The sequence below is a fragment of the Sciurus vulgaris genome (assembly GCF_902686455.1).
Source record: "Sciurus vulgaris genome assembly, chromosome: 3".
Classification (NCBI taxonomy): domain Eukaryota; kingdom Metazoa; phylum Chordata; class Mammalia; order Rodentia; family Sciuridae; genus Sciurus; species Sciurus vulgaris.
In genome coordinates, this window is record NC_136463.1 from 22943124 (window position 1) to 23015212 (window position 72089).

At 38.6% G+C, this 72089-nt stretch overlaps 5 protein-coding genes across 7 annotated transcripts in view; all 5 read left to right on the plus strand.

Annotated features, from left to right (window-relative positions):
• Positions 1-4275, plus strand: part of LOC306657117 (keratin, type I cytoskeletal 28) — a 10106-nt gene extending 5831 nt beyond the window's left edge. Inside the window, exons 6-9 of one of the 3 annotated variants that reach the window (XM_079132844.1) lie at positions 1671-1888; positions 2484-2539; positions 2813-2866; positions 3895-4275. In XM_079132844.1, coding sequence (XP_078988970.1) covers positions 1671-1888; positions 2484-2539; positions 2813-2866; positions 3895-3953 — 387 coding nt within the window. In that variant the 3' untranslated portion in view covers positions 3954-4275. Of the gene's footprint in view, positions 1-1670; positions 1889-2483; positions 2540-2812 lie in introns of all 3 variants that reach the window. The other 2 variants (XM_079132843.1, XM_079132845.1) reach the window with 2 other exon arrangements.
• Positions 4276-10305: 6030 nt separating this feature from the next.
• On the plus strand, positions 10306-14733 carry LOC306657109 (keratin, type I cytoskeletal 27). Its single transcript, XM_079132831.1, has 8 exons — positions 10306-10783; positions 11284-11366; positions 11749-11905; positions 12155-12316; positions 12397-12522; positions 13858-14075; positions 14266-14315; positions 14406-14733. Exons 1-8 carry the CDS (start codon positions 10340-10342, stop codon positions 14543-14545), a joined length of 1380 nt encoding a protein of 459 aa, XP_078988957.1. The 5' UTR covers positions 10306-10339; the 3' UTR covers positions 14546-14733.
• A 4307-nt stretch (positions 14734-19040) lies between these two features.
• On the plus strand, positions 19041-25111 carry KRT26 (keratin 26; the record flags this gene model as incomplete). Its single annotated transcript, XM_079132827.1, has 8 exons — positions 19041-19484; positions 19912-19994; positions 20841-20997; positions 21127-21288; positions 21374-21499; positions 22300-22517; positions 23973-24040; positions 24960-25111. The coding sequence occupies 8 exons, from the start codon at positions 19041-19043 to the stop codon at positions 25109-25111; spliced, it is 1410 nt and encodes a 469-aa protein (XP_078988953.1).
• Positions 25112-33860: 8749 nt separating this feature from the next.
• On the plus strand, positions 33861-40613 carry KRT25 (keratin 25). Its single transcript, XM_079132841.1, has 8 exons — positions 33861-34638; positions 34923-35005; positions 35388-35544; positions 37647-37808; positions 37894-38019; positions 38610-38827; positions 39514-39581; positions 39906-40613. Exons 1-8 carry the CDS (start codon positions 34210-34212, stop codon positions 40013-40015), a joined length of 1353 nt encoding a protein of 450 aa, XP_078988967.1. The 5' UTR covers positions 33861-34209; the 3' UTR covers positions 40016-40613.
• Positions 40614-65918: 25305 nt separating this feature from the next.
• KRT24 (keratin 24) lies at positions 65919-70562 on the plus strand. Its single transcript, XM_079132822.1, has 8 exons — positions 65919-66643; positions 67610-67692; positions 68084-68240; positions 68496-68657; positions 68751-68876; positions 69219-69436; positions 69897-70009; positions 70218-70562. The coding sequence occupies exons 1-8, from the start codon at positions 66080-66082 to the stop codon at positions 70319-70321; spliced, it is 1527 nt and encodes a 508-aa protein (XP_078988948.1). The 5' UTR covers positions 65919-66079; the 3' UTR covers positions 70322-70562.
• The last annotated feature ends 1527 nt before the right edge of the window (positions 70563-72089 follow it).

Here is a 72089-nt window from a genome sequence, read left to right on the forward strand (position 1 = left end):
GGAAATAAATTCCTGAGTTCCCAGATTAGAATTTTTAAGCATCTGCACACAAGAAGCTATGATATTACAAAGCAGTTAGATTCAGTAGTATTATAGCTTGGGGTCCTGAGATAATCCACCCAAGAAAGCCCATTTAACATCCAACACCACTGAATTATAGAATAATGGTGGCATAGAACCTAACTTCCCTGCCTTTTGGTCTAAGGTGTAGTCTAAGTTCAATTTCCTATAGCTAGACAATATAAATCAATTTCTAGTTGGGAGCTATCTCAACCTAACATTCACAATTGCTTCCTGTAGTATGCAGACTTCCAAGTTCATCCTGCCCACCTTCCTCATCGACAGGCCAGCCTGTGATGAGGCTGTGACCCAGAGAGGCTGTTCCCTCTGACTTCTGAGAGCATTAGCAAACTTAAAAGGAGTACCCTATGAGGACACATCTTTGGGGAAATTAAGCTTTGAACTGCTGAGCTTTGAAATTACCTTACTTCACCAGAATCTTGCTACTTGTTGGCTCACCATCCCTTTTACCATCCTGATCATCATCCACCCAAACACTCCCGGAGAGCCCAGTGCCCTCCACATCAGTAGCTGGTCAGCCTAAGTTGGCATCCTAAGTCAGCCTTCTTAGGTCCTCAGCATCATTGAACCTCTGTCTGCCTGTTACAATGAATATTTCATAGCTACCTCTTCGCAATTCTAGAACAAAATCAATACATAATATATTTAGCAATGTACAAAATTATTTTTAAGAATAGTGCCACAGCCACAATTAAAAGGAAAAAATAAAAGTGTTTTTAAACTTAGGCCCAACCCTCCAGAAAATGTCAGACAAAGCTTTGCATCATCTTTTAATAAATGTTTCATTTCAAGCACAGAAGTCACTCCACACAAGGAAAAAAAAAAGAAAGAAAGAAAATGAAAGAGTAGGAGAGGGGTGGTGGACATTCTGATAATAACAAATATCAGGACAAGTAATAACTGCCCAGACATATTTCTACCTGATAAGGGAAAGAGGGAGATTACTTTAATTGAAATAAAGATCACATGCCAAGACAAATTACAGACTCTGGAAGTAGAAGAGAGGAAGTATACTATTCACAAGAGCAGTATTGAGATAATGACCTGTACTGCGTCGTGAGATGCACCTCTGGCCTTGAAAACCCATCCATTAAGGTGTCCATTCCCTCTCAAGTGCGTCCATCCTTTGGTGGTTGACAGATAATCCAGGATGGATTAGAAAAGGAAACAAAAGCACGACAGGTCTTAGAATAGGATAGGGACAGTAGCAGAGTGTAATTGAAATACAACAGGCAGCCCCAAAGTAAATACGTAACTTCAAAATACAAATTTTCCTGAATTGATTTCTTACTGTGCAACCTCCAAAAGTACTTTCATATGTAGATCAGTCCTAAGAGGAAGTATCCCCTAAATATCATGAATATCTAGTGGGTCATTCACAAGTCTAGTGGGAAAAAGGTTAGTTAGTCCCTCTCAGGTCATCCAGCGTGTCTGGCCCACCCCAGCCTTCAACTCCCATTTTACTGTGAGGAGCCCCACCCATTTCCAAAACTTGCCCCGGGAGCAGTCCTGCTGGCTGCTGAGAAACACGACACTATGCAGTCCTCAGGGTGGTTTCTTCCTTTGCTTTGTATCTTTGATGTCCTCAGAAACGCTCCCTGGAGTGCTCCTTGACAGAAACCGAGGGCAACTACTGCACGCAGCTGGCTCAGATCCAGGCTCAGATCGGGGCCCTGGAGGAGCAGCTGCACCAGGTCAGGACCGAGACCGAGGGCCAGAAACTGGAGTATGAGCAGCTCCTGGACATCAAGGCCCATCTGGAGAAGGAAATTGAGACCTACTGCCGCCTGATAGATGGAGATGGAAAGTAAGTAAAACCAGGGGAAAGTTCCGCGCTGTAACCGTCCCCTGCCCCTTAGCCTTCTGCACATCCACGTCTTTTTATTCCCACTGCACAAAAGCACGTCCCTTTCTTGCCTCAGGGGTCCTCTCCTCCATCACTGCATCCTCCTCATCTGCCTTGGATGACTCCGCTTGTCCCGCACAAGCTCCCATTCCTCGAATTTGCTAATCCTTGCCGTTTCAAGATTCTCCCCACCCCCCAATTCCAGGCTTCAGCCCTTTTTCAGTTCATTCCTAATATCCCTGCTGCCCTGAAATAAATGCACTCCCAGGATCCATAAATATGTGAATGTATGGATCCGAGGGGAATATGTATTTATCTTAAACTCTTGGATTTACAAAAAAAAAATCAAATGGAAACATGGTTTTTAAAATTGGCCTCTCTTTAGATAACAATGAATTACTTTCAGCTCCTGCACGCGAAAAATCTTAATATTTTCTCCAGCGTAAACTAAGATCTGTTTTTGTCACATAAAGTTCCTTTGAGCTCACTGACTCAACCAATATTTATTAAGTGATAGTACACAGAAATATAAAAGAATAAACTTTCTTTTTTGCAGTTCATGCTCCAAATCAAAAAGCTTTGGATCAGAAAGCTCAGGAAATTCATCTAAAGGTAATAAAATCTAGTTCTGTTTCTGTTGCAGTAAATACTTTTACATTAAAGGTAGTCATACACTATGGCAACAGTCTACCGTGAAATGATTTTTTTAAAAAGTGCTTTGAACTGAAAGTATTATTTTTAGTTTTATCTAACTATCCCAAATTATCATTATAAATCTTTACTTACTCCCTCACTAAAAAATGTATTACATTACAATCAACAATGGAATTCTTTGTCATAATCTTTTAAGCTAAATATATGAATTCACATATGTTTTACTTCTAGATTTATCCAAAACCACACTGGTAAAGACGGTGGTCGAAGAGATAGATCAACGTGGTAAAGTTCTTTCATCCAGAATTCAGTCCATTGAGGAAAAGACATCTAAAGTAGCCAATGGCAAGACAGAACAAAGGGTTCCCTTCTAGCTCTCATTTTAGAGAAAAGAATAATTTGAGAAAGGATCTGGCACCACTGCATTATTTTAAATATGAGGGAGAAATAGAAAACAATTTCTACTCTTAAAGTTCCTTAGCAAAAATATCTGTTTTCTTAATAACTTTTACAGAATGTTGGGTGTTTGGTTTCAAATAAGTAAAAAAGTTGCTATGCACACATTTCTGTTTTTTGAAGACTAATAAATACTTAGTTGTGATTTTTTTTCTTAGGGAGATACTTATGAAATACATTTTAACTCAATTTCACTCAAGTTTTAATAACAGTCGGTACCAGCACTTGACATTTAAATATTAAACATTCACTAGGCATAATCTTGAAAGCCCATGTGTCTGGGCAGGTGGATAAGTCTGGAAAAACTCAGAAATTCTGCAACTGAAAAGTTCACCTCTAGATGGCACATATATGGCATTTTACCAAGCTCCTATCTCCAGTTCTTCTAGGACCACTGGATACTTCCCAGCACAGGTCCCTCATCTAAACAGGAAAATCTCAAAAGGATCCATTCATTAGCCTCATGTTAATGCCTTTTTTCCTAAAGCAATTTGGAAGCTTTTTCTGTGAAGGCCCAGAGAGTAGATGTTTTAGGTCTTGCAATCATAAAGTTTCTCTATTCAATACTCAACTTGATCATTGTAACAGAAAGCAGCTATAGACAAGATAAAGGAATATGGCTGCATTCCAATGAAACTTTATTTCAGGACTCTGAAATTTGAATTGCAAATAATTTTATGTGTCATGAAATGTTATTAATTTTGATTTTTTTAAAACAAGAATGTAAAACCCATTCTCAACTCAAGGGCTGTACAAAATCACAAGGCAGTCCAGATTCAACCTACCGATACCTGTCCTAGAACTCCAAATCTCAAGAGATTGATGAACATTATGGTTATTGTGTCTTTCTACCTTAGGAAAGCAGATTTTTTATTCCTCTACTATATGGTCTGATTCCAATGCAAAGCTCCACTGAGAGCTGGAATTCTACCCAACAACCCAGCAGTCACATGGAAGTTCCAAGAAGTGGTGAAAAGCATGGAATATTTACAGTATCTTCAGTCAGAGGTCATCAGTTGAAGCAAAGACTAGAAATTCATGAGGAAATGACCTTCCAAATGTACAGTGCATAGGACCGGCTACTTATTTATAGGCCTCTGTATTAAATGAAAATGTGGGATCTCTTGTTCAAAAATCAGGAAAAAAATATGTCATTAAAAGTACTAAAATATAATAATGCTTTTTCCTTTCTTCTGAAACTGCACTCTCAACTTGTCCTGAGTTTTTGTTGTTTTGGTTCTGGAGGGTTTTTTTTAGTTTTTGTTTGTTTGTTTGTTTATTTGTTTGTTTTTTTGTCACTATTTAATGTCATTCTAAGTAAAAATAAAATAAAATTTAAAGTTGTTGCATACATTTTACCACTCTTTTTTTTTTTTAAAGTTTTTGTAGTTGTAGATGGACAGGATGCCTTTATTTTATTTATTTATTTTTATGTGGTGCTGAGGATCGAACCCAGTGCCTCACACATGCTAGGCAAGCACTCCGCCACTCATTTTTATATTATGCAATGCCAATTTTAAATCCAAACATAAGAACATTTAACTTGTACACAGAACACTGAAATTACACAATTCCTATTTTGGTACTCATACATGCAAGTGTACTTTGGTTTCCCCAAACAGTGGAAACACTATTCAAAACAAACTCAACTATTTTTGTTTTGTTTTGTTTTGCCATACTGGGAATTGAACCCAGGACCTTGCATGTGCTAGGCAAGCATTCTACCACTGAGCTACACCTATGGCCCCTATTCTATTTTTTTATATATGCACATTCTACCAACATTCTGTACCTTTGATTTACCAATGAGTAAGAAAAGACTGAAAGCAAAAGGAACTCTGAGTTACCACATCATTATTTTCAGCACAAGTGGTTGGTCAATACAGCAAAGTACAAACACTATGGTAGAGTTCCTTGGTCAATCATGTTTTTTGGGAATGCCAACTCTTTCTGCAGTTGAAGCAAGTGCTGGTTTGCATGGAAAGCCTGGCTTTCTTGGGGTTGTCAGAGACCTGGCTCACTTAGCGGTGGATACAACATACTGATTTTGTACTCACTTTGAGTATTGCTGGTTCCCTGAGCATCACAGGTCCACCAGAATGCAATGCACATGGGCATTGCACATACTGCACACCATGGAAGCCATAAAGGACCAACTGCACACAAACATATCTTGCATACCTTTCTGCTCATTCACATGCTCCATGGTCCCACCAGAATGCACTTACAAGACCCAAGTGTAAAGATGGAATTATTAAGAATTTCAAGATGACCACAGAAAGCATTAATCCAAATGTGGGGCTCTTCTGAACATAAGGTCCTGCGCAACTGCCCTGGCTTCAGACCCATAAAGCCATCCCTGCTCATCACATATGCTCATAAATCATTGATTTTTTAAAATGATTTTTTAGCTGTAGATGGACACAAAACCATTATCTTATTTATTTATTTTTATGTGATGCTGAGGATCCAACCCAGTGCCTCACACATGCCAGGCACACACTCTACCCCTGAGCCACAGCCGCAGCCTCTCACACATTTTTTAAGAAGCTGTCTTCATGGTGATCTGCTGTTGCCCCCCGCAGCAACAGTCCCGCGGGAAGGAATCGGAGGTGGACTGGAAATGAACTACTTCTATTATATTTCTTTAGTGGGCTGCTTTCTTGCTTGCTTGCTTGTTCACTAGTTTATAGAGGAAGAGAGGCTTTGCTTAGAGGAAGAGAGGCTTGCTTAATTTTAGAGGTACTACGCTTTCAGAGAGGCTACACTTATCAGAGATCTACTGCTTCTTAGAGGTGGGTCGCTTCTTGGAGGTGCGGGTGCGGGGTGTGGCATGCTGCCTGTGGCCTGCAGCCTGCGTCCTGCATCCTGTGACCTGCAACCTGCAACCTGGAGGTGTGTGCTGAGGTGCGTCTTCTTAGTCCTCCTTTCTTCAATCTAGAGGTGTGTCCTTAGTTCTCCTTTCTGCGATCTCCTCCCAGGTGAAGAGAATGTCTTATATACACTAAGGCAGCCAATCAGTTTAGGATTAAGTAGCACGGTACCAATTAAGAATGAGGAACATCTGTTGACCACTAGCGCAGAAGAGACATTAACCAATCAGGCAAAAGGTCATAAGAGATCACGCCTTGTTAACACTAATTATGCGCCACCTCTTGACCCAACGCCAGCCGCCATCTTAGAGCTCTCTAAAATCTGCTTTCCACAGCAAGGTCCCTTAGAGCACAGGAAGTACAGACTGGCCTTTGCACTCAGGTTGCTGTCAATGTGAAAAGACTTAAAAGGGAAACAACTCCAATGCAACACTTCTTGCCAGAGAAATGAACCAGAAATCCCAGTGTCTCTATTGAGCAAAGGAATGGATGTAGAATTGAATTTGAGCAAAATGCCTTTAAATCCTATTGGGTTCACAGGATGGAAGGAAACATGCCATCCTAAAGTGTAGTCTTAAATCTGAACTTCCTTCCTAGGAGTGTGAGAATTGACAGTGGCCTTCAGTTGTATGATTGTGCTTTGCTCAGCAGAATTCTAGGGCTCCCAATTTCCCTAGCTGTTCCCTAATGACTAAGTATTTTTCCCTGGTCCTTGAAAGTTCATGCTGCTTTTTGCTGTCTTGGGTTTCTGAACTGGCAGTACTTCCAAGGAATTTGTCTCCATGTGAAAGAGAGGAAATTCAAACACTGTGCTGGGGTACTTGTGAAAATGTCAATCACAAACTGCTATTCCCTATTTTAACTAACACCCCAAAATTTGTGCGAGCTCTTTGCAAAGAAGTAAATTACCACTTACTTCCTGTAAACAACTCCCTTGAGATATTACATGGTATTTAATATACTAGTGAACCGTGTTTACTGATAGTTTACTCGAGATTGTATATTTCCAGAAAATGATTTATTTTTCCTTTGGGGACTCATTTCCCCTAAACTTCTCATTTCCTATGATCATATCTTACTCAGTTCAGTGAACTTTTTTTTCCCTTTTATTTCTAATGCTTTTCTAAATTCTGTCATCTCATCTCTAAGTTTTTCTAATTCTAACTTATATTGCTGCTGCTGCCCCTTTTTCTCCCCCTCCTCCTCCTCCTCCTCCTCCTCCTCCTCCTCCTCCTCCTTCTGCTGTCATTTTTAATGAATGTTAGGCCATTTTGAAATGGCAGATAACGTCCACATCTGTTTTATGGGCATGTTTTCCTGAACCGCTTTCATTTTCTACAGGAATATTATTCAGCTCCTTGTTTTCTTATTTGTGTATATTAGCATTTTGTGGAATTTTATCTCAATCCTTTTCTTTTGTTCATTTTTATAGGCAACTCATGTTCCTTAACTTCTAAAGGGAGTCACGATTCCAAATAGCCCTTCTAACTCCCAAAGCTCCCTTTTCTTATTTAAACCTAGAATTCAAAACCACATTGGCTTGATTTCTGGAGCTTCCTGACCCTTTTCCCCTCCCCTGACTTGTACTTGATCCTCTGTCTCCTCCCTCTCTATGACCCTATCTTCATCAGTGGGATCCTTCTCCCCGCATTGTCTCCTTATCACAGACTATTCCTCTGGAGAAGAACCCTAACTGATCACTTTTGAGAATTCACAAGGCCCCTCCACTCTTTTCTGACCTTCTGGAAGAATCTTTTCACTCACCAGGGGTGAGCACAACTCTCCCAGTTCCACCTGCTCTTCTCAATTTCACCTGCTAAAATTTTCTGTTGGTTCATTCAGGATTCTCCCATAATCAGACTCTTCCAGATGCCTCTGAATCCACCCCCCCTCCAGCTCCCACAGAAATGCTATTATGCAGATCTTGTGGTTTGTGGCAGTTTGTTCTACCAGTTTATGTGTTGAGGGTCATGGTAACACATTGTCACCTAGATTTGTTGTGGATATTTGTACCTGGTCTTTGGTTTTGGGAGATGATCCTTCTACATGATTTTCACGTAGGTCTTCCAAAACTCTGCCACCATTGCTACCATTTCCCAGAATTCATGAAAGATGGTTTTGGTTGGAATTCAATTTTAATAACTTCATTTTCTCAGCATGTTATACAGATTGTTCCCATGTCTTCTAATTTCCATTGTTGCTAGTGGGAAGCTGAAATCCAATCACAGTTCCTGTGTAGAAGATTTCTAGTTTCTCTCTGGCAGATTTAAGATTTTCTCCCTAGGAAAAAGGGGTATAGTTCTGTGGCAGGGCACTTGCCCAGCATGTGCAAGGTCCTGGGTTCCCTCCCCAGAATGGCAAAACATAAACAAATAAAAGTTTTAAATCTCCCTGTTTGGTCACCTGCAGCATTACTGTGACATGACTAGAAGCAGATTTTAAAATTGTTCCTGCCTCTTAAATGGGAGGACTGATGTTTTCAACTTACTCTAGAAAATTCTCACCCTCTGCCCCATTATCTTTATTCTGGCTATGGGAACCCCAACAAAATGTGTTAGAATTTCTTTCATGGTCATCTATTTCTCTTAACCTCTCTTCCATAGTTTCAATCTCATCCCCTTCCCCCTCATACAGGCACACATACACATACTTAAATAATATCCTTTGTCTCTTCTACTGTTCACTTATTTTCTTTTAATCTATCAGCTCAATTTTCTATTTTACTATTAAATTTTCATTTTTTTAATATACCTGATACTCTTTGATAATCACTTGTTAATTGATAATGTTCCAGTTCTTTCATTTCATCTATATTAGAACCACACTTTTTTGTATATAACATCTCGTAATTTCATCATTGTTGGTCTTTTGTGCCTTCCGGCTGTAGTGTTGGCTCTTATTAGTTGTATGTGGTTTATTTCTTCATATGTGTATTTTATTTGGTTGAAATATAACTTTGGGAATCCTAAAAAGCCAGGACATTTTTCTTTAAAAAATATATTATTACTTAAAACCTGTGATAAAGATAATAGTGATACATGACTAACAACATAAACTTACAAACTGCAAAAAAATAAGACTTTGGTATCATAATTTTAGTATTTAGTATGACAACACAATAAGTTGTCATACTTAATAATGTAATTTCTTTTTGATTGGAAAACTGCTGGCTTTCTTTGCAAGCTCATTTATTAGGTCTTGAAATTTTGTATTTTTAGCAACTTCATTTTCAGTCTCTATAACTGAAAGTGATGTTAATAATTCATGGTAAATGAAAGAACTCAAATAATTTTTAATTTTAAGAAGAAAAAATAGGTGGAAGTAAGATGAGGAGAGGCAAAGAGATGGAGAAGAGGAAACAGGCAAAATACAAGAATAGCTAGTCACCGAGGTAAAAGCTACATCAAGAGTCCTACAGGCCAACCACAAAACCAGAAGGAATGACAAAAGGTAGAACACAGAAGTTATGAGTGGAAGCAACCAGAGATGTAGAAGAATCTCAGAAAGCAACTGTCTGAAGCTCATCCAACCAAGAGGGTGCAGGAGAATCACTATAAGGAACAATGACTGGATCAGCTCTGTGCAGTGATCAATGATCTCCATCACTGAATATCTCAAGCAGTGGGAGCAAAATTCAGGAAAGAGTGATGGATGAGGAGTAAAGAAAGTAAATGCAGAAAAGTATTATAGAAAGAGTGAAAGGTAGAAATGCAGAAATATGAAAAATGTAGAGAGGGGAAGGGAACATAGAGGCTTTCATACAGTCCCTTCTGTGAAGTTGAGGAAGCTGAAGACCAGACAGGTTAACCATCCCCCTACTTAACCTGATTAATGACCAAGCATAGACAGAAAGCCAGTGGAGACAAAATGGTTAATTCAGGGAGGATAAGGATCAAGGAAAGACTTTCTGTCTCCAAAGACCATCCCATTTGGTTTCTCAATTTTCACTGAGGACCTGGCCTCCTTCCTCTCAGGAGCCCATGGTCTTGACATTATTTCCAACGGAACTGGAGAAAATGCAATGTTGTTGTTTTGGGAGGAGAAAAAGAAATTTGTCTATCACACTTTTTTTTATTCTTATAGGAATTTTAGATTCCTAAAGCATGGAAGACAGGAAGGGTTACTCACACTAAATTAGAAAAGTATCCCTATAATAACCTTGATAATACTCCACCCACCCTGCCCCATTCCAGAGATAACAAATAACCTCAAGGGACTAACTATCCACCTACAGAAATGGACACAGGAGGGTAAAGACATTCATTAAAAACGTCACCCAATTATGGATAATTCACAATGAGCTGGCAAACACCATTTTGCTATGAGTAGCAAAGTTCATCAAGAAACACCCTAATAATGTGTATATAAAGCAAAGTGAGCTGAGTAGGAAGGACACTCGCCATTAGAGCATCCCTCCAGTCTCGGCACCATGTCTGTACGCTTCTCTTCCTCATCCAGACGCCTGGGCTCTTGTGGGGGCGCAAGCTCTGTGAGACTCTCTGGTGGCGAAGCCAGCTTTGGGGCCGGCAATGCATGCGGTGTGCCAGGCATTGGAAGTGGCTTCTCTTGCGCCTTTGGGGGCAGCTCCGCGGCAGGAGGCTATGGTGGAGGGCTGGGCGGGGGAAGCGCTTCTTGTGCTGCCTTCACCAGGAACGAACACGGCCTCCTCTCTGGCAATGAGAAGGTGACCATGCAGAACCTCAACGACCGCTTGGCCTCCTACCTGGAGAATGTTCGAGCACTAGAGGAGGCCAACGCCGATTTGGAGCAGAAGATCAAGGGGTGGTATGAGAAATTTGGACCTGGTTCTTGCCGAGGTCTTGATCATGATTACAGCAGATACTTCCCGATAATCGATGACCTTAGGAATCAGGTAGGAAACATTATGTTATGGGTGTTAAGATTCATGAGAGTAATTAGCCACACATACACACACAAATGTGTAAGCTGTCACAACAGGACTTTGAACTTAGCTTCTAAATTTTGGTAATTCCTTATCAAGATTAAAAATAATTTCTATTAAAATTCTGATCTTTGAACGCAGCCCAACCACCATCTGGCTTTAGGTATGCATGTATGTTTTTAGTAACATTAAAATATCAAAATCTGGCCAGTGTCTCCAACTTTGTATTTATTAGCTTTCCCATGGAAAGAGATTTTTTTTATGGGTAGAATGGGGAATAAAAGAGGCCATATTTCAATTTCCTGTTTGCAAAACAATTTTCTTATAATTAGATACATGTGCCAGCAATGTTACCATAATATTATCATATTACCATAAATACTTCCATAATTTCATAGAGAACTTGATTTCAAGGAAATTTGATTAAAAAAAAATATCTCCTCAATCTTAACTAACTCTCTATTTATCAGATAATTTCTGCAACTACAAGTAATGCAAATATTGTCCTGCAAAATGATAATGCAAGACTAACAGCTGATGACTTCAGACTGAAGTAAGTAGAGCTAAAGGGAAACACACAAAATGTTCTCTTAAGCATCCCCCCCACCTTTTTGGAGGTTATTTGAGATCAGCTCTATTTTTTGTTTTCGTTTATTTGTTTTGAAGCTAATACATACTGGAAGACTAGCTGAATAACCGTAACTTACTTGGGAAAGTGGGGCTAATTCAAAGGAATGTCATAGGGAAGAGGATTTTGAATATTTCCATTCTCTTGCTTCAAAAAAAATTGTATTTATTGCATTATGGGTGATCCAAGTGAATTTTTACGTGCAACAGTTTTATCACAAATCTTAGATTGAGTTTTATGAAGGCCTAAAAAGTGACGTGACTAATGTCTAATGACTAAGAAAGAACTTTTCAAATGTGTCTGTAAGGTTCGAGAACGAACTGGCCCTTCACCAGAGCGTGGAGGCAGACATCAATGGCTTGCGCAGAGTACTGGATGAGCTGACCTTGTGCAGAACTGACCTGGAGGTCCAGCTGGAAACTCTCAGCGAGGAGCTGGCATACCTCAAGAAGAATCACGAGGAGGTAGGCAGTGTACCTCCCTGACTTTTAGTCTGCCTCCCTCCCAAAATTAAAAATTCATTTCAGATGGTAAATATCTTAACATCAAGAAGCGTGTCCATTTCTCCCTACGGTTTAGAGTCTGTGACATGTTTCTCTTTGTCCCTCTCCCAAGAAAATTCACAAAATCCTTCTAACCATATAGATCCTGTCTGTCGGGCTCATTAAAAAAAAATAGTTAACTCCTGATCTGATTAAACACATCTCTTCCAGGAAATGAAGGCTCTGCAGTGCGCGGCGGGAGGCAACGTGAACGTGGAGATGAACGCCGCCCCCGGGGTGGACCTCACGGTGCTGCTGAACAACATGCGCGCCGAGTACGAGGCCCTGGCTGAGCAGAACCGCCGGGACGCCGAGGCCTGGTTCAACGAAAAGGTAAAGCCACGGTGGGGCGCGCTCACCCGGCTCTGGGTATGGACGCAGACTTTGCCTGACACCAGCCCCTGACCTTGCAGAGCGCTTCGCTGCAGCAGCAAATTTCCGACGATGCTGGCGCTACCACCTCCGCTAGGAATGAACTCACGGAATTGAAACGTACTCTTCAAACCCTCGAGATTGAACTTCAGTCCCTCTTAGCGATGGTGAGTATGAAGCACAAAACGGATTTCCTTTAGAAATTGAGGGAAGAATCTTAAGGAGAATGTTCTTCCAGTGTTTCTTATTTTAGTATCGCTTGAATTTTATCTGTAAATGACTATGTAGACATAAGACACATTTGCATTTCACATAGGATACTTTCCTTTGCCTGGAAATTATACCTAGATGCTAATAATTATGAAGCACCATAAATTATCAAATACGGTTATTTAGAGGTGCTCAGAAATCTGCTCTCCCAAGTCAAAAGATCAAAACCGTTGTGGTATGGAGAGCAAAAATATGCTGTTTAGCACCTTTCCTGATTTCTTTATCTAGCATTCCTTTTGGCCACTTAATTAAGAACACTTAATCCTTTTTAAGTTTATTCTTAAGTGGCATAAGCAAGAAGCAAAGTAGAGGCAGGAAGATTAAAGCTAAACATGAATAATAATAATAATAACCTTTCTCATTAAAGGTTTGCCCAGTAGTTTTGCCCACATGTTAGTCCTTGATCATCCTGAGGCATGGGTGGGGCAGACTTTATAATTCATGTCATTATTTCCAAAAGAAGAATCTGAGATTCAAAAAGAGTGATTCCCAGAGTTCCACAGTCAGATGCAAAGGAATCAGAATTTCTCTTTAAAGTTTCGAACTCCCAAGTCCACCCTTTTCCCATATAAGCTAGGAAACCTCCAGAGTTTATTCACAAAAGAAACTATGAATGCATACAAAATCAGGGATTATACAGAAATACTTGCATATAAAAGGGTAAGACTTTTCTATCTTCATTCAGTGTAAAATTACAGCAGGTGTTGCATCTGTGCATTTTTATGAACTCATTTGGATTCATAAATCTACAATTCAAATTCTTTCCTTTAGTTCATTCTACTTATACAAACTTTATGCAATTGACTACAGGATTGTTTTTTCATAAAAGAGCTATCATCCGCATGAGACAAGGCAGCCACATGATTAAAAATGAGGTGTCAAAATACAGAAGGACTTTTACCTTTGGGGAAAATGGCAAAGTGCCAGACCCCAGAAGCACAGAATATATTGGTGTGTGGTCAGGGATCTTTAGACTCTGCACTAGGAATAAACAAATTCATCTTTTCTATTACTCCTGGGCTTATGAGTAACATTCACCACCAATTATGTCATTCACAAATAGAAAAAAAAAAATACGGTGGCATCAAATAAGGGAAAGAGTAGTGAACAGATAGTTTTTTTGGATTATTTGCATTATGTAGGGATAGCTGTCTCTATCGCTTAAGTGACGTGACTCATTCTGAAACAGTATGGTGACATTTTCTACAAAACTATGTCTCACCAAACCACAGAAACACTCCCTGGAGTGCTCCTTGACAGAGACCGAGGGCAACTACTGCACACAGCTGGCTCAGATCCAGGCTCAGATCGGGGCCCTGGAGGAGCAGCTGCACCAGGTCAGGACCGAGACCGAGGGCCAGAAACTGGAGTATGAGCAGCTCCTGGACATCAAGGCCCACCTGGAGAAGGAAATTGAGACCTACTGCCGCCTGATAGATGGAGATGATGAGTAAGCCAATTCAAGATTATTAAAGATCATTTAAAATCAAGCATAAAGTATCTGTGATCCAGATTATGGGTAGATAAACACCTTTCTTGTGTTATTTCTGCATTCAGTAAACTCCTACCTTCAATCTTTGCCTTTGGTTTCCTTAGCAAAGCGCAGAGTGAAATAATGAATGCAAAATCCATTTTTACAGATCTTGCGTTAAATCCAAAGGTTATGGAGGACCAGGAAATCAGATAAAAGGTAAACAAAAGCATTCAAATTTTTTGGATGTTTTCAAGGGTGAGTGATGTCCCATTTTTGAATTTAGTAAATCCATGTATGTCATTTTAGATTCATCCAAAACTGCCATCGTGAAAACAGTCGTTGAAGAACTAGATCCTCGTGGCAAAGTTCTCTCATCCAGAGTTCACACCATGGAAGAGAAATCCACCAAAGTCAACAACAAAAGTGAACAGAGGGTGCCTTCCTGAACTCCAGCTTCCCAAAAGCGAATGGCCCTGAAATTAAAAGACCAATGAAACTTGTTTCCTAAATGAGGGCCCTCCTATTTTTCTGCTTTTCCTCCAGTGAATCAAGACAAACTCTCTGTAGAGTAGTAACATTTCTTCAGCTTTCTCTTTGGTGGTGTTTCAATAAAAGTTCTTCCTGTTGCAAGTCATCCTCCCTGGTTCTGATCAATCTTTACATTTTTTAAAAATATTTTTAGTTGTAGATGAACACAATAACTTTATTTTGTTTATTTATCTGTTTTATGTGGTGCTGAGGATAGAACCCAGTGCCTCGCATATGCAAGGCAAGCAAGCACTCTATCACTGAGCCACAACCCCAGACCAATCTTTGCATTTTAATTATATCCCCCTGTGGGAGCTGAACTGGGTCTTCATTTCTTCTGTTTAATGCACTGGTCTTCATAAGTTAGGAGTAAGTTCAGCACATAGACTAGTGGGAGTCTTGTTCCCATTTCTGTAAGACTTTTTCATTCTTCCGTTCTTCAAAAAATATTAGTGAGCACCCACTAAGTGTCAAGTAATGAGAATAAAATAATAACTATTTTAATAACTCCAGTCCCTGGTTCAACATGCTCATAGAAATGGAAATAAGGAATTAAAGAATAAGAAACATCCTAAACATCAAGGAACAAATCTCCATGGTTAGTTTTGGAGGCAGAAAGGGAAAGGGTGAGTGTGGGGAACAGGGCAAGTCAATTCCAGTAGGTATGTTAAGTTATAATCCTTACCACGCCCCCATGTGGATGAGCATTCTCAAGTATTCTATCCAATTTTTGCCATCCAAGATGCAGAGCAAAGCGTCTATCGAGTTACCTTGAATTTTAAGTGAAATGATCTTTAACATTTATCATCGAGGCAGCTATTCTCCAGCCTGTAGTCCAAGGTCTCATGGAGGCAGGAGGAGGTGTAAGCTCAACAGGGAACCCTTCATACGTTTAATTGAGTGAGAGGATTTGGGTCCTGCATGCTGACCGGCAGCAGAAACAACCTGCATCTTGGGTCCTAAGAACCAGAAAATGGATCTTCAAAGTAGATTTATTCATTAATTGCCAAAACTTGGATGCAATCAAGATGTTGTTCAGTAGATGAATGAAGAAACTATGGTAGATCCAGACAATAGAATATTATTCAGTGCTAAAAATAAACGAGCTACCTAGACAACCATGAAAAGAGAGGAAATGTAAATGTATATTACTAAGTAAAGTCAATTGGAAAAGGTCATGCACTATATGATGGCAACCATGTCGTCCTAGAAGAGGCAAAACTATGGAGACAGTAAACAGATCCTGGGTTGCCAGGGATTGGGGGAATTGTGTTGGGGGGTGGGGAATAAACAGATAAAATGGGGAATTTTAGGGCAGTGAAAATACTCTGTATAATACCATAGGGAAGACATATGTCATTGTGCAATCTTCCAAGTTCACAGAATGTGCAACCCCAAGAGTGCACCCTAATGTAAACTATGGACTCTGGGTGATTATGAGGTGTCAATCAATGTAGGCTCATCATTGGAACAGATGTGTTCCCTCCCCGGTGTGGAATGTAGACAAGGAGGGGGGCATGGGTGGGGCAGGGAGTGTGTGGGAAGTCTCTCTGCCTTCCTCTCAATTTTGCTATGAACCTACAAGTGCTCTAAAAACAATTGTCTTCGTATGTCTATTTTTAATTTTTAAGTACTTAGCTCAGATTTCTTTAGTTTTGGAGATGTCTCGCCACCAACGCATCATAATCCAGGGAAGAAGCTCTACTAGAATCAAGTTGAGACAATGAGTTGAGAGAATTCTGTGGATAAGGAAACCGAGGCGGAGAGTAGTTGAATGATTTTCCCAGGGTCGCAGAGCTGGTAACTGGAGGTATTTCCTCACCTGTAGAACGAGGATGATCATAGGAGTTGCCTCACAGGAGTGCTGTAAGAATTAAATGATGCTTAAAACAGTGTCTCACACACAGTAAATTCTGCTTATCAGGTATTATTGATTATTCCCAAACCAGCAGAGTCATTTGGTGGGAGGAATTAGCTCACCAGAATCTGATTCTCAGAAAAAAAATAGGAATCTAGTATCAAAACAAACTTTATTCGTGTTCAAGAAAAATGCTATATTAAACTTAGCTAACAAGCATGTAGGATGTGAATTTTAAACAACAGCATACTTGACACTAAACAAATTTATCAAGAGGGAAACTGGCATATGATCATGACAGTAAGATAACAATGAAAAATTTAATTCTAAAAAAACAGACATCAACAGCATAACTGAAAGTCGAATTCAACTCAGTTACTTTGACTACCTATGATACGCATATTATGTAACATGTATTGCCTACTAGTCTCAAGAAATGATACTGATCTGTTGCTGGATGTTGGTTTCTCTGCAGTTCTAGGAATTGAACCCAGGGCCTCGTGCTTGCCTTGCAACTATCAACTCAGCTATATCTCCAGCCTGGATGTTGGTTTCTTACCATGAAAAAATGACCACTCTCGAGGAAAAAATATTTAGATAGATAGAAGTGACTCGGGGAGCTGGTTCAATTTGTCCTCTACTTCCAGAGAGGACTGAAGTATCTTTAAACTCTTCAAGAGTGTATTTGCTTAGAGGAAGTCTATGATTAAAAGAATTCAAGAGACTTGCCCAGTAAGTAAATGGAGACAACCCTTCAAGGAGTTAGGGCCATACATTCTGTCCCTGCTGTGATAGAAGTGTTCTGTGATCTCTGCTGCCTCTTTAGATTCAGAATCAACTCATCTCCAAAATGACTCTAATAATACATGCCTAACTTGTTTCACAAAAGACGATAAGTTAATTAGTATTTATAAATTATCCTGAGATAAATAGATTACCTTAATAATACTTTGCAATCTCATAATACCTCTTATTTGAGAAGCTCAAGCCTCATAAACTACTACTCTGACAACAGACTCTGTTTGTCTTGTTTTATTCATGGGAAACCTGGGCAAAAGTTTTAAAATTTGACCAGGCCACATCAAAATCAGTAATAAGTCTCTGAACTTAAGCCGTATCTCTTATCATGCACTGTTCCAAACATGAGCCAGTAGTCTTAGTCTTGTATTAATTATTTTAGATATTTGTGGTAAAAACTAATTCACACCTCCCTGTCCACTGAATATTCCATCTCTTTCAGCAACAGTAGCATTGGATGTTTTTCAAAGTATTCAATATTCACAACACTGAAAACCCTCATTCAGAAAAGAAATTACTCCTTCAAAACTAAGCCTGTAATCAGTCGAGCAATCAATTTGTACCATTGTCAGTGATAGAGACCTGACCCTGTCTGACATGTCCATTTGATTATAATAATATAAATAATTAACATTTGCAAAGTGTCTGTGGCCTTCAGACTGTTTTATGGACATTCATTATTGGAGCTGCTCATTATTGGAGTCTTCATTTGGGACTGTTCAATGCTATTATTTTCATGTGCCTCCCAGGAAAATGAAGCCCAAGAAGAGTGGCTAACTTCCCAAGGGCATCAAAGCAAGAGAAGAAAGAGCCTGCTTCTCTGTGGAACTCTTCTTGGATCTGGATAGAATCATGCTGTAATTGTGAGGTTCCTAAGTAGTGATGGAAACATGCCTCTCCTTCATGTACGTCCCTCCCTATGGATCAATAGAAAGTTCATGTCTCCAAATAACGCATAATGCTTTGAATACATAAGTTTGAACTGAAAGGCAATAAGCAATATTTTTAAGGCAGGGAAGTGAACAATTTGGATACTCAGAAGCTAATTGATGATCGGCTCCTGGACCAAACCAAAAAAAAAAAAAAAAAAAAAAAATGGTGATTCAAATAATCCTCTACCAGTACCATATACTCATGAATTTCAGTGAGCTTGATAAGTAAGTTACTATAGGATTTCTATTATTCCATCTTTTCAATATTTTTTTTAAAAAATCAATTCAAAAAACTCCCACTATCAAAAGATCACTATATTCCCAGAGTCTCTGATTCCGAAATCACTCAATAAAGAGAGAATAACAGATACTTTAGGTGCATTTGCAGGACAAGAGCAGTAGCCATTTCTCATTTGAATTATCAATTTTTGTTATGTTGGAGAGAGAAATCTATTTCAGAGGTTCAAAAGATGTATTTTATATCTTCTTATAGAAGAAATGATGATTTCTTGTCTGTGATCTATGAAGCTATGATTTACTATTACTAATACTTGGAGGCTATGATTTAGTGTTACTCCACCTAGCACCTTTTTCACATATAAAAAATATGCTTGAGGCACCTTGCCACCTACTAGACACTCTTAAAAATAGCCCAATTAGGAAAAACAACAATTAGGATGCAAGTAATATTTTATTACAGATCAGTAAAGGTGAGATTGAAATGACCACTGAATCCTATAAAAGGCCGATGGGGCTACCCTCTGTGGAAGGCAGACTCAAGCTTTGCTCCTCTCTGGGAAAGGGTCTCTGCGCTAGGCTGTCGCCATGTCTTTTCGATTTTCTAGCGGATCCAGGCGGACCTGCTCACGATCTGGTTCGGTCGGGCTTTCTGGTGGAGAGACAAGCTTTGTGGCTGGGAATGTGTGTGTTGGGTCCTTGGGAGCAGGAAGCAGCTTTTCTTGTACTCTTGGGGGTGTTTCTTCTGGAGGAAGCTTCTGCAATGGTGGTGGAGGGTCTGGAAGCAGCATCAACACTGGTTGTCTTGGAAATGAATGCAGCCTTCTCTCTGGGAATGAGAAAGTGACCATGCAGAACCTCAATGACCGCCTGGCCTCTTACCTGGACCACGTGCACGCTCTGGAGCAGGCAAATGCAGACCTAGAGCAGAAGATCGAGAGCTGGTATGAGAAGTATGGGCCTGGCTGTGGTCGGGGACTCGATCATGACTACAGCAGATATTTCTCAGTCATTGAGGACCTAAAAAGACAGGTAAGAAATATGAATTTGCATAAGTTCAGTACAGACTTCCAGTGGGCATAACTTAAAAGAAAATAGAAAACATGCTTTACATTTTCATGGGATGTAGGATTTGTTCATTCTGCATTCCCAGTGCGAAGGGCAGTGTCCAACAATAAAAATTTATAGAATTAAAATAATGAAAGAGAAATAGTTTTGAAATAGAGAAATCACTGTCATTTTTATATGTAACTCATGCCTTTTTATCAAGAGTAATAAAAATGGTTCATGTGATTCTTAAGCTCTGGATATGATCTACAGAAAATTCAGATTTCTATAATATAGAAAAAAGTGATGTTAAAATAGATGCTTGACAGGTTATGAAGATATTGAATCTCACTGAAATCTGGAAGGTCCTTTGACTTTTGGTTCTTAAACTTGTGTACATTCTACCATTTAGATTATTTCTGTGACCACTTGTAATGCCAGCATCGTTCTACAAAATGACAATGCCAGACTGACTGCTGATGACTTCAGGTTGAAGTAGGTGATAATTATTAATTATTTTTATAAAGGTAAAAGAACCAAAGTTGCGACTAGGTATGGTGGTCCACATCTATAATCCCAGCGGCTCAGGGAGGCTGAGGCAGGAGGATCACAGGAACTCAAAGCCAGCCTCAGCAACTCAGCAAGGCCCCAAGCAACTCAGTAAGACCCTGTCTCAAAATAAAAAATAAAAAGGGGTTGGAGATGGGGCTCAGTGGCTAGGTGCCTCTGGGTTCAATCCCCAGTACAAAAAAAAAACTGAAGTTGCATTAAGAACACATGTGTGTACGTGTGTGTGATCGAGGAATTGAACTTAGAACCTCACACATGCTAGGCAAGCTCTCTACCACTGAGCCACATCTCCAACCCTCTTACTGATTTTTAAATGTCTTATTTCTGTGTTTTGCAGTATTGGGGGTTGAACCAATGAGTTCTCATACACTAGGCAGATGTTCTGCCACTGAACTATATCCCCAACCCCTCTTTTGTTTTTAAAACCCAAATGTTTTAATATTAAAACATTTATAGCCATACTAGATCAATAAAGAAATTAAATTAAATATGCCCTGATAAAAAGGACTATCATAACTTTTTAAATCTGGCAATATTTTAGTCAACTAGCACATGAGATGACGAACAACAATTAACTCTGAAGGAATAACACCTCCAAAATGATTCTTGTAAATCAGTAGGTATCTCAAACTATTTCAACAGTTTGCTCTTGCAAAAAGCTTCAGAAGTGTATACAGAACCTCACATCTTTCAGCATATGAAGTGTCTTTACAAGTTGTGTTTTGCACCTGCCTATGATTACAACTCTCAAACACCTTCATAAACCTTAAGGTATGAAAACGAGCTTGCCCTGCACCAGAGTGTTGAGGCGGACACCAACGGTCTCCGCAGAGTGTTGGAGGAGCTGGCCCTCTGCACGACGGACCTGGAGATTCAGTGTGAGACCCTGAGTGAGGAACTGACATACCTCCAAAAAACTCATGAGGAGGTAAGGAAGCCTGCAGAGCAGCTATGGACGATGTCTTGATTTCTTTCTTGGATCCACTATTCATTTCAAAGCGGGAGGTGGACACCCACCAATATCCTCCCTCAGATATTAATATTGACCCCTTTACAGGAAATGGAAATCCTGCAATGTGCATCAGGAGGCAACGTGAATGTGGAGGTGAAGGCAGCCCCAGGAGTGGACCTAACTGTTATGCTGAACAACATGAGGGCTGAGTATGAGGAACTGGCCGAACAAAACCGTAAAGACGTTGAGGCCTGGTTTAATGAGAAGGTACAGCTATGGCAAGTTACCCGTCAAGGGCTTATTCAGTGAACAATCAAGCTAGTCACTATCCCTTCTGACAATTCCTCTTCAGAGTGCATCATTGCAACAACAGATTTCAGATGATGCAGGAGCAGCCACAGCAGCCAGAAATGAGCTGACGGAACTGAAACGCAATCTACAAACCCTGGAAATAGAACTTCAGTCCCTTACAGCAATGGTATGTAGGAATTGCCATTGAATTGATGTGTGTGTGTCTGTGTGTTAGTCCATTTTTCCATTGCTATCACAAAATACCTGAGGCTGGGTACTTTATAAAGAAAAGAGGCTCATTTAGCTCATGGTTTTGGAGACTGAAAGTCTAAACAGCACCAGCTGTGTCACATCATAGTCGATGTCATCACGAAATGAGTGCCCGTGAGAAGGAGGGTTCATAAACCAAGAAAGGAAGCTGGAGCACAGGGAGGGCCCAAGATCAGCCTTTTATCACAGTCCTCCAAAGAGAACTAACTAGGGTTCTGTTCAAACTATATCAATTTATTCTGAGGGCAGCACCTTCAATGACCTAATTACTACTAGGCTCCACCTCTTAAAGGTCCCTCTTAACATCACTGCACTGGGACTAAGCTTCAACACGAAAATGCTTGGGGGGACACAATCAAACCACATTCAAGCCATAGCAGTGTGTGTGCATAGGTATAAATAAACACATATATAAAAATATGCATTTCTACCACAAGTACCGGGTATATGACTAAGTACACATAACTAAAAGTACAAATATAATAAATATCAAGAACTCTATCCACAAACATTACTTCTGACCCACCAATCCCAAACCTGAAAAATGTGAGGTTTTTCCCCCACAAGGGAAAAGAAATCTCTTTTAATCTTGCCAATATTAATTTTCAACTGAAAATACTTAGATCTTGTGCCAAGATTTCTTTCCACCTTGAGAATGCTTAGATGAGCCTGCCATTTGCTTTTACCCAGTCAAGTCTGACTTCGTTCCTCTTGCAGAAACATTCCTACGAATGCTCCCTGGCTGAGACCGAAGGAAACTACTGCATTCGACTCCAGCAGATCCAGGATCATATCGGAGCAATGGAGGAGCAGCTACAGCAGATTCGAACAGAAATGGAAGGCCAGAAGCTGGAGTATGAACGGCTTCTTGATCTCAAAATATTTCTGGAAAAAGAAATTGAAACGTATTGCAACTTACTAGATGGAGAAGAGAGGTAAATATTAATTGTGAAAAAAAATAATCTCACAGGAACCATATTTTTCTGGAGAGACTGATATTGCAATATTGCCTCCTGGAATTTTCCGTGCTGAAGATTGCACTCATTCATACTCGTGTATCCTCAGTTCTGTACTCTGTCGCACCCAAGGGAAATGAAAACAGAGACATAAAATCAAACAACTAAGTATGTAAAGTTTTTGTACGTATGATAAGATAAAGAACAATTAAATATGAAATATTTAACAATTCCAATATTGCAACCCAAAAGGGAAATTGCTTCCTGAGATTTAGTGTTTGAGCTTAATTCTTATAATCAATAGCTTTCTATTTTATTGTTACATCACTCATTACCCCACATGCACCTTCTATAAAAGTGGAGCAATGATGATTAGGAAGATGAACAAAGAGCAAAACAGCTTTAGGTGAGACTCACATACTGGGTAAATTTGAGCATGTGGTTTAACCTCTTTGAATCACAATTTCCTCATTGATAAAACTGTGATAACACCAAAACCATACTGTTTATTTTTTTATATTTATTTTAGTATTTTTTTATTTTTTGTTATTGGTACTTGAGACTGAACCCAGGGACATTGTCCCGCTGAACTAGAGCCACAGTTCTTTTTACTTTTTATTTTGAGACAAGGTCTCACTAAATTGCTTAGAGAATCACTAAATTGCTGAGGCCAGCCTCAAACTTGCCATCCTCCTGCCTTAGCCTCCTGAGTTGCTTGGATGACAGGCTTGCACCACCATGCCCAGCTAAAAACCATACTCCTACCTGTCCTTAGCCATAGCACCCCACCATGCTCTGTAAAGTGCCTCTGATAATGACTTACACACACAAAAAGTACTTGGTAATCAGTGGCCATTACTAAATGCTTACCCATGGGCACGCCCACAATTAGGTAATATCATTCGTACCCTTGAAGGCCAGGGTGAGCCCTCTTCAGTCTATTCTCACAAGAATTCAACAATGATGGCTCTCTTCTCAGAACAAAGTACTTTGACACCATTCATTTTTCACTTACAACACCTTTCATGAAAAGCTACAATTTTTTACATTCATATGCTTTATTTCCCTCAGTGCAAACTGCTGTGTTTCTTAGCCCCACAGCACAGAGACCTCTCCTTATACACAGTAGGTGCTCCAAACATGCATGTTAGCCAGTTGAATGAAAAGTCATGGTGAGAAAGAACTCAAGAGTCCCCATATTGCTAGATGAAGAAGATACCGTCTGGTCATGAGGAAATTTCTGCCTGTAAACATCCATGTATTCCTTTTTTCACTAAAGTGATGCAGAACTTTCTAATATCCTTAAACATCAAAGAAATCTACATCTTATTGAAACTAGAACTCCAGAACTTTTGTTCCCAATTGACTATTATTTCTGAGTTCCCTCTTGCAAGAAAAAAAAAAAAATGCACTAACTCACTCTTATCTTCACAGAAGAAGCACACCCACGTGTTACAAACCCAAAGGATGCAGGCCTATAAATCCTGGGAATCAAACGAAAGGTAGCAAAGGCTTTTTACTTGATGAAATTCTTTTATACCTCTTCAGTTTTATTACCTAAATCACTTATTTGTGAACCAAATAAAATTTATTTTTCGATTTAGATCTAGTTAAAGAAGAGATGAGAGATCATTATGCTAATTCTTTTTTTTTTTTTTTTTTTTTTTTTTTTTTTTTTTTTTTGTGGTGCTGGGGATCAAACCCAGGGCCTTGTGCTTGCAAAGCAAGCACTCTACCCACTGAGCTATATTCCCAGTCCCTAAAGAACTTGTTTTTTTGTTTGTTTGTTTGTTTGTTCTGTGGTGCTGGGGATTGAACCCAGGGCCTTGTGCTTACAAAGCAAGCACTCTACCAACTGAGCTATCTTCCCTGCCCACTAATTCTTAATATTTGTATTTTAGATCCTCATAGAACAGATATGGTCAAATTATGAAATTACCACAATGGGGAATCAATCCCTCCATATCTTCCTTACCTCAAACATATTATTTTTCAATGTTTCAATGCTTTAATAAAGAATGACTTTATTTTAAACCACAAAAATAGGACGTCAGTATATCAAAGAAGGCATTGCTTTCTCTGTGCATATACCTGCCTGATACTAAGTGGTTTTTATCCATATTTCCTTTATGCTTTCAGATACCCATTGCTCTAAAAATCAGTGGTAAATATAAAAGATGGTTTCAGCTCTTGTGAAACATTGACTTTAAACGTAGTATCTCAATTTTCTGCAAATTTGCAAAAACCACTTTTTTTTTTCTTTAGTGCTGGGGTTGAACCCAGGGCCTCACACATGCTAGGCAAGCACTCTACCACTGAGCTATACCTCATCTCTGCAAAACCCCAATTTTAGAAAGAATACCTATAATGATTGCTTTTCAATCTGTTGAGAATGACCACTGAACTTTTATTTTATTTTAGATTCAACAGAAGAAATGTTTGTCAAAACAGTGGTTGAAGAACTAGATCAATTTGGCAATGTCCTTTCGCTGAGAGTCCACTCGGTAGAAGAAAAATCTTCTAAGATAAGCAACATTACAATGGAGCAAAGGGTACCTTCTAAAGCATCATAATAAGAAGAAAGTCATTTAAGAAAAATCCTGCCTTGGCAAAATTCCACTGGTCAAATGGGAATTTTCACTTCTTAAAAATAAAAGGACTGGAATGGATTCCTTCTCCTGCTTTTCTCATGTTTTTTCTGTGTAACCCTTTTTAAGAGAAGAAAAAAATCTTGTTCTGTCCGTAGATTTCTTTTGAGTTGAGGAAACATTTCATCAAAAGTTTTTCTTGTTGCAAGACTGTTTTTTTGTTTTTTGCTTTTTGTTTTTTGTACCAGGGTTTGAACCCAGGGATGCTTAACCACTGAGCCATGTCCCCAGCCCTTTTTATATTTTATTTAGAGACAGGGTCTCACTGAGTTGCTTAGGGCCTCACCAAGTTTCTGAGGCTGGCTTTGAACTTGTCATCCGCCTGCCTCAGCTTCCTGAGCTGCTGGGATTACAGGTGTGCACCACTGTGCCCAGTACAGGTTTTTTTTTTTTTTTCAATAAATCTGCTTCTTTTTAATTTTCACATGTGACAATACTAAAGACAAGCTAATGAAATAATGTTCTTCAGAGTCAGATTTGCCTCAAAAAATAGCAGGATAAATGGCAAAGATCGCAGCCCTAATCTCTGGTCCCAGCTTAGAAATGCTTTTGATTGCAGAACTATAATGACAATATTTTATATTTATTAAGTGTGCTCGAACTTATTATGCATTCATTAACCAATTTATTCTTCACAAGAGCTCCTGAGTTAGGTGTTCTGTCTTTATATATGAGGAAAGTGATATTCAACCAGTTTAAGGAATTTCCCTAGGGCTACACAGCTGATAGGTGGTGGAACTCAGATTCAAATCCTGATCTCCTTCTCCTCCGGGGTGACCAGAGTACCACTGCACACAACAAAATTAGCATAAGAATTTCCCTGAAGCCATTCTGTTTTCACACTGAGATTCCATTGCCACCAAGGAGGGACCACAGATTCTTGTGTGAATGATCATCAATGACACACCCAGAAATGTGGCTTCTAGTATAGCGAGTCTACCGTCTGCCTATGTTCTTTGCCCCTCTGTCATTCACCCACCTCCAGCTCCTCTCCCTGCCCTTCCCTCCTCAGCCCTCCCCTTAGGTCCTGGTCACGGGAAGCCCCCATCCCTTAGGCTACAGTTTCCCTCATTATGCTTTATTACTCTCTCACTCTGGATATCAGGGTCACACAGAAGCTTTATGTCCTAGAAATTGGAGGGTTAAAGCCACGCACTCCCTCTCTCAAAACCCTCTGTTAACTTACCACCTTGCAAACACAGTGTTGGACCCTCTTTCTCTAGTGACTACCAGTACTAGCACTAGTTACGCTCACTGGTTCCCAGTAGAGTTCCTTTTCTTTTCAAGAACCATTCGACTAACTTCCATTTTTCTGTGTTCACTTTTTTCTACTTATACAGATAAACAGACATGCCTATCTACGTAAGGTGGATTTATCTTACCGTTCATGTAAGCACAAACTGTTACTCCAAAATGCAAGCTTTTAATAAGCAACCATAATACTCGAAATGGAAAAAACTTAGCTACTCTCCTGTTTCCAAATGGTCAGTCTTTGCAAAAAATAAAAAATATACAGACATGTGCATACACAAACACACACTCACATATTTTAAAAGTGAAAGACTATCACCAGTACTTGACAAATCTCAAAACTTTTATTGGACCTCTTCAATTGTGACCACCAACTGTGAAACTCAAGACAATGTAAAATGATGTTCCTTTGTAGATCAATCACAATAAAGATACAATGTAACAAAGAGATCTTCAGAATCAGTCACTGGGGAAACAATTATTCGCTTCAAGCCTATGATAGTGAGAATACATACCAACTTCTCAACAGCCACAGTGGAAGCCAAAACACAGTAGAATGATATCTTCAACATTCTGAGAGGAATTCCAAATTGTCAATAAATCTGTAAAAGGTATTGACCACATTGATAGCTAGAAACAGAGAAATTTAAACCACATTCAATACCATCACTTAATCAACAAACTGGAAATACTTTTAAAATATTTGCCACAAATTATGCATTCTACTATGGAATTGTTCCTAATATGGGACTACTATGAACCAAGTTCCATAAATAAGCCTTACATGTTACCTACTACATACATGAAATGAATAAACAGGAAGAACAAAAAATAAAAGAGAATAGAAAAGACTGAAGAAGGCATAAGGACCTATGTAACACTATCAAGCATACAAATATACGAAACATGGGAATTTCAAAGAATGTAGAGAAAGAAAAAGGTAGAAAACTTATTTAAAGAAATAGGGTATGAAAACTTTCAAAATCTTGGGTGGGACATGTAGACATTCAGATTTATGAAATTCAAAGGACTCTAGGCAATATCAAATTGAAGAAAATTACTCTAAGGCACACCGTAGCCAAATTGTCAAAAGTCAAAAGAGAAGAAAACAGCAAGATATTAGAGATGTATTACATAAAAGGGTAGTCTAATAAGGCTATCAGCAGACTTCACAACAGAAACCTTGCAAGACAAGAGGAAATTGAATGATAATGATGTATTCAAAATGCTAAAGAAAAAAATCTGTCAGACACAAACAGTATTCCCAGCAAAGCTGTAATTCGGAAATGAAGGCAAGATAAAGATATTTTCAGACAAACAAAAGCTAAGGGGGATCATCATCACTAGGTCTGCCATATGAGAAATGGTAAAGAAGTTCTTCAAGTTGAAACAACAGAACTCATTAACAACATGAAAACATATGAAAATTTAAAAACTCACTAATAAAGATACAAATTCAAAATATTGTACTAGAGGTATATAAATCACTTACATCTAGTACAAAAAAAAAAGACAAACCTATTAAAAATAACTATAGCTACAATAATTTGTTAATGGATATACAACATAAAAATGTAATTTTGACATCAAAAACATAAACAGGGGTTAGTTAGGGTGTAGAACTTTTGTATGTAATCAAGGTTGAACTGTTATCAGTATAAAAAATCTGTTATAATAATATGTTCTATGTAAGCCTCATGGAAACCATAAAGCTAAAATGCAGTAGATACACAAAAGATAGAAAAGAATCAAAACATACCACTAAATAAAACTGTCAAATCACAAATTAGGACAACAAGAGAGAAAAAAAACAAAGTATCTACTAAAAAAAAATTTTTTTAAATGGCAGTAGTAAGTCCTTACCTATCAATAATTACCTGTAAGTGGATTAAATTCTCTAATCAAAAGATACAGTAACTGAGTGGATTTAAAAAACAAGTCGTAAAGCATATGCTTTCTACCAGACGCTCACTTCATCTTTAATGATACATATAGACTAAAGTGAATGGATGGGAAAAGATATTCCATATTCTGTACAAGTAGAACCAAAAAAGAGTAAGGGGTGTTATGTCAGACAAAATGGACTTTAAATAAAAAACAATGAAAAGAAACATAAAAGATCATCATCTCATTATAAAGACATCAATTTATTAAGAAGATATAACAGTTGTGAATATAAATGCACCCAATATTGGAGCACCTAAGTATATAAAACAAATATTAAAAGTTCCGAAGAGAGAAATAGATAGCAATACAACAACAGTAGCTGTTATGGTTTTGGAAACAAGATTTCCCCCCAAAACTCCTGTGGTAATGCAGGAATGTTTGGGTATAAAACCATTAGGTTGTGAGATCTATAACCTCATCAGTTCCTCCTCGTTTGAATGGATGGTAACTGTAGGCAGGGGGTGTGGCTAGAGGAGCTGGGTCACAGGGATCAAGTACAGGAAGGGTCTATCTTCCTCTCTGGCCCCTTCCCCTCTCTCTGTTTCCTAACCACCATGAGCTTTCCTCCACCACACCCTCTCACCACGATGTTCTGTCTCACCTTGGCCCCAGAGCAATGGACTCAGCTGACCATGGTAAAACCTCTGAAACCATGAGCCAAAACAAACTTTTCCTCCTCTACATTGTTCTTGTCAGGTATTTTGGTGACAGTGATGAAAAGTTGACTCACACGGAAGGAGACTTCAATATTCCACTTTTGACAATGGATATATCATCCAGACCAGAAAATCAGTAAGGAAACATTGGGATTAAACGATGCTTTAGACCAAATGGATCTAATGGACATGTGTAGAACATTACAACAAAAGCAGAATACCCATGCTTCTCAAGCACACAAAGAACATTCTCCAGGATAGACAGAGTGTTAGACCACAAAACAAGTCGTAATAAGTTTAAAAGGGTTGAAATAATACCAATCAGACCTTTTCTGATCAAATGATATGAAACCAGAAATCAATAACAGGAAGAACTTTGGTAAATTCACAAATACATGAAAATTAAAGAACAGGCACTTGAACAACCAATGGATCCAAGAAACAAATTGTGAAAATCTTAAAAATAAATGAAAATGGAAGCACAGCATAACAAAACATAGGATGCAGCATAAGCCATTCTAATAGGGAAGTTTATAGAAATAAAAGCCAATATTAAAGAAGAAAGTTCTCAGTCTACCATTACATCTCAAGGAGCTAGAAAAAGAAGAATAAATTAAGCCCAAAATTAATAGAAGAACAGGGCAGAAATAAATGAAATAGAGACAAAAAAAATTGAAAAGATCAATGAAACAAGAAGTAGGCTTTTTTGAAAAGGTAAACATAATTGACAAACCTTGGTTAGGCTAACAAAAAAAAAAAAAAAGAGCAAGAGAAGACTCAGAAAATCAGAAATGAAAGAGGAGATATAAATGATACTGCAGAAATACATAGAATCACAAAGATTTCTATGGACAAATAAACAAATATATAAAACTCCTGGAAACATATAACACACCATCACTGAATTATGAAGAAATAAGAAACCTGAATAAACCAAAAAGTAAGGAGATTGTATCAGTAATAAATAATCTCCCATCAAAGGAAAGCCTAGGACCAGAGGGCTTCACGGCTAAATTCAACTAAACATTTCATGAAGAACTAATACAAAGTCTTCTCAAAGTCTTTCTAAAAAATTGAAGAGAAGGTAATACTTTCAAACTCATTGTATCACGCCAGCATTACCCTGATACCACAGCTAGTCAAAGACACTACATAAAAAGAAAATCATAGGCCAATATCCACGATGAACATAGATGAAAAATTTTCCTCCCAAAATACTACTGAAATCAACAGCACATTAAAAGAAACATTTACCATGGTCAAGTGGGATTTATCCCTGGGAAGCAAGGTTCAATATATGCAAATTGATAAATGTGGTATCCCACATTAACAGAATGGACAAGATAAAACATGCCATCATTTCAATAGATGCAGAAAAAGCAGTGAAAACGTTCAACATTCTTTTGTGATTAAAAAAGTCTCAACACTTTAGGCATAGAATGAGTGTATCCCAACATAATAAAGGCCACATGTGATAGGCCATAGCTAACATCACACTCAAGGAAAGCTTTTCCTCTAAGATCTGGAACAAGATAAATATCCCCACTCTCACTACTTCTATTCAACATAGTACTAGAAGTCCTAACCAGAGCAATTAGGCAAGAAAAAAGAGATAAAAACCATCCTAATTAGAAACGAAGAAATCAAGTTATCCTTTGCAAAAGACAATGTTATATATAGAAAACTCTGGACACTTTATTTAAAAAATGAATTCATTTTCAAGATATGAAAATCAGTAGCACATTTACTCACCAGTTACAAACTGCCTGAAAAAATCAAGAAAACAACCCCTTTTACAACAGCATGAAAAAATATTTAAGAATAAATTTAATCAACGAGTTAAAAGACCTTTACAACCACACCAGCAATGTATGATTGTACCTTTTTCCCCACATCCTCGCCAACACCTATTGTTGCATGTATTCTTGCAACAATTATTCTTGCAACAATCGCCATTCTAATTAGGATGAGACGGAATCTTAGGGTAGTTTTGATTTGCATTTCTCTTATTACTAGATGTGTTGAACATTTTTTCATATATCTGTTGATTGCTTGTAGATCTTCTGTGAAGTGTCTGTTCATTTCCTTAGCCCATTTGTTGATTGGGTTATTTGTATTCTTGGTGTTGAGTTGTTTGAGTTCTTTATATATTCTGGAAATTAGTGCTCTATCTGAAGTATGAGTGGCAAAGATTTTCTCCCACTCTGTAGGTTCTCTCTTCACATTGCTGATAGTTTCTTTTGCTGAGAGAAAGCTTTTCAGTTAGTGCAGCCACTCTGGAAAGCAGTGTGGAGATTCCTTAGAAAACTTGGAATGGAACCACCATTTGACCCACCTATCCCACTCCTTGGCCTATACCCAAAGGACTTAAAATCAGCATACTACAGAGAAGCAGCCACATTAATGTTCATAGCTGTTCAATTCACAATAGCCAGATTGTGGAACCAACCTAGATGTTCTTCAATTGATGAATGGATAAAGAAACTGTGATATATATATATATATATATATATATATATATACACACACACACACACACACACACACACAAGGGAATATTACGCAGCCATAAAGAATAATAAAATTATGGCATTTGCAGGCAAATGGATGAAATTGGAGAATATGCTAAGTGAGATAAGCCAATTTCAAGAAAATAAAGGATGAATGATCTCGCTGATAAGCGGATGATGACAGTGGGGGTGGGCAAGAATGGAGGAAGGAGGGACTATATAGAGGGAAAAGAGGGGTGGGAGGGGTGGGGGGAAGAAAAAATAACAGAATGAATCAAACACTGTTACCCTAGGTAAATGTATGATTACACAAATGATACACCTCTACTTCATGTACAAACAGAAAAAAACATGTATCCCATTTGTTTACAATAAAAATAAATTTTAAAAAAAGACCTTTACACTGAAAACTCTAAAACATTATGAAAAAAATTGAAGAAAATAAAACTAAATGGAATGATATTACATGTTCATGGTTAGAAAACTTTATATTGCTAATGTTTTCATACTAGCCAAAGTGATCTACAGATTCATTGCAAACTCTATAAAAATTCCAGGGCAATTTTTCACAAAGATAGGAAAAACAACCCTATGATTCCTTTGGAAACACCAAAGATCCTGAATAGTGAGCTGAAAGAATGAAATTAGAGGTATCACTTTACCTGATCTCAAAATCTACTACAAAGCTGTAATAAGCAAAATATCATGGTACTGATACAAAAATATACCTATAGGCCTGGGGAACAGGCCCACAAATAAATCCTTGCATTTACATTCCATATATTTTCACAAAAAGATGCCAAATCAGGAGTTGTGGTGCTCACCTGTAATCCCAGCAGCTTGGGAGGCTGAGGCAGGAGGATAGTAAGTTCAATACCAGCCTCTGCAACTTAGTGAGGCCCCAAAGAACTTAGTGAGACCCTGTCTCAAAATTTAAAAAATTAAAACAGGCTAGAAATACAGCTCAGTGGTAAAGCACCTCTGAGTTCAATTCCCAGGACCAGGAAAAAAAAAATGTAAAGAACACAATAGAGAGAAAGGATAGTCTCTTCAATAAATAATGTTAGGAAAACTGGATAGTTACAAGCAGATAAATGAAATTGGACCCTTATCTCACCCCTTATACAAAAATCAATTTGGCATGGATTAAACACTTAAACCTAAGATCTGAGACTTTAAAAATCTCATTGATATGGGTCTGGACAAAGTTTTTTATATGACTCCAAAAACACAGGCAACGAAAGCAAAAAACAGACAACTGGGATTGCATAAAACTAAAAAATTTCTTCACCGCAAAGGAAACAATTAACAGAGTGAAGAGATAACCCACATACTGGGAGAAAATACTGTGAACCATTTATATGAAAAAGGTGTAACCCTCAAAACACAGAAGGAATTCAAACAATTCCATGACAAGGAAACAACCTGATTTGAAAGCATTCCCCAGAAGAAGACATACAAATGGTCAATAGGTTCATGACGAAAATGCTCAATATCACTAATCATCAGGCAAATGCATCGGGGAGAAATTGGGTAAAGGATACAAAATTTCAGGAGACATGAGTTCAGGAGAGCTGTTGTACAATTAGGTGACTGTAGTTAATAACAAAGTATTTATACCTGAAAATTGCTAAGAGTACATTTTAAATGTTCTCACCACAAAAATATTAAGTATGTGAGGTAATGGATATGTTAATTACCTTGATTTAGCCATTCCACAGTGTGTACGTATATTGGAAACATCATGTTCTACACCATAAATATACACAATTTTTAATTTGTCAATTTTTAAACATGTTTGTAATATTTAGGGCTTTCAATAAAATGTGTGGGAATCCACACCCAGTAAAGCGTTAGCTTGCTTATGACTTTCACCTGAACTAAATAAACCGCATGAAGTAAAAACAGATAAAATAGTTCCTTCCAGGTTTGCTTCAAAAACGTGTAGGGTCAGGAAATAAGTTAATGTCCTTCCAAACTCCCACAAAACATAACAGCAATTAGGGGTGTGTTTCCAATTGCCACAATGGATAAGAGAAGACACCTATCCTGTCTTAAGTGTCAACAAAGTATGTTGCACATGTCAGCCAAAATGGAAGTTAACTTCCCATGGAAAACAGTAGCAGGAGGAATTAAAAACAAACAAAACCTAAAACCTAATGAGGGAAAAACCAGGTTGGGAAGGTCACAGTTCCAGGTCTATTATCGACTGATATGGAAAGAACTGTAAAAATAAAAGCAGAAGTCAGAAACATCAAAATCTGCCTTGACCCCAAACCATGATGCCGAATTTTTATCCTGTAATGGAAAGATAAACATTTTCTTCTTAGGATGGAAGTGAGGAATGACTCACCGGCAATCTTCAAATGTAATAATGAACCTGACGTTGCTCCACCCAGACCCATTTCTCAGATAACCACCAACCTGAGGGCAACTACCCTCCTCCAGAAATGAGCCCAGCAAAGTTAGTTACTAATTAGGAAAAAATCATCCAATTATGCTAACTTGCTGAGGCTGGCAAGCTATGTTTTATTCTATGTAGGCAGAATTTCATCCAGAACACCCTTGGGAATTGTCTATAAAAAGGCCAGCTGCAGAGGAGAGAAGGCGCTCCATCTGGCTTTCACCAATACACTTCTGTGACGCTTGCCCTGAGATCATGTCTCTTCGACTTTCCAGTGGATCCAGGAGATCCTGTACCCGGCCCAGCACAGGATCGCTCAGGCTGTCCAATGGTGGAGCCAGTTTTGGAGCTGGGAATGCTTGCGGTATTCCAGGCATTGGAAGTAGCTTCTCTTGCGCCTTTGGGGGCAGTTCATCAGGAGGAAATGCAGGGGCAGGCAACCCATGCGCTGGCTTCACTGTGAATGAGGGGGGCCTCCTGTCTGGTAATGAGAAGGTGACCATGCAGAACCTCAACGACCGTCTGGCGTCCTACCTGGATAACGTGCGAGCTCTGGAGGAAGCCAACGCCGACCTGGAGCAGAAGATCAAGGGCTGGTATGAGAAATTTGGACCTGGTTCTTGCCGGGGTCTCGATCATGACTACAGTAGATATTTCCCAATAATCGATGATCTTAAGAATCAGGTAAGAAACTATATTTTACCACCGCATGGAGCTACTTTCATTTCTAAATTTCTTTTCGCTAAATTCTAAAACCATTTACCATCCCTTTTTGTGATTCCTTAAAGGGAATTTTGATTTAGCGTGGGAAATAAGTGCTTTCAGTTAGTTAACCATATGATAAAAATGTTATTGACTGTCTACTAACTATTGATTTTAACTCTAATTCCTAATCTAAAACCAAAAATTTTGGGTTTTTTACTCGTTGTGATAAATTGCCTTTAAAAAGTCACACTTCCCATTTCTAGATCATTGTTTCCACTACCAGCAATGCTAATGCTGTTCTACAGATCGATAATGCCAGGCTGACAGCTGATGATTTTAGACTCAAGTAAGTAGACTCACCGACCCAAAAGAATTCATGGCAATTAATGCAAATAATAAATTTTAGATTAGTTTTTAATTCCCCCACAAATATTACTAACTCATATCCCAAGATGATGAAACACTTGGATTTAAAATCAACTTGGATTTTTAATCAAGAATGTTATTACTTTTGTATAATTTGCTAGTTTTAGTGAACTACTAGAAAACTAGTGCCCAATAATCTACTTCTCTGTCAAATACCCCCAAATTTAAAAACTAATTATTACTATATGTCAAAGATGTCTCTTGTGGTCAAATTTGCCACTTTGAAATTCCAAAATTCTAGCATTTATCATTGATGGATGACTGTCTCCAGTTGGAAAAAAATCATTAACCTTTTTTTTTAGGTATGAAAATGAGCTGGCTCTTCACCAGAGCGTAGAGGCTGATGTCAATGGGTTACGCAGAGTTTTGGATGAAATAACCCTATGCAGAACTGACCTGGAGATTCAGTATGAAACCCTGAGTGAGGAGATGACCTACCTCAAGAAGAACCACAAGGAGGTAAGAGATGACCATCTACATTTTGCTCTCCCTCCGCACACACTGTCCACTTAACAAGAGATAATGAACTTAACCTCTTAAGTGGGAAGGTAATATTGGAGACTCATTGCCAGGGATGAGAGCTGACTCATCTTTATAAGTATGGAATTACTCCATATGGACTCTCCCTCATTCTCTCATCCAGTTTCCCATGGGAAAAAAAAAAAAAAAAAAAAGAATGGTGTTTTCCAGACCAATCAGCGTTATAAGATCAGTGTTTAGCTATGTAATTATAGCGAAGTTAAAACAGTCCACTTTAGGCGATTATATCTAATTAGATAAAATGAATATACTTTAAGGACATCTTTAAAAAACTGGATCTATTTCTACATAACAGTGGCAGACTTAAAACACTAAGACATTAACTGCCTACACACATTAAGTATGTGTGCGTGTGCAACATTAAGACATTCCTAAAAGGTATGGCTATAAAAATGAAATTGCAGGTGAACTGTTATACCAGAATTTTCACTTCCAAGAACATAGTATACTTCCGAAGTGTTCTATTTGGAAATTCACTTCAAAATCAGATCATGCAGACACTTCATATTTAAGATTGTTTTTAAAGCCACTGTTTTCTAAAAAAGATAGGATTTCTTTATCCTTTGAAAATGAATTTGATATTTTTAAAAAGCCAAAGACTTCCACAGTCAAGCCAAACCCTTAAATAAGCAGGAGCTCAAGCTCAGAATACTACTTAGTCATGATGTCTTGTAAATATAAATAAGTAGAGCATTTGGTCATAAAAGTTCATGTATGGTCATAATCCATGATAGATACTCAATACCTTTTTGATGAATTTGAAACAATTGATTTTTTTAATGCCTCAGTTATAGGTGACCGACCCCATATATACATCTTTTTCTTTTTCCGCTTGAATTAGTGGGGAGTAGTTTTTGCTCAGTCCTCAGGAGGGAAAAGTACACACAGAGATGGGAAGGTATAGGAGAGAATGCTAGAACAGTCTGGGAGCAAGGGTTGCTGCAGCAAGAAAAGAAAGCCTCGGTTACCATCTTTCAGACCTATCCAGGAGTGGGGAGGAGGGTTTCTGCTGCGGAGATACAGGAAGATCTGAGAGATTTCAGTTTACACCCCGTTAGCAGATGCCTGCCATAGTCTTAGATACTGAATCTTAACCACACCCAGTTCAGGCAGAACAGCATGTAGACTTTGTCTGCAAGATCCAACCTCTGTGGTGATAGTAATCATAGTAGCCAGCATTTATATGCTAGGCAGTATTACTAAGTCTTACTATTATTTGTTTGTTTACTTCTTTTATAACAACCCAAAAAAGGGTTTTTAATTAGCTTCAATTTTCAAATAAGCAAATGGAAACTTAGGTTAATCAACTTTATCAAATTTACATAACTAATACAAGGCAGAATTTACATAGAGATTTGACCAACAGGACACTATAATGTCACTATGTCAGTTTAACAGACATTTGGATTCTTTCTTTGCTGTGGGGGGCAGATAATGTACACATGAACACATTCATTCATTCATTCATTTATATAGTTAGTTAGTTATAATCATTTCAATTGTTCAGAACGATTTAAACTTAGTCCTTGGACCATGTCCACACCATGTTCGGAGTATAACTGAATGGAGAACACACTGAAGCTGGTCTCTAGGGAAATGAAGACCTTCAGCAAAGTTGGAGATATTTATAGTACTAACACATAATATAAGAGAACAATTAATTCATCCTAAGAATTTTAAGGACTTTCCTTTGGAAAAGGAATTAAGACTTGTTCTGAGTAGGAGAACCAAAACTGATGAGTTGGAGTTAAAATAGGAGCAGAAAGAAGTTTGACTCGCCATTAATGAGGAGCTCAGGAACAATTAAAACTTCCGAAATGAACCCAGCTCCTGCATGTGGTAGTGGGTTACCGGTCCTGAGAGTAAGTCCAATGACCAGGGAATATGAAATGGGGGAAGAAGGGTCACCGCACAGCCTGGGAGGGGACAACCAGACACTACTCAGAACTCTTCCAAAGCTAAGCTGTTGGACCTTCCGAAAGATTCCAGTATAACTGAGGGCTACACTTTTCTGCCTCCAGGAAATGAAGGCTCTGCAGTGCGCGGCTGGAGGCAACGTGAACGTGGAGATGAACGCCGCCCCCGGGGTGGACCTCACGGTGCTGCTGAACAACATGCGCGCCGAGTACGAGGCCCTGGCTGAGCAGAACCGCCGGGACGCCGAGGCCTGGTTCAACGAAAAGGTGACTTTCGTCCAGAAAACAATCCCTGTGCATTTTCATGATGTTCACAAAACTAAGATTTGTTCCCTCGCTTACATGGTTTCAGAGCGCTTCTCTGCAGCAGCAGATCTCTGAGGATGTCGGAGCCACAACCTCAGCCCGGAACGAGCTGACCGAAATGAAGCGCACTCTTCAAACCCTGGAAATCGAACTGCAATCTCTCTTAGCCACGGTAGGAAAACCAGTTTCTTACCAACTTCTAGGTTCTTTTAAAATATGTACCAGTTGTTTTTAAAGACCCTTACAGTGTTGAAAAAAAATGTCCACATGTAATTTTATCATTATCCTTACAAACAGAAGAATAGTACTGTGTATGTTTAAGAACTAAAACAGCAACACCAAGGTTTTTAGGGTTTTGTTTCATTTTTGTTTTGGGAATTGAACCCAATGGCACTTTATCACTGAACTACATTCCCAGTTCTTTTTATTTTTTATTTTGAGACAGCATCTGGCTAAGTTATTGAGGCTGGCTTTGGACTTGTGATCCTCCTGCCTCAGCCTCCTAAGTTGCTGGAATTCCAGGCATGCTTCTGCCACGGGGCTCTTTAGGTCTATTCTATCAAAAAAAAAAAAAAAAAAAAAAAAAAAAAAAAAAAAAAAACCTGACTGTATTGAAACAGTGATACAGAGTCAGTGTTACTATGTGTTAATGTGAGATGTAAAACGATTATAGGTAACATCAAAGAGAGGAGGGAATCATATCAAAGAAATTTCTGCAGATTCATTTATCCATCTCAGATTCTATCTTTTGTTCCCTGACAGAAACAGTCCCTGGAGTGCTCCTTGACAGAGACGGAGGGCAACTACTGCACGCAGCTGGCTCAGATCCAGGCTCAGATTGGGGCCCTGGAGGAGCAGCTGCACCAGGTCAGGACCGAGACCGAGGGCCAGAAACTGGAGTATGAGCAGCTCCTGGACCTCAAAGTCCACCTGGAGAAGGAAATTGAGACCTACTGCCTCCTCATTGGCGGAGATGATGGGTAGGTCAAATAATTTACATGCAAGATGTCGTATTCAGTCAGCCCTCCATATTCCCAGGTTCCACATCCTTGGATTCAACCAACTACAGGTGAAAATATTTGTAAATTAAAACTTGGATCTGTTTACTGAACATGTACAGATTTTTTGTCATTATCCTCTAAACAATGTAGTATAACAACTGTTTGCAGAGCATTTTCCTTGTACTGAGTATTATAAGCAATCTAGAGATGACTTAAAGTATATGAGAGGATGCATTTTTATATGCAAATACTATGCCATTTTATATAAGGAAATTAAGCATCCTTGGAATTTGATATCTGCTGGGGTCCTGGAACCAGTTCCCCACCAATATTGAAGGATAACTCTCTTGAAATTCGAAACTCAGACTCCTAGAAAGTGAATAGGAACTATTATGGCTGGACCTATTATCATGAATGCTAAATATTAAACATAATACTCTACTGCCAAGATATAAATTAGCAATATTTTACAAAATCAGAATGCAATAAACTTTGTATTTAGGTATGAAGATTTAAAATATCACTTCTTACTACGAAAGAAGAGCAGTTTCTACAGTGTAAACCCACTGAGTATGTTCTTACCAAAGAACTAAAGAAAACCTAATAGTGGATCTGGAATCAAAGGGGTCGATTCCAAATCACCCTCTTTCATGATGTTTTCACAGGGCCTGTAAGTCTGGAAGTTACAAATCTAAAGATTATGGACCAGGAAACATGGGAAGTCAAATCAAAGGTAATTAAGATGAAATTCCACTCTCATGCTACACTACTTCATTTCCAATGCACATGTGATTATTTTTATATTACTGTGGCTTAGTAAGACTAGATGGACATAATGAAATTTTGTAGTAGATATCAGTGCATGCTAGATGTCTAACTAGAGTGATAAATGTTAATCTTAAACAGAATCACATGTCACTCTGGTTAAGTAATCAAAATTCACCAAAAATGAGTAGTAAGTATTTACATAAAACTGCATAGTCCATTCTGTATAAAAATCCTATTAGTCTTTTAATTAATAACTCTCTAAAATCTCCATTTAAATTTTAATTTCTAGATTCAGCCAAAGCCATTGTGGTTAAGAAAGTTCTTGAGGAGGTAGACCAACGCAGCAAAATTCTTACCACCAGGCTCCACTCCCTGGAAGAAAAATCTCAAAGCAATTAATAGAGAACGTATGCCAAAGACCGTCACAGAAGAAAAGGCCTTATCTATGTCTGGAGAAAACGAGCAAGTCTAAGAAACATCTATCCTATTGTCTTTCTGTCCCTTTCTCTTTTTGAGCAACCAACAACATCTCTCCCCATTTATCTGGAAGAACGTCACATACGAATATGATGACTCTTTTGGTTACCTTGATGACCCTACAGAAATCTGTTATCGATCCCTTGTATTCAATAAACCTTCTTCCTTTAGCAAGTTATTACCGGTGATCTTGTCTTGTCTCTAGAATGTTTTTTATATGAGCACTTAACAGCTTTGAATTTATATGAACACTTTAAAACATAGATAATTAGTTTCTGACTAGAATTTTGTGGGCCTTTCCTAATAATTCAAAATCAGACAATTTCAGAAGATATTAAAATTACCCCCATTTAAATCCTTAACATGCCATATTTGATATCAGAGGAAGACTATTTCCTTTGTAACAGCCAAAATGTATACATTCTTCATCTGTAAATAGGGATAAAGAAGGCACTTCTTTCAAATGCCTAATGTAAAGATTAAACAAATTTTTATAAAGTACAGGGGAGGGATAAATACTCAGTTGCTACCTCTTTTTTTAATATTTGATATTTATACTTATTTAATTTTCAAATTTCTTCTTCCTTATGGATAGATAAGCAAATAATATTCCAAAAATAAGAAAGATGAAAGCCAAAGTCCTTGTTTAGAACCCAAGTTAATGGAGTCATCCACTTGCCTTACAAGGTTAAGATTGATGTTTATGGTGCCAATACCATGCTGTTTTTGTTACCATGGCTCTGTAGTATTGTTTAAGGTCTGCTATTGTGATGCCTCCTGCTTCACTCTTCTTGCTAAGGATTGCTTTGGCTATTCTGGGTTTTTATTTTTCCAAATGAATTTCATGATTGCTTTTTCTAGTTCTGTGAAGAATGTCGTTGGGATTTTAACTGGAATTGCATTAAATCTGTATAACACTTTTAGTAGTACGGTCATTTTTGACAATATTAATTCTGCCTATCCAGGAGCATGGGAGGTCTTTCTATCTTCTAAGGTCTTCCTCAATTTCTTTCTTTAGTGTTCTGTAATTTTCATTGTAGAGGTTTTTTACCTCTTTTGTTAGATTGATTCCCAAGTATTTTTTTTTTTTAAGTTTTGTGAATGGGGTAGTTTTCCTAATTTCCCTTTTAGTAGATTCATCATTGATGTATAGGAATACCTTTGATTTATGGGTGTTGATTTAATAACCTGCTACATTGCTGAATTGATTTATGAGTTTTAGGAGTTTCCTGGTGAATTTGTTTTGGATCTTCTGATATGCAGATGCTAATTCACAATGTGGGGGGTAGCTAGGGAAGAATAGTTACTTTAGATTAGATAGAGGCGAGTGAAGGGAGGGAAGGGGGTTGGGGATGGGAAGGATAGCAGGATGAATTGGACATTATTACCCTATGTACATATATAACCATACAACCGTTGGGATTCTACATCATGTACAGCCAGGAAAATGAGAAATTATACTCCATTATATATGATGATGTATCAAAGTGCATTCTACTGTCATGTATAACTAATTAAAACAAATTTTAAAATTTTAAAAAAGATTGATGGGTATAACTCTCTTGACCTATGAATTCATTCCTACTAAAGGGAAATATGTTAGATGAACTGAAAACATAATTACTCAGATCAAATGTTACCCCTAGATTCTTAGTTGAGACTTAGTCCTCTCTGGCTGAATTATCTATATTGTAATTCATTCAGGAAATTTCGATGTCAGGCTCCATGTGGAAATATTAAACTGAAAAGACAATGGCATCCTTAGAGAATATTGTAACTATTCTCAAATTGCTTTTTTAGCTTTTTGATACAATCTCAGCCAGAGACCCCTAGAGCCAAAATGCCTAATCGTGTTCCCCAACAGCTTACTTGAAATAAGCACATTACAGTCTCAAAGAAATTTCCACTTAGAAGAAATATTTTGTAATTGTCTAAATGCTGAGGCCACCTACACCCCTCTTCCCTGCGTATAGTTCAAGTCTTCCTCACGGGTTGCAGTAATGCTTCCACATGTAAATAATTCCTTACATTTGCTGAAGCTTTAACTTGGACTTCACGTTTTAGAACCCCACAGGGTAAGAAGGACAAGAGATAAAATGTGGCATCCTGGAAGGTGCAAGCCCCACTGGGCCATGCAATCATTTGCAAGCATGACCTAGAAATAACTCACCCCCGTTCCCAGGAACTGCAAGGAAAATTTCCTGTCTCAACTGTTGGCATAAAGGGAAGAGGGGGAAATGACCTCTCAGAATATCAAGCCAAAATTCACCCTATCTGACTATTCCAAAATAACTTTAAGCAGAGATATTATTTTAAGACAGTCCCTAATCATGGGACCTTCAGAGAGCTTCACAGAGTAAATGCAAATTCTCTTTGGAAAAACTCATCATCATTCCAGGCCTCAAAGGATTCTCACAAATAAAATCCTGAGGATAATTAGCTGTTGGTCATCAAAAATCACAGAACATGGAGAATCAAGATGCCATATGAAAGAACCAACAGAAACGATTCTAAAATACAGAGTATTAAAACTAATGAATATACTCAAAGAAATAAATGGAAACCTTGAAAATATGAGCAGAATTCCAAAAATTATGAGTGTTTCAGCATATTTTCCCAAAAGAACCAAATGTAAATTTCTAAATATAAAGAAAATAAGAAATTAAATTTTAAAATCTTGATGTTTAGATTCTATACTAGATCACACAGAGTGAGAGAGAATTCATAAATCGAAAGGTATACTGAAGAAATTATCTGGACTTCAGCACAGACAGAAAAAGATAGGTAGATAAATCACAATGAAATTCCATTTCAAACTCTGCAACGTGGCAAATATCAAAAAGCCTTACTGTAGCACATGTTGATGAGGCTGTGGAACAATGAAACCCTTCAACACTCCTCTGGGGTTGTAAATATAATCGTTTTGGAAATTGGTTTGGTTTTCCCTAACAAAGTTGCATATGGGTATGTTCTATGTAATAGACTGGCATCAGTAGGTGCTCATTCTCTTCAGGGGTATTGCCCCAGATCAGACACTTGGCAGCACTTGTGACCACAAATATCCCCACTCTGTTTCAATTGCATTCACCCACTTATCTCATGATGTGGCCGACTGTAAGCTCTTGAGAGCCGGGTGTATTTCTATCATCTCTGAATTCTCAGCGCCTAACACAGTTCCAGATTCAGAGCTGAAGGGATGATGTGACTTTGGCTCGTCACCAAAACACAATTTGAAACTGCCCCCAAAGCCCAGAAGGAATTTAAAAAATTAATCATTGAAACACTTAGGTGCAAAAATAAACTCAGGTCGCTCTACTTTGTACCACACTTAGAATAATAGATATAGTAATAAATGTAATAATAAATATAAGCATAATAAGCGTAAAGTTTATTAGATTTTATTTATTAAAATTTTAAATGAGATTCAGTCAATCAATTTGAGGTGGGGAGAACAAATTACATACTAGCTTTCCTGAGATAATTTAGACCAAAATGTAGGCCACCATCGGTATTGACGCAAGAAGCCTCTCTATGCTAACATGGACAAATTGCCTTGGTAATGTTACAAAGCAATAATGATAAACAGGAAGCCGGCCCCACCAGAAATTCTGATATGCACTCCCCACCCCACTTCCAGTTGAAAATTGTTAATATAAAAGTTTAACTGTTAAACATGGACAGGTCATATGCCTTACGGTGGCCAGACCATAGTCTAGCCCCAAGCTCGGTGCCCAGGAAGAGAAGTACCTTTCTCTAAATTGTACAAAGTTAAATCCAGAACTACAGAGGGAGTGGTACAGATCATTAAAATACCAAAATACCTCACAAGGCTAAGTAGCCACTGCATAGAGTCCCCCGAATGCCCTCAACTGGGTCCGCAGGCCTTGCCCAAGACCTTCCTCCTCCTTCCCACCGTCCAGTAATTGAACATGCCAGGCACAGCAGAAGTCTCCAGGGTCCTACTCCAGGCGTCCCTGGTGTCCATTTGAATCATGCCATACAATTGCTAGATCTTTCTAATATCAAGCCAAGTTTTATCCATTTTCCTTTGGTTTTGTTTGCTTTCTCTTTGCATCTTTGAAAAGGTATTTAGAAATGCTTTAACACATTTCACATTTACTGTCTGCCAGGCATTGCCCCTGGCCTTTTACAAAATAACTTGCTCAATCCTTATGATAATTCTATGAAGTAGGAACTAGTATCTTCATTTCATATGTGAGGAAAAGGAGATACGGGGATGTTAAATCATTTCCTCAAGGTCTCAAAGCTAGTAAATGGTCAGATAAAAAACTATGACTCCAAAAAATAATTTTTTAAGCACCATGCCAGGCTGACGTTTTGAAATTCGAGCAGTTGAGTCTGATGGAAGTGGCACAAGTCTTTGGCAACAGATGACAGATGAGGGTCTTGGTGTTAACAGCAGAGGAGCAGCACAAAACCTGTACAGCAAAACCAGGGAGAGAATCTGGGTTGTATTGCTGGTAGCAGGATGCGGCTGTAAGTCTGTAACAGAAGGTGTGGAAAAAGCATTGGACTGGTGAGGTGAGCTTCTGGGGTCAAGCTCCATGGAAAGTGGGTCTCTAACTAGGGCAGCTGTTTGTAAGCAAGGGGAGATAATAAACCAGCCATCTGTGACCCAGAGACTGCATCCAGGTCAGCACTTGGACAGTGACTACTTTTCCTATTGTTTCTCAGTGAGAAAAAGATGTAAATTACTTTTCTGAAAGTACAGAAGAGATTCTTGCTGTGATTATGTAAAATACTGCAAAAAAAAAATTGTGCACTAAGCAACATGTTTATTTTATTTCCAAGATCTAGCAGAAGGTTTTTGCAAGATGGTAAATTGATAATCGATAAGAGCTGGCTTATTACTGTTGTATAAAATGCAAACTAAATTATCAGATAAAATAATTATAGAAAGCAAATAATAGAATAAGTAGAATTGACAAATAAATAGGATAATAATAAGTCAATATAATCACAATAAGTGAATGAAACCGGAGCACCATCTATTAACTAGTATATTCATCATAAACAATACAATGAATTTAAAATAACTGGAGTATCATTATATAATATATAATAGAAGCAATAAATAAAACAGGCATTGAATTTATCTTTGCCTAAACTTACTCTGAAGCTATCAAAATTGTCTTTTTTCATTTATGAAATCTGCAGTATTGAAGGAAGGTGGGATTCCAGTTTATTCAATCATACATTTTGCTCTGACTTCCTTTTTGGATATACCACCAAAATCTACAAAGCAACATAAAAGAGGGTAGTCTTTGCATGTCAGTAAATAAACAAATAAAAATGTAAGTGTTTTGAATCTTTATTCAAGCAATACCCCTAAAGTCTTAAGGAAATAACCTCTCTGAATCTTAAATTTTAGATGAAGGAATTTGTCTAACTACTTTAAGTTCTTTGTCCTTTCTAGATGGTAAATTACTTTCCTCATTACATTAGATAACAGAAAAAACATATTTAACAGAAAATATTTTGGAAATATTCTTTTTGAATCAATTTCAGCCACTTTCCAAAACAATTGTTATCCAAATAGTGTTTACCCACAGTACGAAGTGGAAGTCAACTGACATCTTAGAAACTTGGATCACTGTTGACCCAAACTGAAACACATGACTTGTTCCAAAAATGAATCATGCTTTTTCTGCCTCCCCTCCAAAATAATCATTTTCCTTAGAGTTTATTCTAGTGAAAAGACTCAGAAGACAGAAATGTACATTTTTCTGTTTTAGTTCATTTTAATTTTTTTTGTTCCTTTTAATTAGGCAGTGAGCTGGAGGAATATTCCAGTAGTAACATAATTCCTGAGAGGAATACTTCCCTAGCTGCAGACCTGTCTTGACATTTGAATGATGATAAACACAACATGAAATTTTTGTCAAGCAAAACTAGAAGGAGGCTGAAGAACAGTAATTGATACAATATTTAGCACATAAAATGAGGGTGCAGGCAGAGGATATCTGTTTCTTGGTGCCTATCATCCGCCATTTGCCTGCCTCTCGCCTGTCCATCTCCTGCCTTACTCCTATCCATCACCCAATGCACCAGGTTCACCTCCCAATTGTCCAACAACAGTCAGCAAACTGATCGCCGACTGCCAGTGGAGCACCAGCCGCCTGCTGTTGCCTGGAAGTTCTCTGTCACAATACCTGCAGGTTTGATTACACATGGCTGCTGCCATTTTGAGACAACAGCCAGGCCCTGTGGGACCCCTGGCCGGACAGACTGAGCCCCATCTCCAGGACCCCTCATCCCGACCAATCACTCCCTGCCTCTGGGGCCCTCACATCGACTGACTGCTCCCTGCCACCAGGACCCCCAGACCAACTGATTGCGCCCTATCACTGGGACCCCAGACTGACTGATTGTACCCAGCCTCCAGGATCCCACAACCACTCCAGGACCCCTGCCTGACCAACCGCATCCCGCCTCCAGGACCTCCTGCTGACCACAGACACACCCTGAGCTGCAGCTCCCCATTTGCCAACACATTTCGAAGCCAGAGCGGCCATCTTTGATAATCCTGGAAGCGGTAGCTCCGATCTTTAGGTGGGGCAAATCCCATCCTGAGACGCCTGCTCAGGTACATTGTCAAGTACCTCTCATGCATCAGGCTACTGAACTCTGGGAGGTTGCATTACTATATGATTGTTATACTACAGAGTTTCTTTTTTCTCCTCATTGAAAAAATTCGTTTTTATTTCTTTACTTTTCTTGCTCTCTTTTCCTTTTGTTTACCTGTTCCCTCAGAGTCTCTTTCTCCCTTTTTCACATGCTAACATCCAATTTTCTTTTGACTACACTCTCACCCTTTCTATTATCTAGAACATCTGTATATTCTTTTCTTATCCCATTAACAGCCACATACTACATCCCTCTGCATCCTCTTTGTCCTCCACTTGAAACTGCAGACCTTATTGCAAATCTGTTTGTTTTACTGAAGATAATATTTGAACTCATTCTGTTTATTATGACAATTTTGTTATTGTCCTCAGAGGGGCTATTTTGTCTAGGATTGCATAGTGTCTGACTTGGGCACTGCTAATATTGATCTCCCTTTAAAGAAAGGGTTTTGGAAACCTATAGGGCCACTATAAGCCTATAGGGGGAAATCTGCAATACCCCAGATCTGCACTGCTAGAGGGGAAGATACATGAACAACATGAAAAAACAAGGGAAGAAAATAATCCAAACAAATCTAGATTTTATAGTAATAGAATCCAATGACAGTATGTTAGAAGAAACATCAGAAAAGGACTTCAGATTATACGTGATTAAGATGATTTGCGAAGCAAAGGATGAAATAAGAGAGCAAATGCAGGCAATGAATGATAATACCAATAAGCTGAAAGAGCAACTGCAGGAAACAAAAGATCATCTCAACAAAGAGACAGAGATTCTCAAAAAAAAAAAAAAAAAAAAAAAAAAAAAAAAAAAACAGAAATCCTTGAAATGAAGGAAACAGTAAAGCAAAGAAAAAACTCAATGGAAAGCATCAACAAAAGACTAGACCACATGGAAGACAGAACCTCAGACAATGAAGACAAAATATTTAATCTGGAATATAAAGTCACCCAAACAGAGAAGATGGTAAGAAAACATGAACAGAATCTCCAAGAACTATGGGACATCATGAAAAGAACAAATTTAAGAATTATTGGGATTGAGGAAGGCACAGAGATACAAACCAAAGGAATGAACAACCTATTCAATGAAATAATATCAGAAAACTTCCCAAACCTGAAGAATGAAATGGAAAATCAAATACAAGAGGCTTACAGAACACCAAATGCACAAAATCACAACAGATCCACACCAAGGCATATTATAATGAAAATGCCTAACATTCAAAATAAAGACAGGATTTTGAAGGCCGCAAGAGAAAAGCATCAGATTACATATAGGGGGAGACCAATATGGATAGCAGCAGACTTCTCAACCCAGACTCTAAAAGCTAGAAGGGCCTGGAACAACATATTTCAAGCTCTGAAAGAACATGGTTGCCAACCAAGAATCCTATACCCAGCAAAACTAACCTTCAGATTTGAAGATGAAATAAAATCCTTCCATGATAAACAAAAGTTAAAAGAATATAGAAATAGAAAGCCTATCTACAGAATGTTCTCAACAAAATATTCCATTAGGAGGAAATGAAAAACAAAAATGTAGGTCAGCAAAGGGAGGAACTACCTTAGAGAAAAAACATTCAAAGGAGAAACCAAGCCAACTTAAAAACCAAAAATAAGCCAAATGACTGGGATTACAAATCATATCTCAGTAATAATCCTGAACATTAATGGCCTAAACTCATCAATCAAAAGACATAGACTGGCAGAATGGATTAAAAAGAAAAGACCCAACAATATGAGACTCATCTCATAGAAAAAGACATCCACAGACTAAAAGTGAAAGGATGGAAAAAAAACCTACCATGCACATGGACTCAGTGAAAAAGTGGGGGTTTCCATCCTTATATCAGATAAAGTGGACTTCAAGCCAAAGTTAGTCAGAAGGGATAAAGAAGGACATTTCATACTGCTTAAGGGAACCATAAATCAGGAAGACATAATGATAGTAAATATTTATGCCCCAAACAATGGTGCGTCCCTGTACATCAAACAAATCCTTCTCAATTTCAGGAATCACATAGACCAAAACACAATAATTCTGGGTGACTTTACTGCACCGCTGTCACCACTAGATAGATCTTCCAAACAAAAACCAACCAAAGAAACCATAGAACTCAATAACACAATCAATAACCTAGACTTAATAGACATATATAGAATATTCCATCCATCAAAAAGTGGATTCACTTTCTTCTCAGCAGCACATGGAACCTTCTCGAAAATAGACCATATGTTATGCCACAAAGCAGCCCTTAGGAAATGCAAAAAAATAGAGATATTGCCTTGTGTTCTATCAGATCATAATGGACTGAGAATAGAAATCAATGATAAAATAAAAAACAGAAATTACTCCAACACCTGGAGACTAAATAATATGCTATTGAATGAAACATGGATAACAGAAAACATCAGGGAGGAGATTAAAAAATTCTTAGAGGTCAATGAGAACGACGATACAACATATCAAAATCTCTGGGACACTATGAAAGCGGTACTAAGAGGAAAATTCATTGCATGGAGCGCATTCCAGAAAAGAATGAAAAGTCAACAACTAAATGACCTAACATTACAGCTCAAAGCCCTAGAAAAAGAAGAACAGAATAACAGCAAAAGTAGTAGAAGACAGGAAATAATTAAAATCAGAGCTGAAATCAATGAAATTAAAACAAAAGAAACAATTCAAAAAATTGACAAAACAAAAAGTTGGTTCTTTGAGAAAGTAAACAAAATAGACAAACCCTTAGACACACTAACAAAGAGAAGGAGAGAGAAAACTCAAATTACTAAAATTCGTGATGAAAAAGGAAATATCATGACAGACACCACTGAGATACAGAACATAATGAGAAGCTACTTTGAAAATCTGTATTCCAACAAAATAGAAACTATTGAAGACATTGACAAATTTCTAGAGACATATGCTCCTCCCAAACTGAACCAGGAGGACATACACAATTTAAACAGATCAATATCAAGCAATGAAACAGAAGAAGCCATTAAAAATCTACCATCCAAGAAAAGCCCAGGACCAGGCAGATTCTCAGCCAAGTTCTACAAGACCTTCTAAGAACTCATTTCAACACTTCTCAAAGTATTCCAGGAAATAGAAAAGGAGGGTACGCTACCAAACTCATTCTATGAAGCTAATATCACCCTCATACCCAAACCAGGAAAAGACACATCAAGGAAAGAAAATTTTAGACCAATATCCTTGATGAATATAGATGCAAAGATCCTTAACAAAATATTGGCAAACCGTATCCAAAAACATATTAAGAAAATCATACACCATGATCAAGTGGGGTTCATCCCTGGAATGCAAGGATGTTTAACATCCGTAAATCAATAAACGTAATCCATCATGTCAATAGACTTAAGGATAAGAATCATATGGTTATTTCAATTGGTGCAGAAAAAGCGTTCGACAAAATACAACACCCCTTCATGCTCAAAACACTAGAAAAAATAGGGATAGTAGGAGCATACCTGAACATTGTAAAGGCTATTTATGCTAAGCCCATGGCCAACATCATTCTGAATGGAGAAAAACTGAAACCATTCCCTTTAAAAATGGGAACAAGACAGGGATGTCCTCTTTCTCCACTTCTATTCAACATTGTCCTTGAAACTCTAGCCAGAGCAATTAGGCAGACTAAAGAAATTAAAGGGATACCAATAGGAAAAGAGGAACTTAAGCTGTCACTGTTTGCTGATGACATGATTCTATATTTAGAGGATCCAAAAAACTCCTCCAGAAAACTTCTAGACCTCATCAATGAATTCAGCAAAATAGCAGGCTATAAAATCAACATGCATAAACCTAAAGCATTTTTATATGCAAGTGACGAAACAGTTGAAAGGGAAATGAGGAAAACAACACCATTTGCAATAGCCTCAAAAAAAATAAAATACTTGGGAATCAACCTAACCAAAGAGGTAAAAGATCTCTACAATGAAAACTACAAAACGTTGAAGAAAGAAATTGAGGAAGACCTTAGAAGATGGAAAGATCTCCCATGTTCTTGGATAGACAGAATTAATATTATCAAAATGGCCATATAACCAAAAGTGCTATACAGATTCAATGCAATTCCAATTAAAACCCTAATGATGTACCTTACAGAAATAGAGCAAGCAATCATCAAATTCATCTGGAAGAATAAGAAACCCAGAATAGCTAAAGCAATCCCTAGCAGGAAGAATGAAACAGGGGGTGTCACAATACCAGAACTTCAACTATACTGCAAAACAATAGTAACAAAAACGGGAGAATATCTTTGCCACTCATACTTCAGATAGAGCACTAATTTCCAGAATATATAAAGAACTCAAAAAACTCTACACGAAGAATACAAGTAATCCAATCAACAAATGGGCTAAGGATATGAACAGACGCTTCACAGAAGAAGATCTATAAGCGATCAACAAACATATGAAAAAATGTTCACCATCTTTAGTGATAAGAGAAATGCAAATCAAAACTACACTAAGATTCCATCTCACCCCAATTAGAATGGCGATTATCAAGAATACAAGCAACAATAGGTGATGTGGGGGAAAACGCACACTCATACATTGCTGGTGGGGCTGCAAATTAGTGCAGCCACTCTGGAAAGCAGTGTGGAGATTCCTTAGAAAACTTGGAATGGACCCACCATTTGACCCAACTATCCCACTCCTTGGCCTATACCCAAAGGACTTAAAATCAGCATTCTACAGAGATACAGCCACATCAATGTTCATAGCTGCTCAATTCACAATAGCCAGATTGTGGAACCAACCTAGATGTCCTTCAATTGATGAATGGATAAAGAAACTGTGGTATATATATATATACAATGGAATATTACACAGCCATAAAGAATAATAAAATTATGGTATTTGCAGGCAAATGGATGAAATCAGAGAATATCATGCTGAGTGAGATAAGCCAATCTCAAAAATCCAAAAGACGAATGATCTCACTGATAAGCATATGATGACACATAATGAGGGGTGGGAGGGGGGCAAGAATGGAGGAAGGAGGGACTGTACAGAGGGAAAAGAGGGGTGGGAGGGATGGTGGGGAAGGAAAAAATAACAGAATGAATCAAACCTCATTACCCTATGTGAATGTATGATTATGCAAATGGTATGCTGTTGCTCCATGTACAAACAGAAACAACATGTATCCCATTTGTTTACAATAAAAATAAATTTTAAAAATACGAGGGTGCATTTTGAATTTCTATTCCACCATGATGTTACAGCCCTGTACTGACCGGTCCTTGGCTAGTGGCCACTCCAAGAAGAGTGCCTTTGGCTACTGCTGCCTTGCTCAGTCCTTGAACAGGATCAGTTCCAAGAATAGAGCAAGGAGAACCCTTGCTTGTAAGGAGCCAACGGTCCTTACAGTTGGACAGTGAGTTTTTTCTTAAGAGAAATTTGATTCTGTCTCTGCGCCTGTCTCTAGGTTCCATTTATTCATCCATTCAAAAATATGTATTTAGGCCAGACGCAGAGGTGCACTCCTGTAATCCCAGCAACTCTGGAAGCTGAGAAAGGAGGATTCTGAGTTCAAAGCCAGCCTCAGCAACTTAGAGAGATCCTCAGCAACTTAGTAAAACGATAAGAAGGACTGGGGAATTGGCTCAGTGGTTAAGCGCCCCTGGGTTTAATCTGTTCTTAATATTGAGGATAAAATAAAAGGTTTGGTTTCAATATCCCTCCAAACTCAGGCTGACATGTAATTAACATTGTAACAGTATAGAATGGGACCTTTAAAAGGTGATCTTTAAGATGAATTAAGGCCTTTATCGTAGGAGTAGGTTAGTTATCACAGGAGTGGGCTCTTGATGAAAGGGGAAATTCAGCCCAGTTCTACTGTCTCACTCAGGGGTGCTTCTTCACTTTATGATCCCTTCTGCCATGTTATCATGCAGCATGAAGGTCTTCACTAGATGCCAGTTCCTCAATCTTGGACTCCCCAGCTTCCAATCTATAAATCTCTGTCCTTTCTATGAATTACCCAGTCTCAAGTATTCTGTAACATCAGCAGAAAACAGACCAAGACAACAAAACAGACCTGTTACCAACCTTGGGTTCTTGGATCCAGAGAGGTAGAAATGATCCACGGCCCCAGAAAGAATTTAAGCACAGGCAAAACTTTATTCAGGACTTCAGATAGAACCAGACAGAGACAGCACTTGGGGGACAGAGATCCCAGGCTGGCTTCAGTCAAGAAGAGGGAATAGCATTTATGGCATCTCCGGGGTGGGCAGGAACTTGGTCTCTTGAGGTCATCACACAGAGAGGTGGGACTCTAGTCCTGCCTGCATACCTCCTCATCATGCTGCTTTACGGGTGGTTTACTATGCTACCAAGGTAACTACAGGTCACCCCGCTAACTCTTCTATGCCCGCCCTTGCCCCACACCACCTGGTGTTGCCCTTATCATCTGGAAAGTCTCTAATGTTATTCTTTTCAGAGCTGGTGCACTTTTTAACTCTTAATTTTCTAGGATGACTGTTCACCCCATAAGACTGAGAGCTAGTTTGGCTGTCTTATTTCCCCTGAAAAGTGTTTATCCCTTTGTCCTAATGGGTCCTATTTTTGTGTGGGTGGGGTTGTTTTGTTTTGTTTTGTTTTTCGGTACCAGGGATTAAACCCAGGGGTGCTCAACTACTGAGCCACACCCCCGCCTTTTAAAAAATACTTTATTTAGAAACTGGGTCTTACCGAGTTGCTTAGGGCTTTGCCAAGTTTGCTAAGGCTGGCTTTGAACTTGAAATTCTCCTGTCTCAGCCTCCTGAGTTGCTGGGAAGCGTCATGTTTTTCACAGAGGGTCCCTGACCGTGTCAGACCTCCCTGCAAAAAAAAAAAAAAAATTAGAGTTTACATTTTAGAGGAGGAGGGGGGAGATGAAAGATGACAAGATAAATAAATGAAACAAAGTATGCTAGTGCTAAATGCCAAGGAGAAAACTGAAGTATGAAAGGGAGGTATAAAATATCAAGGGGATGGTGTGGCACATACCTATAATCCCAGCTACTCCAAAGGCTGAGGTAGGAGGATCTCAAGTTTGAGACCCTTCTGGGCAACATAGCAAGACCCTGTCTCAAAATAAAAACTAAAAAGGGATGGGTATATAGCTCAATAGTAGAGCACCCCTGGGTTCAATCCACAGTACCAGAAGAAATAAACATCAAGGGGATATAAACTCCAAAAGGCTGGAGTTAGAATCTGTTGTCTCTCAAAGTCCTTCCTGCATGAAAACTGACTGACGTAAAGACCTGAAGGAAGTGAGGAATCTAAACCATTCAGGTTGAGCAAATACGAAGACCCTGAAACCTAGAGCATTTGAGGAAGTGGTGTCATATGAGCGAGAGGTACAGGAGGTAAGATGGGGATACTTTGTCTTTGTCTTTTTTTTTTTTTTTTTTTTTTTTTTTTTGTGGTACTGGGGATTGAACCCAGGGCCTTGTACAAGGATACCAAATGAGCTATATTCCCAGCCCCACTTTGTCTTTTATTCTGAGTGAGATAGGAAGCCTCTGTTTTAAGTAGAGTTACATAGTCTTCTTGCAGGCTCACTCTGCTCTGTTGTGAATAGTTTGGGGACGTGGAGAGTTCAGGAGCACAGATGAGTTAGGGGGTACTATAGTATTCCTGATAGGGGCTGATGGTAACACCAAAGTTTTGGGCCTAGGCAACTAGAGAAGGGAGCTGTCATTAACTCAGATGGGGAAGGTTGCAGGAGTTATTGGGTTAGGGGGTGGGGGTCAAATTTTAGGGTCTCATTGCTGGACATATTGAGTCCAATTAAGACTCATATTGAGAGGCAATTAAGTATACAAATGCCAATGTCAAATAGGTAATCACATTTGCCAATCTGAATTTCCTGGGAGAAAGCTGGTCTAGTGATATATTTGGAAGTCATCAGCACAGGAATGATATTAAAATATACACATTAGAAGAGGCCACTTGGAAAATTAAATAGATAAAAAAAAAAAGAGAAAATGTTATCACACAGGTTTATTGGGTCCCTGCATCAGTCACATGTGAGAAAATCCAAGGCACACACAATATAGTCAATTAGTATCCCCCTGAGTAAGTCTGATTTTTATAGTATTCAATTTAAATTGAGACATCCTGATCACCTATATAGCTCACAAATGTGCAGGACTCTTCTGGGAAGAGTATAAAGCAAGATTTACTAAAAGCCTTAAGCGTTTGCATACTGTGGCTTAGTGTCTGTTTGCAACAGATTCTAAGGCAGAGATTGCTTGTAAAGAGTTTGTTGGAGAGTAACCCTGGGACTAACAATGTAGTTGCCACAGAGGCCTCAGCTGGTCCAATTCCAGGGGCAGCTAGAGATGGGATGGCTCTCAAAAGCTGCCCCACCTTGAGACAAGATGGCCTTTATATCCCCTCACCAACCAGTCATTAGATATAGCTGTTCCAAGAAGGGAACATGACCACAAGGGAGTGAGATTTCCTGAGAGGGTCTTAGCTGAGAGTCACAATTCCCAGTTTGCCCAGTAGGAGGGGAATGAGTGCCCCAGTCCTACAGGGGGTCCTGGGCAGTGCACCCAGCACTCGGCTGCAGCCTGAAATCCCACTCTTAGAGCCCATTTGAAAGAAGAGTCATGGATGCCTGCAGAGATTTTGCTATCAGGATGCTCAGCACAACCTCATTTCAACATTAGGTCCGACATTAGTGGAATGGTTAAATTTGCCTAATAGTACATCCAGTTAAGGAAAGAGTCAATAATCATTAAAATAATGCTATACGTCAGGAGTCAGCAAATTTATCAGTAAAAAGTCAGATAATAAATATTTTCATTTTGCAGAATGTATGGTCTCTGTTGCAACTATTCATTTCTGCAGTATGAAAGCAACTACAGACAATGTGTAAACAAAGGGGCATAGATATGTTCCAATAAAACATTATTTACAGGTTGGGAATGTAGCTCAGTTGGTAGAGTGCTTGCCGTGCAAGCACAAGGCACAAAGCCCTGGGTTCAAATTCCAGCACCGCAAAAAAAAAAAAAAAAAAACATTATTTATGAAAGCAGATGGTGGGCCAAGTATAGCCCACAGGACTTACTTTGGCGGCTGCTACTATCGAAGGGAATGATTGATTTGGGAACATGCTCAGGATATTTTAATAACTGAAAGTCAATAATAACAAATGTTGTACAATGTGATCCCACACTGTAAAATATTTAAAACATGTATGTCTATGTACACAAAGCACAAAGCATGAATAAGAAAAAAAAGGATGGTTTATATCAAGAAAATAATGTATAGCAACAAAAAAAAAATTAAAAGAAGAAATTTTAATCTTTAGTGAAATATGGTAAAAGCCTATCCTGAAGCTAAGGAGATCCTGTGTACCTAACCAACCCAGAGTCTGGATTTGGATGGCAGCATTTAAATCATCTCCTCCTGGCTGTGGCTTAGCGCCACCTGCTGTTACTAGAAGATCAGAACATTAGCCCAGCCTCCCAGGGGGAATGGAAGCCAACCAACCACCCACTAGGTTAGGTCTACATTGTTGAAAGTGCCCCTATTATATCAGGAGTTTTCAATGCAGTTGTCCTGTGTGGCCATCCAAGGGCTGATGTCCCCAGTACATAAACTCTTGAATGGATCTAATAATAGAGATAATCATATCAATAAGAACTAGGTACATGATACACACCGGCAATTCATAAAACAGGAATGGCCAACAAAAATTATGAAATGCCCAATCCCCAACATCTCTAGTCATCACAGGAAGGCGAATTTAAACAAAGAAATGTCATTTGTAGCATCAAAACAGGTCTTTTGCTTAAATATAATAAATACCCATTTTTAGCAAAGGTATCAGGGAAAAGCACCCATACCTTGCTGAATGGAGTATAAATTGGAAAAATCTTCAAAAGAACAATTCAGCAACAGATATCAAAGCCTTAACAAAACTATCCTAAGAACAAGCAGTTCCATTTCTAGGAATTTATCCTTACATAATCAATTATTAATATGTTTATTCCCATCAGCAATGTATATCAGAGTGAAACCTTAGCCAAAATAAAACGTCCAACAATAAAGAATCAGAAAGCTGAGTTGTGAAACACCCATCAGTGTTCATCAAAGGACTGACATGCAGTCACTAATGTTCATGCATTGACCTGAAAAGATGTCAATCATTTACTGAGAAACAAAAAGTAGGACTTCAAGGTATTATACACAATATGACCCATTTGTGTAAGAAAATAATTGCATATATCTGTACTTATAAAATCTAAAACAATATGCACCAACATGTTAACAAGGCTATTCTGGGAGAGTAGAAATATAGGATAATGGATAGTGGAAATAAAGTAGAATTACTTTCTACTGCCTGTTTACATGCATTTTCTGATTTTCTGAAATAAGCATGTATTACTTGGAAAATTTAAAACTCTCTAAAGAAAACACATTTGCACATTTAAGTGTTTTTACAATGAATATTCTATTCATTTTCAAGAAAAAAATGAAATTTCAAGGAAGTCAAGTAATAAGATAGAAACTAAAACAAGAAGGAAAAAATTATTTGAGGAAAGAAGAAACTAGAATTAAGGGTTGAAGCAGGGACAAGAAAAGTGTTCTACAAGAGGCAGCCCTGGAAAGGTGGTAAAATTGGGGTTCACAGAAAGAAAAGTACAGGGTGTGGTGGTAGGTCTTGCTCCAGGACCAATCACATCAAAGTTCTTCTAGAAATACTCAGTCACCTACAGAGAATGGGTCACAAGTTGGTACATACATATCATCCATTAGCCCTCTGTAGAAATGCTTGTATTCACTCTGTACCCAGAAGGGCAATGGCAGGCTTTGGACTTGCTCTTGTATGCTACTGTGGGAGGGGCACGAGGTTTACCTGGCACCTTTCAACCAAGGTTTCCTGGCACCTGGCTTCTCTGTCTCCTCCTGGGCAAGCACTAAAGGAGAACGATTCTTGCTAGAACCTGCATCCATCTAAGCAGCCCCACATGAAAGCTGAATCTTGTTCCTTTTCTCCACTCATGGGAGGATTTGGTTAGGTAGTTGATATTCCCTTCTGGTTCCCCTCCATGTTCTGTTAACTCTATCAGGTGACCCCTGTGACCTAATCACACAGCCAACCCTCCCAAGACTAGCCTGAATCTGTAGCCTCTCCACTCAGTCATCATGTGGCAGAAGTCATATGACCAAACAGATGCTTGCTGGTGGCAAAGAGGAAGCATTAAGAGAAAGAAGAGAAAGTGAAGCCAAGTGGTAGAATAGAATTTACCAGCAATTATCCTGAAGAAACATAAATTTGAACAACTACTCACGAAAATACCTTCCCTAGTGCTAAAGATACCAAGTGACAGATCACCAGGTTATAGCATTATAATAAGGAGACTTGCATGAAGAGGGCAAAGGGACAGTTGTACATTACCTATGTCATCCTTCTCCTAAGCTGAGGTAGTAGAGATCAGAAAGATAACAATTGCTTGGGGAACAGAGGGAGACGCAAACAAAAGACTTTGCACTAGGCCCCACCACAGCCTCTGGAAGTTCCCCACATCCCCTGATTCAGGCTAGTACCCATGAACTGAACCCACAGACTTGTCACAGAACCAGGCAAGAACCTGTAGCACCTGTAATGGACGGGATCTGCAGTTCATGTCATTGTCAGCCAACACAACAGAGCAGTCCTGGGCCCAGAGAAATCTGTGGAGTCAGCATCAATGGCCACAGGGCTTTGGGCACGTCCCAGCATTAGACCAGACTTAGCAGTCATGGAATTCCAGCCCAGCACCAGGCTGACCACCATGATCCTGAGCTTGGGACACCCCCCTAATGCCACTGTGACCCCAGGCATGGGGACCATGACAAATGCCTGGGATCTGTAGGCAGAATGAATTGTCCTGGTATAAAGGGTTTTTCTAGATGAACCCAGTCTTCAAAAACTGGAATACGTGACTGTTTCTTCAAAGGCACCGTCATCAACAGACAATCACAAGGATCAAGTATAATCGGGGAAACATGACATCTCCAGAGAGACAAAGTGCCAGTGATGGACCCTGAACAGATGGAGATGTATGAACTGCTTGGCAGTGTATTCAAAATAACTGTTTTAAGGAAGCGCAGCAATATGAGGGAGACAATAAATTAGTAGAATGAGAAATTTAACAATGAGATTGAATTTTTAAAAATATCAAATAACCTACTCAGGGCCGGGTGCGGTGGCACATGCCTGTAATCCCAGCTGTTTGGGAGACTGAGGCAGGAGGATCACAAATTCAAAGCCAGCTTCAGCAACAGTGAGGCGCTCAGCAACTCAGTGAGACCCTGACTCTAAATAAAATACAGGTAGGGCTGGGGATGTGGCTCAGTGATCCAGTGCCCCAAGTTCAATCCCTGCTACCCAAAATGAACAAACAAAAGCGTGAAACTGAAAAATATAACAAATAAAATGAAAAACGTAGTAGGAAGCATTGACAGAAGAACTGATCAAGCCAAAAAAAAGGTCTGTGAGCCTAAAGATAGGTTATTAGAAAGTATACAGTCAGAGGAGGAAAAGAGAGAATGAAAAGAATGAAGAAAGTTCAGAGGATTTATGTGACAAAATGCAAATGTCTGAGTCGCCGACATCCAAAGGAGAGAAAAAGAAAGACAGCAGAAAGTTTATTTAAAGAAATAATAGCAAATTTTTTTCAAAGCCCAGAGGAAAAAAAATAAATATCCAAGTAAAGTCAAAGGTCCCCACCCAGAGCCAACCAGATCCAACCCAAAGATGACTTCTAAGACATGTCATAATCACACTGACAAAAATAAATAAATAAAAAGGGATCCTGAAAGCAACAGGAAAAAAGAAGCAAATCACATATTAGAGAGTTCAAATACCCCTCACGACAGACTTCTCAGCAGAAACTTTGCAGGCCAGGAGAAAGTGGGATGATACATATTCAAAGTGCTGGGGGGTATCGGGAGGGGTGCTGCCAACAGAATACTTACTGAACCCAGCAAGGCGTCCTTAAGAAACCAAGGAGAGATGAAGACATTCCCAGACAAACAAAAGCTGAGGGAGTTCATCAGGATCAGACCTGTCTTACAAGAAAGGGGTTGTTGAGGGTGAAAGAAAAGGACGCTAAGGAGTAACAGGAGAACACCTGAAAGTTTAAAACTCACCAGTAAAAGTGCACGGTCAAGTTCAGAGCACTCTAGTACTGAAGTATAAATCCCTATACCTTCAATGTGAAGGTTAAAACACAAAACTACTGAAAATAATAATAACCTACTAAGTGATACACAATATGAAAAGACATAAATCATGCCACCGAAATTCACAATGTGACTGGGCACAGTGGCACACACCTGTAATCCCAGCTACTTGGGAGTCTGAGACCGGGATTGCAAGTTCAAGGCCAGCCTCAGCAATTTAGGGAGATCCTATCTCAAAAAATAAAAAGGACTTGGGTGTAGCACCCTGGATTCAATCCCCAGTACAAAAAAAAAAAAATTAAAAAACAAATCAAAATGTCAGAGAGAGTGGAATTAAAGTGTAGAGGGTTTTTTTTTTTCCCCCTTCTTGCAATCAAAGTTGAGTTACTATCAGTTTAAAATAGTCTGTTTTGACTACCAGATGTTTCTCACAAGCCTCAAGGTAACCACAGAGCAAAAATCTATAGTTGATACACACACAAAAATTAAAGCAAGGAATACAAACAAAACTAGAGAAAAAAAGGAAGACAGTAAGGGAGGATTAAAGGATCTACAAAACAACTAGAAAAACAATTAACAAAATGGCAGTAGTAAGTCCTTATCTATCAATTATAACCTTTCCTGAAATGGATTAAATTCTTGTATCTAAGACAAAGTGAATGGGTTTTTAAAAAACAACAACTACATGCTGCCTACAAGAGACTCACTTCACCTAAGGACCCACATAGACTGAAGGTCAAGGGATAGAAAAAGACCCTTCAAACCATACTGGGATCAAATAGAAAATAAAACAAAAACAAGTCAGATGCAGGGGAACACGCCTGTGATCCCAGTGGTTCCAGAGCCTGAGGCAGAAGGATCGCAGCTTAGTAAGGCCCTAAACAACTTAGTGAGACTTTGTCTTAAAATTTAAAAAAAAAAAAAATTTTTTTTTTAAATTTTTTAAAAGACCGAGGAGGTGGTTCAGTGATAATGTGCCTTTGGTTCAATCCCCAGAACTCCAAAAAAATCAAAAACTGTAAAAAAGAAGACAGAAGGTAATTAATTATATAATTATAAGGGGTCAATTCAGCAAAAAAGACCTAATTGTAAATATATATACAACATCAGAGCACATAAATGTAGAAAGCAAATATTAATGTATATAAAGGGAGAGAAAGACTGCAATACAATTGTAGTAGGGGACTTCGACACCTCACTTTGAGCAACAGACAGGTTCTCCAGACAGAAAATCAATAAGGAAGCATCATAGCAAACATTCCATCCAACAGTTGTAAAATATACATTCTTCTCAACTGCCCGTGGAACACCCCCCCAGGACAAACCACATATTAGACCTCAAAATTAGTCCTAGTGCATTTAAGAAGAGTGAAACAATGCCAGGTGTCTATTCTGACCACAGTAGAATGAACTAGAAATCAATAACAGAAGGAACTTGGGAAGTTCACAAATATGTACAAATTAAATAACATGTTCCTGAACAGCCAATAGATAGATCAAGAAGCTAGAAGGGAAATTTGAAAAAAAAAAAAATTTGAGACAAATAAAAATGGAAATCAGCACTGCTTTTTAGTTTGTGACTTCTTTGGGTCTGACAATAGCACCAGGCTGGAATCAAGGAACAGATGTTCTGGACCCACAAGAGTGGCCTCTCAGTTCCCACGTTATTGAAAAACTTCTTTTGTTTTTTCTTCCAAGCTAACCATAAAGCTAACAGAAACAATGATTCTGTACAGGGGACATCCCAGGTGATCTTAAATGACCTTCACTGACCCTTCCTCCCCACCACCATGCACCTGGAGAATCACAAACCCAGGATCATATCAAAAAAAAAAAAAAAAAAAAAAAAAAAAAAAACCACAACAACAACAACAACAAAAACAAGGATATAGAAAACAAAACATATAGTAAAAAGACAAAATAATCAGTGACCCAAGATGTTCACAAAGCAAATCAGGCTATAATTTTTTTATTCATTTGAGGAATATCTATCGCCATCTAAAATATTTATAAAAGGGTCAATTCAGCAAAAAGACTTAACAATTGTAAATATCTATACACCCAACATCAGAGCACATCACTCATCACTACAGTGAGACAGTCCAAACCTCAGATCTGTACTGCCCACTTCTATGTGTTGTGTGGCACAAAGAAGTTCTATCAACATTCAACAAAGGTTCTATGCCCAATTACTTCTCTTAATTATTTTGATCTTATGCCTTACTTGAAAAACACATAATGGAATATTCCCCAGAATGAGTAAGAGATAGAAGCCCTGAGTTCTATTCTCAAATCTGCAAAGATCTGTCAGGAGCAATATGCCAAACCTTGCAATATTTGGTTTTCCTGCTAATCTAAATACATGCAATATGTTAAGCTGAAATTTTTTAAATATTAGTCATCTGCATCACCAAAAAACAAAATATTAATGTTTGCTATTTGCAAATCATTGGGCACTTTTTACAAAAAAAAATCATATTCTATAGAAGGCTGAGGCAGGAGGATCACGAGTTTGAGTCCAGCCTTGGCAACTCAGTAAGACCCTGTCCCAAATCTTAAAAATTAAAAGGGCTGGACTTGTAGCTCAGTGGTAGAGCTACTGGTTCAAAATCCAGTACCACAAAAAAAAAAAAAAAAAAAAAAAAAAATCTTATCTTCTATAATGAAATGTACTTTTTATGATTCTTTACAAATCAAAACAAATTGCTATTTACAAACTATTAAAAACAGCATATAACCAAGGGCAGAGAATTGTTCTGGGAGTCCCGATATCTGGGACTCAGGTCTTTTTCTTTTAAACTATCATATATCAAACAACTCCTGCCACTTGGGAACATTTTACTTTACTGGAACTTCATCAGAATCTTGAAGCTTCCAATGTACAGATGAAAGAAATTCCAAGAACTAATTTGTTATCTTTGGCAAGTCATTATTTCAAATAAAGACAGAGTATTAAATTTGAGGTTGTCTCAAAACAATGGCAACTAATGTTTACTAAAGAATTCTAACACTTAAGTGAAGAACAGAATTGCACTTATACACCAATGTTCTAGGCAGTTTGCAAATCACAGAATTAAGATTAGCTTATTCAACAGATTCGTCATCGTTTAAAAGAAAAGTCACATAGATGCAACCGAAAGAAAGCACGAAATGCATTTAAGGAAAGAGGAACAAGAAGAAAATCCTGTGGCTTTGCTGTATGTTGATTTATACACTGATTCATTAGGCAAAGAATTTGAGGCACTGATAGCTGTTTAAATCATGAACGCCCTTCCTGCCCGTCAATTCTGAACAGACCTGGGGAAACATAAGAACTAAATTTCAAAGCTAAATTTACAAAGCAAAAGAAGAGATGGAAGATGGGGAAAAAAAGCTATAACTCAGATGATGGCTACAGAAAAACTCCACCAACCCCAGGCAAAGTTCAGAGGGAACAGATAATGTTAAATCTTGTCCTTTCTCATTCTTTCCACACGAAGCTCTTTCCCCCCACAACCAGCCTCTTAAATTTCCAAGTTCCATCAAATTTCTTTCACTTAGCTATTCTTTCTTTCTTTGAATTTTCTCTTAGTCCAATGACAGTCTTTATGAAAATGAAAAGATTCTATTTCATAATTTAAAAAGGGAGAGGAACCTGATGACTGATCATTGCATCTAGCGCATTTGCATACCATTTTATCATTAGCGTTTAGACTGTCTTCTTGGTTCCACCATTTGGGGGAAGGATGAGGAAAGATGACCAACATATTTTACTTTGGACACTTTTTTTTAACCACCGTCTAAGGGTATTGTGGCAATTATTCCCAGTTTAACCATTTAAAAGCTTGCAAAACATGGGCTGGGGTGTAGCTCAGTGGTAAAGCGCCTGCCTCGTACGCATGCGCAAAGCCCTGGTCCCAGTTGCAAAAGAAAAAAAAAAATCTGGTAAAACACCTTACAGACCCTGGAGAGATGCCACCCTAAATATGAGAAGTAGCATCATGCCAGTGTGAAAACAGTACAGGTGCAGCATAAAACCTGATAACCCAAAGGGCTCCATAAAGGGAATCCCCACCTAATTTAATAATGCATCCCAAAAAAGGCAGTTAGAGGAAAAATTAAGAGAAGTCAGGACACTGGATAACAAATGGCAGAGTATACAGATTAAAGCATGTACATAACTTAACAGATCTGAATAGAAAAGGAAGAAAGTTTTAAATAAACGCAAGTCAACTACATAAGCATAAAGCTAAAGAGGCAAAGATGTATTTTTGGAAGCATCTATACTTTTTCTAAAAGACACCTTTTAAAAATTGTGGTAAGATAAAGACATAACATAAAATTTATCATTTTCTTTTAAAAAATTTTTAGTTGTAGATGGACGCAATAACTTTATTTTATTTATTTATATGTGGTGCCTCGCAAGTGCTAGGCAAGTGCTCTACCACTGAATCACAACCTCAGCCCAAAATTTACCATCTTAGTCAGTTTTTTAGCACACAGTTCTGTGGTGGTACATGCATTCACATTGTTGTGCAACCCATCTCCAGAACTCTTTTTATGCCACGAAACTAAAACTCTACACCCAGTAAACAACTCCTTAACCCCCATCCACTGTTCTGCTGTCTCTATGAATTTACTCTAGAAATATCAAATAAGTGGAATCATACAGTATTTTTTTTTTTTTTTTTTTTTGGTTAGTGGAGATTGAACCCATAGGCTCAATATCACTGAGGTAAGGCCGACCTCGAACTTGCCATCTTCCTGCCTCTGCCAGCCCCCGCCCTTGCCCCCGAGTTGCTGGGTTTACAGGCATGCACCACTGCACCTAGCAAAATTTTAAAAAGACAATTTTAAACCAGAGAAACTACAAACTGAAATGAAAGGAAATTATCTAGAGTACTCAGGGACAGCACACCACCAAGCAGAAACGGAATTGGAAGGGCTGTGGATTTCAGAGCGAACACAGTGACCCCAATCATAACACGAGTTATCAGAAGTAGATACAGATCCTCTTTTCTTAAATGTCTTTTTAACAAAAGCAGAAAAACTGGAGCAAAGAGATTTCAACATCTGTGAACTGACTCCAGAAATAATATGGATTATTAAAAGTGTGTTCAGATCTTCAACTCTGGGCATCTTTCTTGCAAAAAGTGGAGAAAGTCAACATCATGTCTTTGCTTCTTAAGACCTGAGAAAGGGGTTGGGGTTGTGGCTCAGCAGTAGAGCGCCGGCCTAGCATGTGTGAGGCACTGGGTTCAATCCTTAGCATCGTAAATAAGTAAACAAGATAAAAGTCCATCCCCTACTAAAAAAGAATTTTTAAAAAAAATCTGAAAAAGAAGGAAATTGCTATCATTATGTCAGACAAGAGTTCAACTGAAGGAAAAGCATATTTGGGGCATCACACCAGCACTCTGACCCCCTACTAAATCAAGCTATCTGGAAATTTGGTCTTTCTTAGACATTACCTACTTCAGCACAGGTGTTCCTGGGATCTAACAATACTTACCTGAAAGGCTATCTATTTTTCATTAACAGCAAAAACATATCAAAATGCAAAAATCTAACTGCATAAATCTTAACAACCTTCAAAACAGGCTGATTGAAATAATCAAAGAGAATACCTAATTAAACCTGGAATTAACACTGATGTTAGAGCCAAATTCTAACTTTTGACAACAATACAAACAAAAGGTTCTGTGTTGGAAATTTTTCATTCTCGTCATTTTAATTACATGTGATAATCTGCGGGTGTTCCCTGCAATTGGGAAGTCATGAAGCAAATTTAATGGAATTATATTTTCAGAAAAGAATTACCAGTCACCTAAATCTCTGAAAGGTTAAAACTATAATTCTGGATTTTTTTTTCTTTGCTCCACCTTTTTTTTTTTTTTTTTTTTTTTTTTTTCTTTTTTCAGTATAGTAAATGCCCCAGGGCTCTGACCCAGCCTTAGAAAAACAGCCAGTAGAGTGGGTTCATGAAAAAGAAATTATCCAATTATGGATTAGCAAAACTGTAACAGGAATAATTAAGAAGTGACAAAGAAAAGGAACACCCTGGAAAAGTGTGTATATAAGAGGGGAGAAGACAGACTCCACAGGCTCTTCCCCCCACCTCTCGTATTCACTGGGACAAGCTAAAGTTTGCAGAAGCAACATGTCTTGTTCTTCTCGCATCTCCTCCTCCAGGGCTGGTAGCAGCAGGGTGTCCACGGGCAGAAGCAGCATCAGCAGTGGAAGCAGATGTGGTCTCGGGGGCAGCTCTGCCAGAGGCTTTCAAAGAGGAGCTGGCAACTGTGGCCTGAGTGGGGGATCTAGCAGTGGCTTTGGAGGTGGCTTTGCAGGAGGTTTTGGTAGCTGCTCAGTAGGAGGTGGTTTGGGAGCAGCCCTGGGCTCTGGGACTGGCTTTGATGGGGGCTCTGGATTAGGCAGCGGTGCTGGTAGAGGCTTCTACAGTCATGGAGGTAGTGTGGGAGGTTGCTTGAGCGGTGGTGTTGGTGATGGGGGGCTTTTCTCTGGAGGTGAAAAGCAAACTATGCAGAACCTCAATGACCGACTGGCCAATTACCTGGACAAGGTCAGAGCCCTGGAGGAGGCCAACACGGATCTAGAGAATAAAATCAAGGAGTGGTATGACAAATTTGGACCTGGGTCTGGAAATGATGGTTCTGGAAGAGACTACAGCAAATACTATCCAATAATTGAAGATCTCAGGAATCAGGTGAGACACTATCTGTGGCTAAGTTTCTATGATGTATCTTTCACTTTTATTCAGTTCTTATACTGTAATGAATTATTTGAAAATATATTTGTCGTATATGCAAAATGGTACATGGTATATCTTAATGATTATAGCCCACTATATGCCATCTAACTGCATTAATTTTCTGTTTGCATCTCGGATTTGAGTGTTTCTTCATAAGAGTAAAATGTTTATCATGCCACACAGCTAACATGTATGTATAAGACTGATTGCAAAGAATCCATTAGTTGAATCTAATTATGTCATGGTTAATTCTAACAGAATAGCACATTTTAGTGTCTTACTAGATTTTAAAAAGTCCTTGGCACTATTTTTCTTCCTAGAAAATCTAGTACAAATACTGTATGAGGACGTAATGGAACCTAAAATGCTTAGCCACTGTTGTATGGGAAATATATTTTAAAGGCATTTTTTTTTTCTTAAGTGAAATTCAACCTTTGTCCTGTGTTCTGAAAGAGCTCATGGAATAACTGATCTTCCAAACAGTAAAAACACACAGAAGGGCTATGTTCCGTGCTTATTCCTATAAATGTGCAAACTGTTACCTTTTTGCAGAAAGATGTAATCCTAAATATACAGGTCCTAAATATACAGGTTTCTCTTTACTATGTAAGTTTGCAAATCAATTCACCATTAAGAGCTAATAAAAGGGCTGGGGTTGTGGCTCAATGGTAGAGTGCTTGTCTTGCATGTGTGGGGCACTGGGTTCGATCCTTAGCACCACATAAATAAATAAAAAGTAAAGACATTGTGTCCATCTACAACTAAGTGTGTATATATATATATATATATATATATATATATATGTTTTGTTTTGTTTTTTTAAAGAGCTAATAACACAGGAGACATCTTCCCTCACAGGCAGGCATGCAGACACAAGGCAAAAATCATGAGTGAACCATTCATTATTATCATCTTTTCTAGATCATCACTGCCACTGTTGAAAATGCTGGGACCATTTTGCAGATTGACAATGCCAGACTGGCTGCTGACGACTTCAGACTGAAGTAACAAACATAAGACTTGGAAACAAGTGTGACGGGAAAAATAAAATTCAATCCATTTGTTTAAAAAAGAATTTTAAATATCTTTCTGGGAATTATGACCTAAATTCAATGCACAAACATCCCACGGGTAAACTTTAGAAACCAGCATTCCAGGAAAAAAAAAAAAAAGGAGGCAAGGGGAGGATGAAAATTTCATTATAAAATTACTAGACATGATTACGACTAACAGACATCTGTTTTTCCTTATGGGGAGAAATCATCAGAGTAAACTTAGTAGCCTTCATTTATCAAAATGCAGAGAGGTGAGAACTTTCTTGATATGTAGGAAATGCAGGTACTCTTTGAAATATGTCAGGTCAGCTCACTGCTGCCTTCCTGCTGCCCCTTCCAGGTATGAAAATGAGCTGTGTCTCCGGCAGAGCGTGGAGGCAGACATCAATGGCCTTCGGAAAGTCCTGGACGACCTGACCATGACCCGCTCTGATCTGGAGATGCAGATTGAGAGTCTCACTGAGGAGCTGGCCTACCTGAAGAAGAGTCACGAGGAGGTAGGGACCAGCTTGTCCACAGTGAAAGTGCTGACTTCCATCTTTTCCCTCACATCTGTTTTTTAAGGATAAGCTCAATGAAGTTTCCACATCCAAAGACCAGAAAAAAAGTAATCATGAGCATAGTATATCTGAACTTGATTTTTTTTCCCCCCTCCTCAGTGTCCTAATTTCAAATTTGTGTTAGCACAGCCCACTTTAGGAAGTTGTTGCTTTTCTATTAGCATCATGGTGATCTTTTCTCCTTGGTGCCAGGAAATGAAGAGTGTACAAGGAAGTTCTGGAGGGGACGTGACTGTGGAAATGAATGCTGCCCCAGGAACTGACCTGACCAAATTATTGAATGACATGAGGGCACAGTATGAGGAGCTGGCTGAGCAGAACCGCCGGGAGGCAGAGGAGCAATTCAACAAGCAGGTAGCTCCTCTCTGTGGGGCAGCTAGGCCTACAGCTACCCACTTCTGCTCCTTTCAGAAGTGCTGAGAAGAAATGCATTTTGTTTCTATTTAGAGTGCATCCCTGCAAGCACAGATCTCTACTGATGCTGGGGCCGCCAGTTCCGCCAAGAATGAGATAACAGAACTGAAACGTACCCTGCAAGCCCTGGAAATTGAGCTTCAGTCCCAACTGGCCATGGTATATGCAAACTGCTTTTCAAAATCTCCAACAGGGAGTGAAGCAAATGCACTTTTTTCTTTTTCTTTTTAGAGATGTTCACTAGTCACATGATAAAAGCAGCATTTGGGAAAATTGTACCGTGGTTCTAGAACACATAAAGCAGTTAATGTACTCTAGTTCCATAAAATATTTAATTTAAAAGATAATGCCAACAAAAATTAAAGAAGCGATGATTAATCAGTAGAGGTTGTTACTGGGTGAAGGTATACCTCTAGAACCATATAAAATTGTTTTTTTTTTTTTAGATATCATCCATTAACTTATCTTCATGATGAATTTTTTATTTGCTTTTTCTCTTAGAAAAGTTCCCTGGAAGGCACTCTGGCTGACACAGAAGCTGGCTATGTGGCTCAGTTGTCAGAAATTCAGATGCAGATCAGCAGCCTGGAGGAGCAGATCTGCCAGATCCGGGGTGAGACCGAATGCCAGAACACAGAATATGAGCAACTGCTGGACATCAAGACCCGCCTGGAGCTGGAGATAGAGAACTATCGCCGCCTGCTCGATGGAGAAGGAGGGTAAGTGAAAGTCAGAAGTGTGCCAAAATGCAGACTTTGGTGAATTCGTTGTATGAAACCGAAAAGAGACACTGAGCTTAGACGTGTAGTTTATAAAGTCCCAGACAAGGTCCCATCAAAAGATATCCAAGATGGGCAGGGTGGTTCATTCCTATAATCCCAGCAGCAGCTTAGGAGGCTGAAGCAGGAGGATCTCAAGTTCAAAGCCAGCCTCAGCAACATAGGGAGGCCCTAAGCAATTTAGCAAGACCCTGTCTCAAGAAAAAAAAAAAAAAAAAAAGCACTGAGAATGTTGCTCAGTGGTTAAGCACCCCTGGGTTCAATCCATGGTACCAAAAAACAAAATGAACAAAAAATAAATAAAAAGATACCCAAAGCCTTATCATGAAGAATCCCCAGCATGGACGGTTTTCCTTATTTTGCAAACTACAAAGGAAAACACAATTCTTCTTTTCTCTAGTGGTTCTAGTTTTGGAGGATCTGATTATAAAAACTCAGGATCCAGAAACATAGGATCCAGGGATTCGTTATCATGTGACTCAAGATCTGGAAGCTCTTCTGGTCAAGGAAGAGGTAGACTTCTTTTTTTTTTTAATGTTGATGATAACTTTTTAATTTTTAAATTTTACTTTTAAGTAAAAGCATGTTTGCTTGTCATATTAAAGCATATACTGTTGTTTACATAATCCAGACAGAACACCCTTCATGAACATAATTGAATTTCTCTTGATTTGCGTTCCTGTGAGTTCCCAGACTGACCTTGTCATCCCGTGATTTTCAGATCCCAACAAGACAAGAGTCACTAAGACCATCATAGAAGAGGTGGTGGATGGCAAAGTCGTCTCATCTCAAGTCAGCAGTATTTCAGAGGTGAAAATAAAATAAGCAGTTTCCAGGTCACCAGGAGTGCCTGTCAAAGAAAAAAAAATCAAGAAAGACGCAAGCAAAGAAATCATATCATTCTGGTCATCTTTCTGAATATCTCCATGGAAACACGTCAGTCTAAAAATAGATGACTAGCCAATTTTTCTGCATCCTCTCATTTCTTTATTAGAATGCTCTCAAAAGTTGAAATGACAGCCCTGCTCTAATTGCTTCTGTGCTTCAATAAACTTACTCTTGCAAGTTAACAAAATCGTTGCTGAATTGTTTTTCTTTTGTGATCTAGCTGCATCATTCTGTTACTCATATTAATTCATTTTGGTGTGCCTTCTTCATAAAATCAGTTTTACAAAACTTACACATCTTGTATGTGGACATTTTTGAACATTGCACAAGAATGGAGTGACACGGTAGATTAGATGAGACCTCAGTGTCCCTAACACTGTGCCAACAACTTAGCACACTAAGAAGAATGAGATTATTTGAATCATCAACTCACCAACAGTGAATGCCTTATTTTTTGTGTGTCCATTGCTGAAATGGGGCATTTCATAAGAAAAAAAAGAGAGAGAGAGAAACGTAAGCTATGTCTCCTACTCTGGGAAGCTTATGCTGTGGGTCGGGAGGAAAGTTGAAACACAAAGAAGATAATAGGAATCAAGAGGTATAAAGAGTAAAGGACTTGATTTCACAATATTCACCCGAAGTGCCACAGGAATCAGACATGACATGTTTATAAAATGTTTTGGAGATGAGCCCAATAAAGAGCCTTGGGAAATAAGGTTGGATTATGGCACGGTGCCAGGTTTCCTAAAACCTTGAAAGTTCCAAAGAGAAGAGATGATCTGGCACTCATTTCTTTGCCAAATCTAACCACATCAGCAGTGGTCACTCAGACAAGCTGGTGTTTCTTCTCCCCACTCTGCATTTCTGACGTCTTTTACCCTGTGGGTGGTTACAGCCTCCATCTTTCACTTCAGCAGTATCCCTGTGGCCACAGGGCTCTGACTTGTCTTGCATAGGATGATGAATCCCTTCAACATAGTGTAGGAAGTGGTACAGGTCACAAGAAGAACCGGTCATAAGACCAAGCCAGGCATTTCCATTTAAGGAATTGAATATAACCAGATCACAAATTAGAGAATCGACTCCATAGCCAGTCCCCAAGAAAAGGACACAGGATATGACATGAAAGGCCAAATTTAAAGTTCTAAGAGGATGACCCCAAGCATAATTCACGTAATCAGTACCTTCAAATACAAAGCCAATAAGCTAATGAGAATATCAAACTTTAATCACGAAAACAAACAAAAATATGTAGTGTTTCCTCTTCTAGGCACATTGAATGAAACATAAAAATGAACCTAAGGGTACACTGCAACTCTTTAATCTCTAGCCACAGAATAAAGTAAATAGCTAAGCAGAAAACCACTACTCAAAAAAACGCAATGCCATCTTAAATCAAATGTGTTTTTCATCAAATCATTACAGTAAATAAAACTCTGAATGGTTCTCTTCCACTGGAAAATTAAGAAATATGTAATTAAGAATATGAACCTGCTGATTCAGCCTGGATGTTTCCAGAAATGGAAAACTGTTCCATGCAGTCTCCAGTCCCAAGGGCCATCAAAGCCACCCAAGGAAGCCTATTTCCATGGGTTCCCAGATCTAGTCTGCTAGCTCTGGACTCTGCCTACCTGGGACCTGTATTTACGGCTAATAGTATCCTCATACCAAGGCAAAATCAACTGGAGGTGAAAACCCTCACTCT

Excerpts from the sequence above, each read along its gene's own strand:
- KRT24 (XM_079132822.1), top strand. The coding sequence starts at position 66,080 with ATGTCTTGTTCTTCTCGCATCTCCTCCTCCAGGGCTGGTAGCAGCAGG. Across the intron at positions 66,644-67,609 it reads TTGAAGATCTCAGGAATCAG|ATCATCACTGCCACTGTTGA; the intron begins GTGAGACACTAT and ends CATCTTTTCTAG. Across the intron at positions 69,437-69,896 it reads CTGCTCGATGGAGAAGGAGG|TGGTTCTAGTTTTGGAGGAT; the intron begins GTAAGTGAAAGT and ends TCTTTTCTCTAG.
- LOC306657109 (XM_079132831.1), top strand. The coding sequence starts at position 10,340 with ATGTCTGTACGCTTCTCTTCCTCATCCAGACGCCTGGGCTCTTGTGGG. Across the intron at positions 12,317-12,396 it reads AGGCCTGGTTCAACGAAAAG|AGCGCTTCGCTGCAGCAGCA; the intron begins GTAAAGCCACGG and ends CTGACCTTGCAG. Across the intron at positions 14,316-14,405 it reads ACCAGGAAATCAGATAAAAG|ATTCATCCAAAACTGCCATC; the intron begins GTAAACAAAAGC and ends ATGTCATTTTAG.
- KRT25 (XM_079132841.1), top strand. The coding sequence starts at position 34,210 with ATGTCTCTTCGACTTTCCAGTGGATCCAGGAGATCCTGTACCCGGCCC. Across the intron at positions 35,006-35,387 it reads GCTGATGATTTTAGACTCAA|GTATGAAAATGAGCTGGCTC; the intron begins GTAAGTAGACTC and ends CTTTTTTTTTAG. Across the intron at positions 37,809-37,893 it reads AGGCCTGGTTCAACGAAAAG|AGCGCTTCTCTGCAGCAGCA; the intron begins GTGACTTTCGTC and ends ACATGGTTTCAG.